The following is a 72089-nucleotide window of genomic DNA, read 5'->3' on the forward strand; positions in this document are numbered from 1 at the left end:
ATTTGACTCGTTCCCTTGCAGGTACAAATGTCTCCAAGGAATCAGGTCTTGCCCAACCTTTTACCCTTTGGTTTTATTACCATTCCCTGACGCCATCCTCAGGGGATCTGCAGCACATTGCGACGACCACGACGTCAATTAAATGCTATTTGCCTCGGAGTTCCAGGCACCACGACATCTACTGTAATTTGTAAGACAGGACAAACCGATGTACCCTCGGGTCTGAACAGCTGGCGAGGTATGGAATCTAAAGTGGGGATTATGGAGGCAACACGACTTATCTTAAAAACAGTCCTTACGTTAAATGTCAAAGATAGCTCGAACGAAGTGAATGAATCAGGGATTTAATAATATCCTAAACGACAGCTATTGTTTGAAATAATGGTTCCTGCACCGGGTAACCGACTTCCACAAAGTAGACTTAGCCAAAACCTGCTATTAATAACTGTTGTTTTGACATATGATATGTATGTACGTTCGATCCATTTGTTCAAATACGATTAGGAATCACGTTGAAAACATTGCTGGGTAGGTTGTGACTTGATTTAATGGAGGCAGTTGGGACTGCCGTATCTCTGCTGCCATTGGAAGCATTCCTGAAGACATCAGATGGCGCCTCATCTTCTGCAGCCCCCTGTCGACTATAAAAGCCCCTTAGGCTTTAGAAAAACTGAAGTTATTGGTGGAGCCTATTAAACCGGTGGAAGTACCGACGTTAGTGCATCCTCTTAAGGATGCTTCATGAATGTAATTGAATACTTTAGTGTATTGTTTTCTGTTTCGCTAATATATATTGCCTGTATGTACTTATTCGTTAATAATAACATATGAGATGTAGGTAGCAGGGTATAGGAGATCCCATACAAAACGACCGAAAACGGTGGCTTTCTGTATTTGGTTTTGTTGTTGTTGAAACATTGTGTAAGTTGTGATTTAATATACAATACTGTAATGTAGATTTAAATAACGTATCAGATATAGGGAAATGGACAGATTCAGGCTGTAGACGTCCACTGTGATTGATGGGGAATGGGTTCGAACCTACTATCAGCGGATTCTGAATCGGTTTAACGCAGCAGAGGAATGAAGCGACTGGATGGAGCAGCCATACGCACGCAAACGAGGCGTTCTGCTTTAATATGCAGTTACATTCTGTAAAAGGGGAGATGAAAAAATACTTTTTGCTCATATTCACCCATCAAACAGTACAGACAAATATTCCTTTGGAACAAGTGCGTGCTTTCATCAAAATCCCAGCACCTACATCCCATAAAAAGCCCGATCTCTAAAGGTTTATGGAATGCACTGAAAGCATAACTAAGAGATAAAAAACAAGTTTACGCTCAACAGGAAATTATGATGTTGAAACATTTTTCTATCAAACAGGTCGTAATGATATGACACAGGCAAGGTTGTCTCTGTCGTACACGAGAGTTCCCTACAGGGAAGTTATTACATTACAGCAAGGTTGTGGGTATATGCATCACATATTTGTTAAGAAAATAAAAATGAAATGATAACGTATGAAAAGAAAACTGTTCAAAGGGCAAAGCTGTGTTTGAATGTCACGTGTGTTATGTTTTACAGAAGCAGACTTTGGGTAACCTTTCAAACATCGCGACATTTTGAGTGAAGTTGTTTTTGTTACTTTGAATATCACCTAAGAGATGATTAAGTGGAACCATTCAAAATGTCGAGAAAAGAAGGAATGTTACAACGAACTGCATCGTTTTGAAAATGGAAATAGTAGGAATACATAATTGCCTTTTACCCAACGGAAGTAGGACAGTGAGGAATTAACTGATCTTCCTATAGATCGGATCAATATCGTATATATAGATTATTATGGTAATGAATAATTATCGTGTTTTGCGAAATCTACATGGGCCATATCTTTCAGATCAATATTATACATTTACTTCAAGAGAGGGTTTGGAGGATTTATACACAATATATCAACTCCGAAGTATTCCATGGTTGTATTGATCGCCATGCTGACAGTAAAGCGTTTGAATGCTTTTCCAAGGCATTGAATGTTGTAATCATGATCAAACAAGTTTGAGCAAGAGTCGTAAAGTGTTGTTTGATTGCGTGTATTCCCAACCGTGGGACCTGCTTGAGCTGCCAATTGACCACGTCCGTGCTGTCAAATGACGTCTTTGTGGAGACAGCAGACAAAGAAAGCAATTATACCGGTTCGGGAACAGAATTGACTCCGCCTTTAAGCTACCATTCCTTACGACTGGCTTTTTTGTAAGGTGTTATCATATACTGTAAATCATATGATCCATCGGACAACGTCTCGCGTGTTATTTCGAGGGCAGCCAAGACGATGGACTGTAGCAAACAAGCAGGTGATTTGTCAAGGGAAGAAATGCAACGATTTGCATATAACGCCTGGTGACGCACAATTTAAAAACCGTCCAAGTATTCTCATGAGGTTACTTCGTCCACACTTCACATAAATCATATATTCACACAAATACACAGGAGGATGGCTGTTACACTGTAACTCTAAACATGAAAGCATCGTGAAACTGTCCGGTCATGGACCCCGTCACAAACACATACAAAGGCAAGTTAATTTTACAACTATCAAAAGCACGGGAACATAATGATACAAATTTAAAAACGGAATTACTGTGAATGCTGTATCGTATTGTAATCAAGTTAGAATTATTTGTTCTCGCTAAAATAATGTCACTCCCTCCCTCTGTCCTCCCCTTTGATATATACGCCCTGCTGCTCCCGATAACCTGTACATCCTTTTCTCACTCTCCGTCATTAAGTTTTATTCTGATTTCTTTCTACAGTCCATTTTTGTCATTCACCATGTTTTCTACTGAATTATCTCATACAGATGAATTATCTCCCACTCTGTCTGACTCTCATTCTAAGTCCGACCTGTGAAGATCCAGGGTAGAATAGGTCTTCAGCAGCCCATGCTTGCCCCAAGAGGCGAATACGCTTGTATTCAAACTAACGGGATTGGTGGTCAGGCCCGCTGAATTGGTTGACACAAATCATCAGTTCCCATTTGCGCAGATCGACGTTCATGCTGTTGATCACTGGATGGTCTGGTCTAGACTCGATTATTTACAGTCCGCCGCCATATCGCTGGAATATGTCTTGAGTACAGCGTAAAACTATACTCACTCGCTCATTCTAAGTCCCTTCGTCTCCTTGACTTTCAGGATGCTGGGATTGTCAAGCGGATCAAGCGTTAACTCCCTATGTTGACGGTCCGGGTTTGATTCGCAACATATGTGAGAATATTTTGACCATCTCAATTTGTGCGTTAAAATGGAAGATGTGACTTCCTCATCCTAACAATCCCTGGTTGGTTATTTGTGCTGGGGATATATCAGTTCAAGCCTCTAAATAATGTATTGCTGCTGGTTCTCTGTGATGTGCGTGTTGTTTTGCAAATGTGTCACGAATCACTCTAAGCACACTGAAGAAATTCTTGAGTAGATTATTTAGGGGGATTGAAATTGTCAGTTCAGTATTCTCTACAAGCCCATATCACCAAAATGTCCTTGCACCCAAACATATTTCCTTCAGTACATATCGTTTTAAGGTGAAGAAGGGCTTAAAGTGTGCACAAATGTACGTAGGTATGTAGAGTCAAATTAGTACTGAGAGACACACATTCATGTGAAGAAGCACGTGGATATATACGTAGAAAAATGTTCATGAACATATTCATATATAAATCCTTATAAATACACATGCACACACACATATAGACAGATATATGACACTTAGAAATAAACACATCATATCGAATGAAACGTGTAACACGGGAAGGAGATTGTAAACATAACACACACTAACACACACACACACACTGTTACGTACATACAGACATGTATTGTGTTAGGTACAAGAACTCACGTATAGAAACAAGAAAACAAACTCTGTCAAGGAGGAAAACGCATGCAAATAAAACAATGTGGCCATTATTGTCACACATTGGGTATGAGTCAAGACTGGTGAACAGGGGTCAATGAATGAGGTAGAGAAACGTCTCAGACGATATTTAAGTTGCATTACATCGTGTTTGGTTAATGTAGAGAGGACCTCTGATGCTGTGCGCAGATATTCAACACTTTTTTTCATTGAAAAAACGCAAAATAATGTTGATGAAAAGCCAAGAAATATAATCGGGTAAACCGCTGTTCGAGCTCACGATGAGTTTTTCCTGGCGCCCCAAGGGTCACAACTCTGCGGTACGGAGCCGTATATCCTTGGAACATTCATGCTCCCGGACCGACAGAAACCAACACAAGAATAAGAGTTAGCCAGTTATGTTGTTTGACATCCGTAAAGACCTCATTCTGACAACAAAACTATGCATTTACTCATTTATATCAATATCAATCGCCAGCAAAATGTTCGAGTCATCTGATTATCCTGCATATTTCACATATAGAGTTCTCTCGTCCATTGCATATATATCTCCAACACATCTCCCCGGCTTGTTGTATCACATCACCGACCATGTATAAGCCTTCCATGACCTTCAATATCAGTGATACTGAACCTCCTCCGAGCCAAACAGTTTCCAATCTTGGAAAGGTTCCTGTCATCTGCAGCAGAACGTCCCTGTCATCTGCAGCAGATGGGTGTTTGTACTACGAATCGCAACATGCGACAACACATTGTCAATAACATGACACGAACGTAGGTTATTCCTAGTACCGCTCAGAATGAGGACTGCAGGAAGAAAACACGCCGATAGCAATGTGACAGGATACGTATTGAAATGGTGAATTGGTTTTATCACGTTTCCCACACTGCTGTTCATTATCAGTTGACGGGGAATGGCTTTATAGTTAATTGACAGAAACAACCGAATGTGGTCCAGTCGTAACTATGTGTAGAGTTACACGAGTTTAGGAACACCTGAAATCTACGGTTCGAATCCCAGCTTTTGTTTCCACGTTGGTCAGTAGCGTGGGTGTGGCCAAGGGTGTCGTCAAAGCTGCAAACGCTGCGTTTTCGTCGCACGCGAACAGGTCGCAATGAACTGGAATACCGCTCAAAGAGGCATTACAAACACACCGAATGTATGAAGACATTGGTCAGTTATTCGATGAAATTCTCTTGATTCCGGTAATCCCCGAAGGTGCCAGCTGATTCTGAGATGTTTGTATTTGAACACAGGAATGGTGGCGTATATTTCAGCCTACGTACGACGCGTTTTTGTTGAGGTTTATTTACGACTTGTATACAGTGGAACTTACTTTTCAATTTACGAACAATGCATGTATACTCATTCGAACATTGTGAATGACGGTGGTGTGTTATCACATGTGGGTCCGGATAAGCTCACAGTTTCTAACACCCGGCATCACTGTCAAGTTGATGTAGTCGGAATCACGCATCTGGGTCACATATTGTCTTTCTGTTGTTTAGATAATCGGCCTTTGCGTCCTACTAAGTGGGACCGTGGGCGATGGGGTAGCATTGTGGTTAAAGCGTTCGCTCCTCACACCGAAGGTCCAGTTTCTATGTTTCACATAGGTGCAGTGTGTGAAGCCTATTTTGGGCGTATAACACCGTGATATTGCTGGAATATTGTTAACAGCGGCGTAAATCTATGTTCACTCGCTCACTCACTCACTTGAGTCTTTTGCCAGTGTCTGCCCTTTTACTATCTTTCGTTCATCATTAGATCGTCTGCTGCTACAATTTATTCATCATTTGTTTAAAGCATCAGTCTGGGGTCCCCAGCCTCGAGCTACCACCGCTGTTTGATTCATAACACGACATCAATGCGCAGCGTGATCAACCACGATGAATGTCAGTCACAGCATAGTATCACTAAGGTTTGGCCTAATAAAACATATCAGCCAGTCTTCATGCGATTTTTGTCAACACGACTCAGAAGACAGATCTGTTTAGAAGCATCCGTCACGTGCCCGGTCAATATGAACGACGGTCCCAATGGAGTATCACGTGAAATTACGTTCGTTTTGTGAATAAGACGTGTGGGCGCCTTCATCAACCGGAAGTTCCTGTAAGATGGGATTGGTCGGCTCAGTTGAGCACGATTAGCATGTGCATGTGAAACATCATACGCAACAACACCTCGCACACATATTAACTGTCCCCTCGGGAGAAGCAGCTTGAGAAGATGTTCGCAAAAATCACGCTTAACAAATATACTTCTGGATTGGAAAGCTAACACGACAGGGACTACTGACGTTTGCAAATCTCGGGATTTCTAGAATATAATACACAGTTCCCCTTTAAAGAAACAGTGTTATTCTGGGACGATAGCCTCATGAATGGGACATGCCAGTGCAATGAAGAGAACACGTTCCAAAATATTTGTACAGAACTACTGGCAACCGATCGAAAAATCACATTTAACCTACCTCATTGTCACTTACACTAATAAAATTATGAATTATTCAGCTTTTCGGGATCAATCTTACAGCAGCAAGAATGAGCCGTATGCTGCCTGTGTGTTACGTCAGCTCTGGTGAGGTAAACGTCATCCGATATATATAATTATATATATACGATGTGCTTGTTAACAGACATTTTTTTTCAAATGTACTGTGTGATTGGTAACTTTAATGTACTTTTATGTTCGAAAGTGCCAACGTGCATGGAACATCGTGGAAAAAATGGGACTCGCAATATGCACGTGCACTTCTGAGAAATCCTGAGAATGGGCATTGGCTCTATGGTATATACGGCCGTTTTGCGCTTAGACGGTCATATGACAAGTAAATGAAAAGGTCTTGCTATGCCGCAACTCACTGTTGTGAATCCCAACATTGCCATTGGACGCATGGGGCTGTTCCACCAGTCGTTTATAGGACCGATATCATCAAACCAATACTAGACAGGCCTCGGATTACCACTGCAGCGTAGGACTGGTACATCAGGGTACTTCATTTGCGGAATCGAACTGTCGCAGCAACTGCAGTGCCTGGTTTGGGGAGTCGGCGCAAACCATTCATCGTTTACGAGAAGCCGTATATCGAATCAGACGACCCTATTTTGGCCCTGTGCTGATGACTTTGACGTCGACGGGTCCAGTGGTGCAATAAGGTTCGATTCTGGCATGTATACTTCAGTAACGAATCACTCTTTCTGCTTCTTTCTGCTTGAGTGCCGTGACATAATATCGACATCAAAATGAAGATTTTGCCCACTATTGTGACGCCCAGATTGACCGATATGGTGGTGGGAGTGCCATATCCTACAGCAGAAGTAAAACTTTCAGGGCAATTTAGTTGCTACAGAAACGAAATCTCAAGGATTCACATGGTACCGATCATTGATTGTGAGAGGGAGCTGTTCCAGCAGCAAAATAATGCCAGACGGGGGTTTGAGGGGTTCGAGTACACTCTTCTCCCTCTTGCAAATGACAACGCCACATTGAAGATTTTTTGTTGTCTTGTCCAGTGATAGATACCAGGATGTTGTGTACATACATACTAAGAGGTATGTACACGGATGTAATTGTAACAGTAACATATCCATACTTTAACTCATTGTTCTATTCACGGTTTGAAGCCATTCACAGCTGTTCAGAAACTCAAGGGAAGCATACAACGGTGCACGCCATTCGTGTTTGCTAAAGGAGTAAGCAGTCGTTTAGGCAAACCCACGCAGATTCAAATTAGCAGTGGTGTGGGCAAAACTTTATGCTGCAAGCAATTAACTGCGGTGAAGTCAATTAAAAAAAATGTTGAAAATTGTAATATAGTAAAAGAAATTCACACTTTTGTGATTCAAATGTAATTCATGTGACAACGGCAGTGACGGTCAATACCTGTCACTCAATAATACCAGGAAGAAGATTTTTTTCTCGCTACATATACTGACCTCCCACTGCGCTACACCCAGGCAGTTTAACAATGTTGCATATGTGGCGCGATCGCCGTTCTACCGATCATCATTCTTTCTGGTCCTGATGTACAATACATGGTAAAATATTCCCAAAGTCCTAAACGTGTAATAAACGTCGTTTTTACAATCCACTGCTTGTGATGCTATAAATATGAATTCTGTCGAATCATGTATTCATGACAAAAGAACTTGCGGCAACAAAAAGAACAGTAAAATATTGATGATGTATTTCAAGAAAGGCGTAATGATACGGACGCTGTGTCGTTGTGATAATAGCGTAGGAATATATAGCGTAGGTTCGGTTTGTCCGTTCAGAAATTGGAGTTCATAAAGTGAGTTTTTTAAAGTGACAGACATGGATGTTGTCGTGACAGATGTCAGTCGTATTTGTTGTTAGTCCTGTTAAGAGTTGACTGAATATGCATGGGACCTAGGTCTTTCGTGAGGGGGAAGGTTACTTGCGCTTAGACATACGTTGATCAAAACACGTCACTTGAAATATCATTTGATCTCGTGTCACGGTGGCTGAGTCGGTTTGAAGGCTGACTTTGTGTGTTGACTCTGAGTGCCTGACTCTAAGGGTGTGGGCTCGAATCCCGAATGGGACTCAACACAACAAAAGTACTAGAAGCTGTACTTTACTGTGAAAGAGTTATCTCAGATACAACATGTGTCGCATATTCACTCACTCACTCTCTCGTCGAACCGTCTGTCTTTGTGCGAACGTCCGTCTTTATATGAATCTCTGTCTTTGTATGAATATCCGTCTCATTCTTCGTCTCTCTCTCTGTTCAAATGTCTGCCTCTATCTGCGAATGTCTGCTTTCGTTCTCGCCTCAGTCTTTTTGTCCCTGTGCCTCGGGCAACTATAGACCGGGTTAGACCTGGTCTTCGTAAAAGGCGACTATCAATTTCAGGTGGTCAGGCTCGCTGACCTGGTTGACACATGTTATTGTATCCCAAGTGCGCAGATTGATGCTCATGCTATTGATCATTGGATGGTCTGGTCCAGACTTGATCATATAAGATAGCAGCCATAAAGCTAGAATATTGCTGAGTATGGCGTTAAATAACGAACCAACCAACCAACCCAACCACACTTAGTTTGCCCACTTTCACTGAACTTTAAACCCGTGAAGATACGGATCAGACTTTGTCATCAGCAACCTATGCTTGTGCACGTTCTGGTAGGAGGCCACCAACGGGATCGGGTGGTTAGACTCGCCGACTTGGTTGATACATGCCCTCATATCCCAGTTGAATAGATCGATGCTCATGATGTTGATCACCTGATGGAGCATCTTGTCCAGACTCGAATATTTATAGACGGCCGCCAAATAACTATAATATGAATGCGGCGTTAAACACGAAACCAACCAACCCTCGTTCGATCACGCTCACTCAACTTTAAACCCAACTCACTAACACATTAACACATCAACTCTATCATAACTACAGATCTCAAACTAACGCCCCCTCCCACTAAGGACAATCTCTTTTGTTTATGATCCCATCAATCACACCATTATCCCACTAGCGTGGGATTCTCACAGCAACATCTCGCCATACTCACGAACAACACCCACAAAAGGCACCCGCGATACACGTGTCACTTAGCACAACACCTACATACCTTTCTTTATCAACAAACACGATCTTTTAGTTCCGACAGATATCAATGGACTCCATGGTGACTCCAACAACAGCTCTCCATTGATTCCAACGTGGAACAATCACTAATTACATTACTGAACATTCTTCATGGTCTGGTGTACGTATGAATTGAATCAATGCATAATTTGACAGGATGTGCTGGTCTCCGTCATGCAATGCAAGGCGACGGCATTATCGAGTGGAGTTCAGTTTGAAGGACGTGCTAGGATATCAATATTTACATCTAAATAGGTTGCGCGTGTTTTTGACTAGAAATCAAGGATAGGCAATGTTAGGAAAACGACTGATGTCATGTCATTCTTTTGGAACGTCGAGACTGGTAAAATGTTGTGTGTATTGATTATATAATATTGTTGCAATAATGATTAGCGGTTCTGTATTGACAGAGACGTCACATGGTGCCAGCAGAAGTGTCACGTATCTAGAATGAGTTAGGGTCTTTCATGGTGGTTCACAGTTAGCCTCCTGGGTACTCCATGTGGTTGAAGTGCACCATCCTCCCGCACCATTGCTGATGAAACTCACTCACCCTCTGTTTTCATGTGTACATTTTCGGGGTTCTTTTCACGCACTAAACAACATTTCAACTAAAACTATTTGTGAATAATCCTTACAATCCAGTAAAGCTGTTGACTGGCGTCAAGAGCATTGGTCTCCTTTATTACCACACGATGGTTTCATACACGTAACCAGTCTTGACCACCTTGTCGATGTAGGCATATGTTGTAAAACTGTGCTCTTACATTGATAGTTCCTTGGTAAGATTGCATGCTCAGGCAAGACTTGCTCGCAGTTACCGAGGACCACCAAATAGTAACTTTTACAGCACATGGCGTATATGTGGACTGTTCCTTGTAGGGCTGGTACATACAAACTACATTTGTCCCGATTATCACCATTTCCAGATAAGTACACATCACGTTAAAACTGTCATACCATGCATTTTGATTTGGAGCAAGAAGCAACCTCAGACAATATACGATGAATTGCACCATTCCAATTGCTAACCCGTAATATGACGGACCTAAATGTATTTCCCGTGCAATGTTTCTCGGTGCCTTTTAGTACACAGGATCCATAATCTCAGTCAGAAAGTCATGTATACTTCCGGTTCAATTTTCATTTCCGGTTGGAGAACTACTAGCCTAAAGCTTACACCTGGAGGCCTCGTGTCTGAAGCTACCTGCTTCATAGTGTTGTCATGACTTCCGGTTTAATATATTAACTACCGGTTTCGTAAGAATTGTGCCATTAAATATGCCAAAAGTCCAACGAAATCATATTCAGATTCGGTCTATTTGCCTTAACCTTCACCCAGTCTTCCAAACGTATCAGTGATAAATTTTTAGTTCCTCGCTGTTAGGATAGTATTCATAAAATTTCATTTAGTTTCACATGACTTCATATTCTTGTACTGAGAGATACATCTACTTGACATCCATTTTGACATTTTGTGTGGCCATTTTGACTAGGGTTAGTGTGGCCATTTTGTCGTGCGGCCATTTTGACCTGTTCCCCTTGGGGACTATATGTGTCTCACTGTTTAAGAACTAAATAGGGTACCGGTGCTCCTTTGCAGGTGATTCTGCCCTACGTTTGTATACGATTGTCATCATTTAAAAGTCTTGAGTATTTCAATCGTATAACCACTCGATGAATAGAATCTCAACATGTCAACATGTTCAAGTAATGGATTGAAACCATAATCTATGGATGGCCGACAGATCGGCCTTGACCTTACACCCACGACCTTGCGACCATGTCTCGCTACGACCTGTTAGACGTGATCCTTGACCAGAATGACCAATGGTTTTAACCGATTTATTGGGGCTGTAGCAATGCACATATTACAGAGCGTAATATTTATGTAACAGGCATACCTAAAAACATGTTCAAAGTTCGTATGATTTGAAAGACATTTACGTGGTGGCGGCTATCATATTCTGGCATATCATGTGACTGATATAAATTTATAAAACCTCTAAAACGGGATGAAAAGTAAATCTGGCAAAGCAACATTCAACCTTTCGTGTTCGCGAGCTGATATTTCATGTCCATCATAAACCTTTGCATGCCAGGTCTGGTTTTTGCTATGAATATTCAACAAGTAAACATTTATCCAATTGAATCATTGACGGTGTTTTTACACCAGTTATGCTTTCTGGAAATACACCAGAGGCGATATCTTTGGAACCTTTTTCCATTTGTATATTTTAATATGTTTCCCAACAATTTTCACATTACAAATGTAAATATAAATTGAACATGAGATGCAAATCCAGTCATGACATTTACTATCCGGCTTGTAAGGAAGGTTCCGTATTAAATATCCGTTTTAGATGCACCAGTAATATTGACGTTTAACGGATCTCTCGTCGCTTCTCTGAAATACCTTCGAAAAGTATATATAACAACATGTATTTTGGTATCAATGTAAATATCTAAATATTTTATGCCAGAAGCGATCAGCAAGACGCGAAGCATAGTTTAACGATGAGTCATACTCCATAAAACATCCAATAGGTTCTGTACATTAAACCTTCACTTACATCAAAATAACTCTTTTATGATTCCCTAACATGCACAGCAAGATGTGCCTTTGTCCACAAATAGAACATGACATTTCCATACTGCTCAATGACACAGTCGATATGACAAAGAATTGACGTAGCTCCGTCTTTTCTTCGTCGCTCATTATTCAAAGGGTTATGCGCTCCACGTAATTCCTTTAAGTGCCGACTCTACGTCAGAGAATGAAGGGCAGCTGAAACCTAAATATAGTTGCTATTATATAAACATCTGATATACCATGAATAATACACAGACGATGACGGTGTACTAGTGTGTCGGGCGTGGTAACAGCAAGCACATCATTTCAGTATATCCGTTCCAATGCGTTATGCGTTTTTTCTTTTATTCCAGATTGTGTGTTGTGTTCGATGTAATTCTCTGTTTTGTCTTGTATCATGCGTTCCCGAAACTTCTAAGGTGAACAGTTGTCCAGCTTCCGCATGTGTCAATGCCAGGTGTCATCACTATTGATTCATCTCTGTTATCTCTTTATGCCAGTCACTGGATTGTCTAGTCGGTTATTTATGGATAATCGTTATACATCTGTAACAATGCTAAATGAGGCGTTCAGCAAACAAGCAAAGAGACAAGCACTTGCTCAGAATATAGTCGGAACTGCACAATCCGATTTTTACAGAGATATCTTGTGGATGTGGAAACGGCTCTGTAGCTACGATTTAACGCTGCTCTCGGCAGTACTCCAGCTCTATAACGGTGCTCAGACCAGAGTCGATTGTACAGTTCCGAGTATATATATATTTTAGTTACTGTTAGCTCTATAACGGTGTAAAAATCTACCCCGACAGGTCCCTCTATGCAATAAACCAGAAGTCGTTATCCACAAAGTTGTAAACTTCATAACTGACAACGTCTAGAATGCCGATCAAACAGGTAAATGATGCTGGTCTGTCATGAATAAAGATGATGTATGACGTGTGAATTATTTTATCTAATTTGATAAATTGTTTCAGCACGAAACACAACCAGGAATCGATATTGAACTCATCACCGGGTTTCAACACAGACAAACTGAATAGAATCTAAATTAAAAGATGAATAAAAAAATGAAGAAAACAAAATTGCATCTGTACGGTCGATATAGTTTGCTGATGTGATCGTGTAAGTGTGTTTCATAAATATGTACTTCTTGCCAACCGTCGTGAAGATATTCTAATCTGGGAAAAACTCGTAGTAAAATATTTATGCTTGTAATATTAGTTCCCACGATGAACGTTATGTCCAATAAACTAGGCGCAGCGGTTGAGAGCTGGCAAGCCCTCGCCCCGCAGACAGACACGGAACTACAGTCTTCCCTACCTTTTCACCGGAAGAGCCTGGAAGCTGAATGAGGTCGAGCTGTACGTACGATGAAATCAATGCAGCCAAACAAAAGCCTTCTGTGATGTTGAAGACGCTGATTGGTCGGTGAATTACGTATGCACGCGTTGCTCCTGTCAGTTACGACTCCACGTGTGAGAGTTCGCTCCAGACTGTGGGCTTTCCTATGCAGTCGGAATTCCCGATAGCGTCTTCACCGCTGGCTCCAGTTACATGGTAGTAACTGCCTGGGCTACTGCTCAGTTTGTGAAACCGTTCCCGTCTCTAGGACTAAATATACAGCGAGTCCATAGCTGTGTGAATGTTGTGTGCCGATTCATGAAAGGACATTTACTATCCATGCCGATTGGAGGAAGTCTAAACAGGTGTAATACACGGAGGTAGTATATTCCGACAGTAAACATGGGGAATAACACCAGTCGGAAGGACCAACGCCGATCTCGGCCAGGAGGGCATGCTGGTGAGTAGACAATCGTCATCATTGCACTTCAAACATGGAGATTAAAACAGACAAGTCTCAAATATTTAAAAATAGTTATTAATATGTTGACAATATGTTGCACATGTTGACAGGGGATAGTAGGACAGTATTACGTGGTAAAGTCGTTTATAGCACATGGCTGAATGTATTCGCTAATCAGTTGTTAATGATTTATCAACATTTGTACACGAAGGCGTAAATTTGTATAATGGATTTAAATGTTAAGTAGGGTAACGTTTCAGGTTATTAGTTTTTTGTTTATAAGTAGGCAGAACGTTTTCAATTTAAACACCGTTGATGAACATGTCTGAACTTTGGGCAATGAGACCTACTTTAACTAATAGGGCATGGTAAAATTTCCAGTGAAGAGTGATGTGACAGGTGGTTGTGCAAACATATTGACCTAAACGGACGAGCGGCTCGTGTCTGGCTGTAGGTCATCAACCCTTCATCATCAGCTTGAACTATGTCAGTTACAGTAACCTCCCAATCAGGTGTCTGCTTTAGGCACGGAACACATGAAATATACAAGCATTTCCTGTTGCATATATCACTTCCTGGTTCTTAAACGCTATAGGTAGCAACACGTGTTGATCGGCTCGCGGATATGGATGAATGGCAGTGTGGGCTCACAGGCATGTGCATTTCTATAGATACTACTCCAGCTGAGAATACTGGAGGTTGGACCTAAGCATCAGGTGCTTGTTTCCAATATGATTGAATGGAAAAGGATTATTCCAAGGGAAGGACTGATGCCAACCGTTTTAGAACGATATTTGTTATAGAGAATACTTTTTATCGTATAGTGTTACTGACATTCTTTTGGGGTGGTCGTATGTCATCGACAAGTATTTGTTTCAAAGGGTAGTTTCTATCTCATTGTATTATTGATAACATCGGAATGGATGTTGGCGATCATATTTCAAGATAATATAGCATTGCTTTGAGAATTATCACAGATCAACGTCAAAAGGATTCTTAAACTCGATTCGTCGAACCAACAGTTTTATCTGTACAATTTCCACTGGATCAATGCAACATGAAAACTTTCACAAACGGATTGCGAAGACCGGTAATAAACCACCAAGTATCGTAAGAGCCATTCAATAATCAATATTAAACACACTCCAAGTCATGGAGAGATTCAATTAAAATCAGAATGAAACATTCGCCAAATTTATAGAGAGATACAGTATGGTTCAAAATTATTGAGAATAGCTAAAGCATTTCATATTATTAAACGAGAACAAATCAGATAAAATTGAATGTATTGTGAAAGTGAACTGACCTTTTCATGTTGTGTAGGTAACAATTTAATATTTTATCAAGTCTCCTTGAGCTTCACGGCACAGTCTAAGACGGGTAAGCATACTTCCTATCAGAGAGGTTAGTGTTTCGTGAGTTATGCTGTCCCAGTATCCGACCACTTCTCTCTTCATGTCTTCAATTTTTGTCAACCCCTTTTGATTCACACATTCCTTCATCATCCCCAAAATGTTCTCAATGGGATTTAAGTCAGGACTATATGCAGGAAATGGTAATGCAGTCACATTTTTCTCCTGAAACCACTGCTTGGCATGTTTTGCGGTGTGTTTAGGATCATTATCTTGCTGCAAAATCCAGTCATTTCCATAAAACACATGTGCACTTGGAAGGAGAAAATTATCTAATATGTTAGTGTAGCGTTGACTTGTCAGATTTCCCTCAAACACACACAGCGGAGTCGTTCCTAATAAGGATATCCCTCCCTATACATGAAACTTTGGGCTGTATTTAGGTCGTCGATACAACGGTGCTGACGCAGACTTTGTCCATATTTTCACATTATTGGGATATACCCATATTGAGCTTTCATCAGTAAAAATCACATTTTCCCAGTCAAAGTTTTCATGTGCCAAACACCACTCAACACGCCTGTCTTTATGTTCTTGTTTCATGAGAGGAGAAGGAATTCCAGTCTTTTTTCTCCCATCCAAGATCAATCAAATTTCTTCTAACTGTAGATTTTGATACAACTGTTGATCCCCTTTCTATCATTTCATACCTGATGTTGGAGATGCTTGCTCTTTGCTTTTTAGACGCTAAAATTCCCATCCGGACGCGATCTGAGAAGTCCAATTTTCTGGGTCTCCCTGCTCCTTTCTGGAGCCCAAAATCCTTTCCCTCTTTAAAATTCTTCCTAATGCTATACACAGTAGAAAGAGGAGTTCCTGTTCTCTCTGCCAATGTATTTACATCATCAATTCCTTGATTACACAACTCAAAAATCAACCTTCTTTTATCTTCAGCAGACATTGTTGACAGTGCTGAGGAAAATGACGTCTGCTACAAATTCAGGGGAGGTAACTCTAATTGTACTATACTCAGTAGGCCAAGATGAGTTCCTCCCTTATACCATTACTTAGTTTTAAGTATCGGTGAATCAGTTGAGGTGTTAGGATAGCTCAAAGTAAGAAGAAAAATTCTCAATAATTATGAACCAGACTATAATTAGATTTATTAAATGCTCGCTGTTACACGGAGAGAATCGGTCATAGATAACATTAAACACCAAGTTATATTAATATTCGATCGTAATGAAATCGTAGCTAAACAAACGCCAGTTCATGGAGATATTCGATGATACTAATCATTCAGCATAAGCCAATATTCATGGAGCGACCTAACGGTAGTTATAATTAGACTAAAACAACTCATAGTTCAAGGAGAGAGTCGCCCATATTCAATACTATATCAAACCACAACATTAGAGAATAGCTCCATCATTCTACTGGTGTCAAGGATAAAAATGGTATGATAACATGAATAGATTACTTGACGAGAGCAGGTGATCCCGAAAAGGGTAATCAGTTCATAAGGAGATTTTATCATTAAAAATATTCGCTTTCGCATCTGCAATATAAAGCAGGATTTGCCTTGACCCCCAGTGTACATTTCTACCAAAGACATTGCTATGATACCGAGACATTGCCAGAGGATACGAGTCTTCAACACGGTAGTTATAGGTAGCTCTCTCTCCCGTCATTACTTCTGCAGCTGTAAATGTAGGATAAAGAACTCCCATGTACAATAAGTACTTTTGTAGCTAGTCCCGTGAGTTGTAAACTAGGTATTGCTTCACGGCTTGGCCTATTTATACTGGGTTCCAAACAGGCTCACGCTGCCCTTTGCTTACACTCTCTAGCTTCTTAAAAACAGGTTTAGAATCGGGAAACGGAAATAGCGCTGATACTCTCACTCTCCATGTAACACATCAGGCCGCAGCGTAGATAACAAATCTTCGAATCATACTAATTATGTTTGTTAAGATAAATGTATCTGCAAGAACAGATTATCTGCAAGAACAGAAAATGCTAATTAACCTTGAGATGAATTATCCTCTGTAGTGGAAACATCGACCCGTTATTGTTTATTTCCCTTAAGTTCAAGGCTTTTTGATTTATTTGCTCAGTGACTGGAATTGATTACGTTTTAGATAATCTTACACACTCCTTCCTCTCAGGAACCACGGGTTATCTACAGCTTCTCTACGGCTTCTATTCTCCCTGCTGTAACTGACAATATTCCTGACCGCGATTCTAGTCTACCGTAGCATATTTCATCCTGCATTCATTGTGGAATGTGTGAGAACGCCTGATGCTTTCCCCGTCACCTTGGTTATAAACAAACTACCGACTGTTAAGTCTGAGCCACGATCGCGATCCCAGAAGCCAGTCGTTTGTAAACAAGCTAATTGGCGATGTTTACAGAATACATGGTAACAAGTTGATTCCGATAGCGACTGTTGTTATTATCTATTATTATTATTATTGTGGTGTGATTGTATGACTGGCTATATGGCTATAACCATTGGTGTTAATTACCACTAGCACCCTCCATCAATTTGGGCCTTCCCCTCACATCAATGGAATACTAGGGTGCGTTAAACCTCATTTACCCACACTGCTATTACTGCTATTATTAGTAATTATCGTCATCATTATTGCCACATTATTATCGTTTCTATTGATGGTGGTTAGTGGGTAGCCTCGTGGTTAAAGCGTTCGCCCGTCACGCCGAAGACTCGGGTTCGATTCCCACACCGGCACAATATGTGAAGCCCATTTCTGGTGTCCCCGCTGCGATATTGCTGGAATATTGCTAAAAGTGGCGTGAAAAACAAACTCGCTAAATTATTATTGGTGCGGTTAAGCATCAGCATCAAGACACCCAAGAGCATTCACTCACACAGTGCCCCACTCTGACCACGTCCTAGACAAGTCCTACTTGTCTACTCCAAATAAAGAGCCCCCATTTATGACGTGCTTGAATATACATTTTCATATTCCACATCTAAACTTCGGTCCGCTAACCCACCAGAGACCAACTACATAACCGTTGCAGCAATAAACAAATTGAACTCTCTGCCCTAATGACAGAAAGCTTACAAACAATGAAGTTTGTAATGCTAATATCATCTCTTTAATTGATATATGTCTGGCAAACATTTGATGTATACGGGTCTCTTATTCTCCTGATGATGTTAATGTAATTTGCCGTGGATATACAGAGGGTGGTACATCCCTGCGTTTAGTCAGCTTTGGGTAAACAGCATCGGATAGCAAAGATCCCCCAAAGTCAACTGTTGACGTTTCCTCCCTTCTGTCCACATCTTCATCTGCCTGGATAGACAAGGAAAGGATGTGGTGCTTGCTCTGGAGATTTCAATTCCCTATTTCAGGAGGTGCGTGCTTTAATTTCGCCCGCAGTCCGTTTTAAAATCAATCGACACTAAATCAGGGCGTGATCGGAAAGAAATAGGCTGGTGGTCTTTTTTTGGATGTAGACGATAACAGGCTGTGGTCGATGGATGGACTGCCAAAGGGCCATTTTACTAGATATGTAGTATACGAGCTTCCCAACTAAACTATGACAAAATGCTATATACCTTTTGATTGAGTTCTCTGAGACTGCTAAACCAGTAAGTGTTTTAGCGCGTTGGTATCAAAACAACTCTGCGCCTCATGTTAGCTTTATATTTTTGAGATCGATCAACATCGGTCATATCAGTGAAAATGTGACCAAGAGTAATAAACTGTTCAATGTTCAAATGCAAGATTAGCAGATCCTGATACGCCTAAGGTACACAACTCTTCACATTTTTCACCTATGTCCCTTATTGGTGTGCACGGGCAAACTTTGATTTTACGCAGAATCAGCAATTATTTTCCTCCCGTGACGTGAGCAGATTTCAATATGATGCAGTACAATATCAGCTTGCTGTAGGGTCGCGTCTGGTGTAGGCCTTTCTCGCCTCACAGCCATTGTACGCTCCCTTCGGCAATGGAATAGAATTTCATTAAATTCATAAGAAACATAATCTAGCTGTCGCGCAATGACGCTCATCCCTAGGTTTCTCTTTTCTGCAAAGAGCACTAACATCATTATGTACAAAACGTACGTCATTCCTTTGCTCCAATTTCATCTAATCTAGGGATAATTGCAAAAGCTGAGTTAGATAAATTAGACATGTGTTTTCTATACAAGCGTAATGACCGGAATAGTTGAGAAATTGTTTTAAAACAGGTCACAAAGGATAGCGTACACAAGACGTTTTTTTCATACCAGACACTAACTGTGAAAATACGGTAGAGACAATCGGATATGACGGAATGACATTAAGTGGACTCTACGATCCGCTGAAAGTACACTATACCCGATTTTCTATACTTTGATTCGTGTTTAACTTTGCTGGCAGCAATGTCCCATCTGTAAACGCGGTCTGTAACTAGCTGAGTGTGAACAAGACACTCTAACGGTTGATAATATGAGCAAAGATCAAAACAGTTTTGTAAGATGACGCGCTATCAGTCATTTCTGTGAGCCTAACCTCCCGATTCATTGTATCACCTCTTCCGACTGCCAAAGGGGAACGTATTTCAGCCCGGGAGCACCCATTGGATTTCTGTTTCATAAACGTGAAACTAAAATTGTCCCGAGTTCCGTTTTTATATCACAATATTTATGAGCGTTTTCCTCTTGGTGATGAAGTTATGGATAACTAGATTTCAGATGCAACCGATTTATCATTTTCAAAATAATATATGTTATTGCAACATGAACAGTCATGTTTATATGATGTATGTTATTTACTTTCATTAATTTGAAATGAGCGTTGAAACATGCGCAATCAATACTTTCAGAATGTCAGTGAGTACGTCTCCCCAGTTTAAGTCACACAACCTTTGCCCGCACTTGCTTAAACTCTCGAGAAGAAACAAACACATGCCAACCCCACGCTTGTTGATACCCATCTCGGGGCATAAACACCAATCGCTGCCTCCCATCTGTTTTGATAGAGTGAACCACCTACCGTTCCCCCTCCCCCTCCCTTCGTATAGGCCTTGCCAGATGTGCCCCTCAAGCATCTACTCCCATCTCTCCAGACACCCTCACCGTTCGGTCTGCCTTCAGTGACGTATGGTCAATGATTACTCCGTACGTTATTCACACTCACCGCCTGAGACCGGATAGCCTAGGGATTTCAGGTGACTCTTCTGCAAAGACTCGTTTTTCAGAGACTTTATCATGAAAGGCATTTGTTCTCCTACTCAGATTAATCGTATATTATCAATATGAAATTCATTACTGAGGCATCATGTGGATTTGAGTGAAAGTGTGTGGACTTGAGTCACTGTGGATTTGAGTGAAAGTGTGTGGACTTGAGTCACTGTGGATTTGAGTGAAAGTGTGGACTTGAGTCACTGTGGATTTGAGTGAAAGTGTGTGGACTTGAGTCACTGTGGATTTGAGTGAAAGTGTGTGGACTTGAGTCACTGTGGATTTGAGTGAAAGTGTGTGGACTTGAGTCACTGGATTTTGCATCATACCAGAAATATCACCAAAGGACATAAGAAAATTGGCTTAACACAATGTACCCATCTTGGGAATCGAACCCACGTCTTTGGCGTGACGAGCGATCGCTTTAACCACTAGACTACCCCACCGCACCGTTGTTGATTTGAAATGAATATTACCCTAAAGTACGGTTAGAACCAACTCACAGACACTACTAATTTACATCGTCATAAATATAGTTCGTTTACGCACTTCGACTAAAATATACAGCAAATGTCCGCTACAAAAACAGTTCGAAATATCCGTCAGTCCGTAATAAAAGTAGCTTGCCGTACTTGATATCTTCTGCGCAAGAACAACCAGTCCCTATCCGTCCCCACCGCTCCATATGACATAGGACACGACAGACAGACCAGTCTCCCCAATAACATGAAAGCTAGTGTATAGAGTAACATCTGGTCTCTGAAATTAAATATTTTAATGAAAGAAAAACGTTGTTAAATCATCTTGATACATGGGATCCCAGACCCTTTGTTCATTTTCAGACCTGAGGCTGCAGTAATCTAGGCTTGCTAACTTCGCTAGACTTGCATGGCCTGGATACTGTGTATATTTTTTCGGGATCTGCACGACAGACCAATGATGGTCCAATATGACTTTTCAGTCATGCAGCGACCTATATATCAATAGGGATGTTTGAATTGGGAGCTTTAGCTCACTCATTACAAACTGAATAACTTAATTAAACAAGTCTATATAAATACATTTTCTAAATCCGATTTTTTTTCAATATCATAACTAGTGCACACTGGACAAGATTACTTATTTAAGAATGCAAGAAACAGATCAATAAATGCACAAAAATGCAATCTGCAAATGTCACTGTGATCTCATATAAGTCCCTGAACATGTGGATAAGTTAACGTTTTGGTTAATCCGTGTATTTCTCGAATTTCACTGAATAAACAATTAACATACAGTAGCGTCAAACTCATAGATGCTACCTGTAATAGTATCCATGGCCCCGATTACTAATCAGGGAACTCCAGCCTTGTCAATATAACACGGCGGCGCTTGTTTCTTACAGTGACTTTCAAATTGTATGCTACATAGTCAAAGAGACACGTGAGAAGATTTAATGTTTCTACTTTAACCTCCATACAAATTGACTGTCAACATTAACGAGTTTCAGTGCTGGTATATGCAGCCCTTGAAATGTCAGAAGTCCACAGTATATGTATGTGTGTGTACCGTTTGCATAAATATGTCGTACAGCCTCGAACCAAACGCTTCATAAATGCACGAAAAACGTTCGACTGGAAGATCATAAAAATACCCAATTCTGTATGAGTGAGATAACGGTCGATATACACCGCTACAGGAAACCTATATAATGGTTAGAGTTCTCCATCGATCGAACTACCAATTTCCTTTCTTCGAAATTATTATTCCCGAAGAATTACATTCGTCGAATTCGTATGCGGCTGCAGCAGTCCGGACGTTATAGATGGTAATAGCTGTTTGGCTGATAAAAACGGTTGGCACCGGTAGTAATCCATACTTAAATATACCGTTACATGTAATTGTTCTTTACATTGTTTGAGGGATTTTAACTACGTGCATATTTTTTTTATAATTTTGTACTTGCTTGGCGATATTATTAAATTTTTGTATATGGACTGCACACGGGAGACTATGACTGTGACGATATCTCATGATCAAATGCGAGCGAGTAATTTTACACCGTTTTCAGAATAATATTAAATGAGGAGGATATTTGGAATAAATGAATAAAAAATAGAATTATAACATTGGTCACTGGGATGAAACAAAGCTTTGTCATTTAGACTGGCGCATCCTGAATGCCCGTCGTTCTGTCACAACTGTACACGTGAGTTATCTCAAAATGCCAAGGGCTTATGATCAAAACCACATCGTTCTTTCACAAGCTGTGACACCGTCATATAACAAACGTACCGTTCAGTGAACCGTAACGTAGCAACTACACTCAATTACGCATTCACTTAGATTATTATTTATATTATTCCTCGTTTTAAAATTTTCAATATGTATCCCACTTTGTATTACCTCGTATAAATTGAAATGCCAAAACGACCGGTCGCGATCGTATTCCAATTTGAACCAACATCACTATATATATAAGATACGTTGTATTTGGGATTACACAAATATTCAAAATGGCGTCAGCTCCAGCACGCTCACTCAGATGATTACGATCATCCCATTCAGGATACGAATCCCAATTTCGCTCATGTTTTGTTACAATATTTCTTTCTTCGGCACTTCCTAACACCGACAACTAAATATTGGATCAATATTATCGGTTTCCTTTCACAAACCACAAATCCCTGGATCTTTGGGTTAAAAATCTATAAAAATCCGTATTCTGCCCCCTTTCCTCTTCCACCAGCCGCACCCCCTGATGAAAATGGACACTCCGCATACAGTTTGTGTTTGTCTGTCTTTGGCATTCTCCAGTGTTATCACCGGAACTCTCAACTTGTAATCCCCTCCGACGGTGACGGAAAACTTGGAATCTGTACAAGACAGTGTTCTTTTTCAAAAAAGTGTTACTTCCAAGGATGCTTCGAGAACGATCGTACTGATTATGTATTTCCCTTGAGCCTAAGCTTCCATGTTCTGTGCAGTTATATTTTTCAAGTACGTATGGCGTGATCTAGACATGGCAAGAGTGTTTATTTGACACTTTGAAAGTGATATATTTTGTTTATTCTTAAGGTAAATACCGGTGCTGATATCGATATAGTTATGTTTTAGTCGCATGATTTAGAAACACCTGCACACGGGACTAACTCGGTTGTTCTCATTATAATTGTCATCACTATCATCATCACTATATAACTCCATGATAAGGGAGACCCGTGAAGATTCGGGTAAGAATTAGTCTTCACGAAACCAGTCTCCAAAAGGAGACTAACGGATCTGGTGGTCAGACTTTGCAGATGCATTTCATCGTGTCCAAGTTGCGTACGTCGAAGCTCATGATGTCAATCACTGGATTGTTCAGATTATTAATAGGCGCCATAAATCGTACCTATTGCTGAGTGTGGTGTTTAACGGCAAACATAATTAGTTGGTAGTTGTGGTTATGTTGTAACCATGTATGATGACAGGTTGATGATTGTTGGTTTGCTACCACCACGTTCGTAACAGGTATATCACATTAACACCTCGGGATATGACAGGTATATCACACTAACACGGCGTGATCTAAGAGGTATATCACACTTACACGGCGTGATGTAACAGGTATATCACACTAACACGGCATGATCTAAGAGGTATATCACACTAACACGGCGTGATCTAACAGGTATATCACACTAACACGGCGTGATCTAACAGGTATATCACACTAACACGATCCGGTTTAACGGGTCCTATAATAAGCAGCGTTGACCCACTAAATCATCACACTATAATACCTCATGATATAATGAGCAACACCGTTAACCCACTAAATCATGATAGTATCGTGGCGTGACATAGCAGGTGTTGTAATAAGCAGCGTTAACCCACTAAATCATGATAGTATCGTGGCGTGACATAGCAGGTGTTGTAATAAGCAGCGTTAACCCACTAAATCATAATAGTATCGTGGCGTGACATAGCAGGTGTTGTAATAAGCAGCGTTAACCCACTAAATCATGATAGTATCGTGGCGTGACATAGCAGGTGTTGTAATAAGCAGCGTTAACCCACTAAATCATAATAGTATCGTGGCGTGACATAGCAGGTGTTGTAATAAGCAGCGTTAACCCACTAAATCATGATAGTATCGTGGCGTGACATAGCAGGTGTTGTAATAAGCAGCGTTAACCCACTAAATCATGATAGTATCGTGGCGTGACATAGCAGGTGTTGTAATAAGCAGTGTTAACCCTCTAAATCATCACGTAATACCTCGTGATATAATAGGTACTGTGAGCAACAGCGTTAGCCTACTAACTCGGGTAGGGAATCGGGTGGTTAAGCCTCCTAATTTGGTTGACACATGACATCGTATCACATTTGTACAGATCGATGCTCATGTTGTTGATCACGGGATTATCTGGCCCAGACTTTATTAATCAGATCGCAGCGATAAAGCTGCAATATTACTGAGTGCAGTGTTCAAGGTCAAACAAACCACCCAACCCAAGGAAGGGACAACAATATGGTTGAGGGATTGTGACACAGACTGATGCAAATCCGTTGAGAAGGACCAAGTGTCACCGCCATAGCATTGCACTGATTTGTGGCTTGCATTGACGGATTTTCATTAACCTGATTACAATTTTATTTATAGGTTTGGCATGTCGATCTAAACAATGCCAAACTCCGACAGCCCTTTGTGCAAGGGGGGATATCAAATGTGTCTGCCAAAGAGCGAATGGCTGATCAAGTGATCATAATATCTTTATATTGTGGTAGATCCGCAAAACGCTTTACTGATTATATATTCAGGGTGTCGTGATATTGAAAAACCGTTCTAACACGAGTTGGGTTTTACATGGCCTCTTGAATAGTCCAGCAAAACCACGGCAGGGCACAAGCAAGGGAATCAAATCCAAGTCTTTAGCGTTATGGGCGAACGCCGTAACAGATAGGCTACCCAACCGCCTCGGTTCTGACGTGAGGAGTTAATACTACATGTAATACTTGGAGAATCCAATCTGTTGTTCCTGCTGTTCTAATGTTGTCACCGATATTGTATTTTATTTCAATGCAATCCGCCTGTCCTAAAACGATTCACTAAATTTAGACATTTTGCTGATGTATTCTGCATGTACAGTCATGCTCATAAGAATAACCTGGGCTCTTATTCTCGAAACGTTCGTAGCTTTGAGGATTCGTAACGTTGATCGCAGCCAATGTGTTGAGAATGGGCTTAAGAAGTTCGTGAGGCTACGAATGTTTCGAGAATAGCTAGTCTGGTTCATAATCTCAGTAAATTTTGAAATTTCATTTGGGAAGGTCTGTGATTAGCTGAATATCGATGCAATATATTGAGGTGGAAATATTGCGAAGAATCACGAAGTGGAATTAATCATAAAATATTCATAAGCCTATAAGCGTTAGGTGTCTGTTTACACAGGGCCTAGATTTACAACTCCGCCACATCCATCTGTTTGTTTTCATCCCGACACGTGATACAAGGGGAAATCATAACTATCCGCAAATGATAGCGAGAAGTCACGAGATCGTCAAAGGAATAACCAAGCGTCTCATGTATCGATCGGGTTCTTCCGGTGTTGACAAACCTAATCCTCCGCCAGTCCAAGACGTGCTTCACGAACAATGCACATGTAGCGTGAGTTGGCATGCAAGTGATAACGGACAATTACTGACAGTAATTAGTCATCCAGTGGTTCTAGTCTGCGGAGGAATCCCCCGAGCGGGAGTGTCAAGCCGATTCACCCCCATTGTATGCTGAATAATCGCACTGGAGGCCATCTGTCGAGTGGCTAACCCTTTCTCAGCTACCGATTCCGTCATTTCATTTGTCCAGTTTAGATATCTAGAAAGAGTTCCCAACCTACAAATATCAACAATTTGCCCCGTTTCCGCATCTGAAGCTAAACATTGAATTATTTGAATATGAAATACGTCTTCCTCTAAAATGGATATTTGAAATGCTTAGTGTTAATGTTTGACAAAGGGGTCTGCATTAGAATTGATTAATATTTCAGAAATCAATAAACGCGCGTGAAATTCTTTTGTTTGAGACAAACCATTTTGTGAAAGGGAGGCAAGACAGAGTGTCTCTTCCTGTTGGCCTTCCATCTCTGGACATGCGTAAGTACCGTCATTTTATACTCATATCTGTTCCATCTATCGTTATTTGGAATTTGTAGCAGCACGTCCTTATTCAAAATCAGCAGCGAGACTATAAGAGAAGACCTAGAGAAACAGTTCTTTGTGAGAAATTGAACAAGGAGTTATCGGAATCCTTCTATGCAGTCAGTTTAGATAAATTCGAGAAAGCCTACGTATGTATAATAATAATAATATAGGACATTTAATTGTTAATTGTTATTTGATCATCGTGAAGCAAACAAGCTACTTTGTATAGAGTTTCACTCTATACGAGGTGTTATGCTGTGTGCTGTGGGATGAAGCCTGGTTCTGCACTTGCCCAATAGAAACACAGTTCTCATTTATGAAGGACCTCGCAAAGCTGTATCATTTTGCATGCGATCAAATTTACTCGGCAAATCTTACACGTAAACAGCTCTTATTGGTACCTATAAGATGAAAGCTATCATTAAGCTGATAAACCGACACTCGACAAGACCACGGATTAACGTCTTTAATGGAGCTGACTTGTAACATGTCTCTGATCGTTACCAGATTACACAGTTTATTATACCAGTCTCAGCACGCCACCCTGCCTGGCACCGAGCCATGTTTCGGCCACACGCCATTACGTTCGAATCACTATTGCGTAGCCGTCGGTATATGAGAAATAGCTCTGGACTGACTCACAGTGAAAGAACATAGATTATATATTAACCAGTGGAAGACTGCGTGTGATTCCATGTGGTTCCTGTAAGCTAAACCTCAACACGCGCACCTGCTTTGCGGCCATCACCTTGGTTAAATTGGCCATGGTCTTAATCAGACAATTTTGTTGGAGTTGAATTGTTTGGAAACGGTTTGTTGGTGTGGTGTTTCACCAATGGAAGAAAACACACTGTTTAGTCTTTAGTTGTTTTGCTGAACGTTTTACAATTACCTCGATCATTCTAGGAGCCAGGATTTTGATGAATTTCGAGTATTGAATAAAGTCAGTATGCTATTATTTATATTTTATATCATGTAGGCACGTCTCAAAATAATATATAATATCCACATAACGTTATACCTATATATCGTATATATTATCTATATATAATCTTGAAGTGTATCAAAATATGAGGTATAAAATTATACATATAAATCCATTTTCAGTTTTGTTTTCAGAACGTTTAAATTCTGTCGTCTTGATCTTTTAGGAGAACGTGTAGATGTAATAATATCTGAAGAGAAAGTTGAGAAGATCATGAACCCACATTGCAATAGGAATTGTGACAGCTTAATAGTTTTGAAAATCTTTTTCTTCTGTTTTTCTTAATGTTGGTTTCATATGGAACAGAAGGCATAGCACTGTGATGAAGAACAGCTCCCTTTTTCTTGTCAAAGTGATATTTGCTGATATATTTTCTTCCAAATTCAACTCACCTCTTAAACACATATTGCCAACTTTATGCAATATCTGTGCTTATTAGCTGCAGTTTGTTTTGACCATTTCGATTCAGTAGTCGTTAAGATTTTGGCCAACTACGGCGTTCCGATAATGAAGGTAATACATGACCAAGCACTATATAGGAAATCATTGATGACAGATCGTTTACGTGTTCGGTGGTCATTGGCCTTGATGATCAATGTCCAAAATCGAACAGTATGTCTCAGATATTCACGACTATAGAAAGGTTACTTTGTTAAAAGGGATAAATAGTGATTGAGGAACAAGCTGTAATTTCCTGGATTGTTTTAACCATTTAGCCATTTGTATGATTACCTATACTATTTTGCTTTTTACCCCCAATGGGATAATCGAGACCTGCTATTAACTAGCATTTACGTGTTACATTTAAGGGATTTGTGAACTTTTAGAATAAATGCCTTTCAGTTTCCATTTGATTTGTGCCGATCAGGTAACTCAATGGTGAAAGTGGTCTTTGAATAATTCGGGTTTCGGGTTTTATACTACACTGGTCAGACATGGTACGCCACTTGACGTTGCTGCCATACTTTGCTACTAGTTTATATATACTACTTGTAAGCAGCGAATGAATCGTGTATATTTTTAGGCGCCTAATTACGTTTCTCTAACTTGTTTAAACCGCAAGGATATGCTAACAACATTATGGAAATAGTTGAATTTAAGTGATGTCCAGAGTGGCGTCCCCTATTTAGCCAGGATCCGTTAATAACGTGTTTAAAATAACGATTATGTTTGTTGGTATGTCGGTATCATAGCCGCACTAGTTGGTGTCATCGCGCTGATCGGACTCCATGCCCACTGTGACATATCTTTTCACCTTCTCTGAGCGAGGCGGGTTTTGATATAAAGAAATAATGCTCTTGACTCACAAATTGTTCTTGCCCATGCGTTACATCGACGCCGGCATTGTGCATTGGCTCCAGATTACCATACGACCATACATTCTGCAGCTGTTCTGATAGTAATTATCCCATTATTGTTCACCCCCTCCTTTGAATTACCGCATGTTTTCATCGTAATTCGGAATTAATTGAGAAATTGAAATTTGAAGAGTTTTTGACTCTAGGCACATCCTGCCTTCTCGTACATTTCTTTAGACTGGTGTAAACATTTCCATTTCGCTGCCTCCTTTGGCATGAAGTGGAAATGAACAGGAACTCCATTTTAGAGCCTGTTTTCGGTCCGTCTCAATCAATGTCCTTTCAAAAACGTCCACGTCGCAACATTAACACACCATTGCAGATCGATGCATATGGAAAGATGTGTTCCCATCCATGGCGTATCAATGTCAGATATCCCCAGAATCCTTTGTTCCTATTTCCCCCGGAAATTCCAATTCTGCGTCTATGGCGCTTGTATCTTCAGATGGCGTCCATTGGCCCAGTACCGCACTTTTATCGCCGTTCTTCAATGGTAACACCTCTGTAACAAAGACACCCCAGTCGACCCTTCATGAAAGGCCTTGATGTGTTATTTTATTGAACTGCCAGACTGCCATTCCTTGGGAACAAGGCTAAGGGGTTGTAATTGATTTAGCACGAGATTCCGAGGTTTTCTGAACCGCTGTACCACTACTAGGATCCAAGTATTCCAAGCGGAAAGTTTCGTAATTCAATTTGGAAACCAATGTGCTTGCTTCCCTTCGGAATTGGTATGATCGTGTGACAAAATAGATTTGGAGATTGAAGACATACAAAGAAGGAGAAAAATAGATAGGAATTATTTTAGATGAAATTCCCATCAGAGATTTAATTTTGTCTCTCGTTTCCAAGCACATTAGCGGAATTGTGTTTTAGGCCTGGGCTGTCATTTCAGATTACCTCCAATCGTTTCAGCGCGAGGGTTAAATCATATTACACAATGGCTGAGTGTACAGATGTGTATTACGTGACAGACATGCCCATTTCCTAATATGATATTTTTTACTTCCTGGTTCTTTATTAAAACAAACATACCGTTAACCCAAAACATCAAAGACGTGTATTGTCGTGATGTGCTAACAAAACTGTTGTCCACTGTTTGTTATATGCGCGGATTTATGCTGCATTGACAGGTTTATTACCTTTCTTTGTGTGTCTGTCAAAACAATGTCCTTGACACCAGACCTTTTGAAAAAACCCTCGGTAAACAATTTAAACACACCATAGCTTCGTAACATAAAGGTATCCGTCACCATACAACCGTAAAACCCTTAGTGAACAACGTTAAAAAGCATAGCTGGTAACATCTAGACTAGACATGATTGTATATATAATTGCATAACTGTAAAATGAAACAGTGCAGTCCAAGAGCAAGGAACTTGTGGTAACAGCGATGTCCTCCGACTGGTTATCCTCCCCCATTTAAAGCAAAATGAGGACCGGCTGAATATCATCTTAAGAGCATTGTGCACAGACTGATTAACCGCTGCACAGAACGCTATGCACACACCGATTATCCACTACCAAGAGCAATGTGCACATACTGATTATCCGCTACTAAGTGCAATGTACAGCGGCCGTTTAACAGCTACTGAAAGACATATGCACCCACTGATTATCCGCTGCAAAGAACACTATGCACAGACTGATCATCTGCTACTAAGGTCAGTGTGCACAGAAGGATTATCCGCTACTAAGAGCAATGTGCACCGACTGATTATCCGCTACTAACAGCAATGTGCTGATTATCCTCTTAAATATAAGTCAAAACCATTTCCATGATCACCTGAAATCTCTACCAGAGTCCATTATACGATGATGTATGTTCATGTATTAATCGCTCTGGAATGGTGAACGGGTGCTTGCGAAAAAGGTGTGCATTGTGAACATACTGCTTTTCTTCTCTTAAGAATGTATACCAACAAAGAATTCGAAATATTCAGATTGGGAAGCGACATAGACAGGGAGCAGATTTGTAAAATAATTTTTTAATCAACATGCCGAAGCAAACTACTCGTCTACTTAAAGCCAACCCGAATGAAAACGTTGCGAAATATGAATTTATCGATCAGGCTGATCACCCTGAAGTCGCTGTTTAGGAATTCTATCATCTATGGATCCAATCAGGGCGACACATCCCCAAGCTGAATAGATCTTTGTCAGTCTCACAAGTTCATGCATAGGTTTGATCAAAGCTATGGCCAGCAGCCACCGGTTACTGTCGGGTTTGACAATCCCTCTGAGAATGAATCAATGTCAGCCCGAAGAGTTAATTCTGTTTCCCGCATGTCTAAGATTCCTATGTAGGCCACACTATACTTCATTCCTATAAAAAAAATAAAGGGTTGCACAGAGGTGGTATATTTTTAAACTTTCGGATCTATTCTGAGACCTTTTATATTCAATGCCATGTCCCTGATTTGTAGGTGTAGCATCGTATTAGCCACGAGCACCATCTTGTTCTTACCAAACAAGTATTATTAGCCTCAGAGAAAAGCATAAGAGGAGCGATAATGGCACTAACACCAAGGTTGATGTCTGTGACGTCACGCCGTCGCACGTGATCACGCGTCACAGTGACGTCGGTGACTGAGGTCGTAATGTCGACCCCGTCAGTAGGGTGATTGGTTAGACTGCCCTTGGCCATTAATGGAACTCGTACAAGACATTACCGCCATTACCGAAGCGGTCTTTATTAGATTGGTGTCCGTCTGGCGAGTCATTTGGCGCCGGCGGGTGTTGAACATACTACCAGTCAACAACAGCTCCCTCAAAGTGTATCGTACTCATTCTGTGATCCATAATGAATAATTAAGACCACACTTCACCGTCATTGTATTTCTATCACATGTAAGGATTTTGGAACATATAGTTTCAATTATGCTGATCATCAAACCTTTTTCATTGCTTCACAATGAATAAAATATATATATATATTTTTAAACGGCCCACACCGAACTAAAGCTAACGAAATATGCGTTTTAAATGTTTGTTTTTAAAAATACATCTTTTAAAACTTGAGAGCGTTACCTTACAGCAAGAGGTGCTAGCACATTTCCCGGAGACCCGTTACCACCTCTGACGTTCAGTTATCCATTCATAAAAATACTACACTTTTGCCTTTTACGCCATGTGTAGAGTGTTTCCACAGATATTCTTCTTGAGGCATTGTTCTCTGACGTAGCCATTGGATTATTCAGTGACGTATACTAAGAAGCACTGTTTGACATTATAGTTTATAAACCAAGTATCAGACAAGCTTCTGGCATTTTTACATTTGAAAAGTCAATGGTATATTCAAATATAAGCTGATGAAATGTTGAAGTAGAATATTCCTTCCTCGACCGTTGCCATTGAAATGTCTGTCGGAAGCGTATGTCGCAGAGAAAGGGTTTTTGTTGCCTCAGTCTATTTGCATCCATATGACGTAAAATGTAGAAGGACAAGAAAAAATGACAGAGACATAGTTTATTTAATAGGTCATAGTTAAAGAAGGGTATAAGCAGCAGTTTACACGGTACGTTAAGTACCGACCCTTGCAGCTAACCCCCGCCCAAACCCACACCTGATCTGTTGTCCAAGAGTACTGTAATTATGGACTTCATTTCTTTTCAATTTAAAAGATTAAGCCAGTTTCAAAATTGGTCACTTCTTGATAAATTCACAAACTTTAACATATCAGGATTTTTAATAACATCCATTGGAAAATGACGCATAGAGTTGTGTTGTACGCCGCTTTGGGCACTGTTCCAACAGTATTGCGAACACCCTAAATGTGCCTCATACATGATAAACATTGAAATGAGACGAAGTGGTGTTGAATATGTATGAGAACGTAAACGTTTTTTCACATCACACCTAGAGTAAGGACGCATGTACTGATCCCCAGAATACAGATGTCACCCATGCCTTTGAACCATGGGGGTTGGGTATGGTCCCTGAGGCGACGTCGTGGCGTGGGTTGTCAGGATCGGTGACGTGGTCATTGTCCTCCGACGTCGCGGATTGGTGCTTGCAACACTAATGAGAAGCCTGGTCCAGACATCTTTATACCTTGGCCAACGTCATGTACAGGAAACGTTGAGTGAGGCATCGAAAACAAACCAAAATTAAATAGGATAAAATAATAACAAAAATAACAACATTTGCTGCCATGCACTGCCAGAAGTCTTAGCTAAAGCAGTGCCTCCTAATTCTACGACCATCGTTATACATTATCACGAACTTCACAGAACATGTAAATATAAGTGGCCAAACCATTTCCACTTTCAGCAAAACATCTACTGAGCGAAGTGTCCGTTTTATGATTTTGACAATATAAGTTCACATATGTTATGTATATTACAGAATAGTTGGATAAAGTGTTATACAGATATATGGATAAAGTATGACGAAATCTGCTGGAAGAGAATTGAACTTTACATTTCAGAAAACATTCCAGGGGTGACTTTCACCGAATGAAGTTTCACAGAAAGGAAATAAACAATTCTAACCATCTTAGTATCTCACAACATTTGAAACTTTCAAAGAAAGTATCGATATTGAGTATCACACTATGCCTATTTAATGGGTACATACTGTAATATTATGAATATATTATTACTGCTATCGATGATGTATGAAACAACTTCCAGATAATAAAACCTACAACCCAGAAAACTATGCCCAAAAGAATTTAATGTGACATCAACAAACAGCAAAGAAATTATACGAACTATACAATATTAATATTTTAAGAAAAAATAGAATAGGTTAGAAACCAAGGAGGACTTCACTAAGTTGGATACCTTTTGCCCAATCCTTTTCTTCAATGAATGAAATACATGTGTATGTTTAAATCAAAATACAAGTCAAGTCAAATTACTGCCAAGTATTTTCAGTAGTGACAGTACTTAAATCAAAAGTGCACATTTTAAATGTCAGATGTTCTTGAACGGCAATGGCTACTAAAACAAAGTCAGTGACAAAAGCATCCAATGGAATTAGCAATGCTGGACTGGCTTCCTAAATAATCGTCGGCCGGTTTTTCAGGGTGTAAGTATAATGTTCACATAAACGCGGGTCTTGATAGAGGTATGCGCTTGCCCCCTTCTGTGCCCCTTTCATAGTCTTAACAGCCTTTCAGAATTCCCCATGCTATGGTGTATGTTGTTCTAGAACGTTCATAAATAGACTGGACTTCAGAAGCATCTAGAATGTGAACACAGCTCCTCAGGGTAGATCATAGCATGAATGCCTGACAAATAGTCCTCTCAAAACACATTTGAACTTCTGCTAAACCTTGACAACAACATAGTAGTGTGTTTGCTACATTATGAAGAGTGAATTCGCTGTCACTCACTCTGTCGCCAAACCTAATATTTGACCATTCTTGGTGTTCCCCGTCGAGAAGAGTCTGCTGATAGCTGAGCAGGACTTCACCTAAACCCACCCACTCACTCACCGAAACCCACTCACTCACGGCCCATACAACCCACCCACTCACTTCCCGTTCTTTTGAAGAACATTCAGTTGATATATTTCATTTGTTGAAAATCGCTTGCCTATTCTCCCCCTCATTCGTTTTCTCAGTTTCTTCTCTCATCCATCCCCTCCTTCTTCGTTGCCTCTTCTTCATCGCTCAAATCCATCATTATAACTTTCCCATGTTCTCACATATCTCAATACATGCAAAGCTGGTTTTGTTCTGTGGTTTTCAGATCACGAACAACGATCGTCCCAGCGCCATAATTCCTCGTTATAACCTGACACGTATGTAGTTAGAAGGATGTTTCTCTGTCACAACATACATAATGTAAACCCCGGTGAAATTTCGTTCTGGTTGATGTTTTATTCAAAAGGGCCTTACGTCAAACACGCACATTTAGACTGCTTCTGCTTCTGTGTCTTCTTCTCGAGAACTCGCATATTATCTCATGAATTTTAATAATCTGAGGGTAACCTTTTCAACATGCAATTTTGTAATTACCACTAGAGGATGATGGGGCCTCTCGAACGACATCAGCAGGAATGAGCGTTTATGTCGCCAAGGACATCGTGAATACATTGTAGGGTACAACTTGGTTCAGCGCTTCAAGACACACAATTACTTCCTCTGAAAGGATTACCAAAAAAACAGCTTTCGGGGTTCACAACACACTTGTCTTTATTTCCGCAAACATATCCAGTATGAAACTTACATTCTTCTAGAATCTGCATCAGAATTGGGTTTTACAGCATTTTAAAACAAGTTCAAATCCAATCTTCTTCCCCAAACCTATTGAATGGCGGGCCTCCGACATGTCGGGTTGATCACTTTAATAATTGTTGAAACATTGTCAGTGTACATGTGATTGTGCTCAATAGAAATTAGATTATCTACGTGTCCATGTTAGCGTCTTTCTTTTAGATCAAGCCAGTGTGGAACGTGTTGTTTTATACACAAAACAGGCACGGGATGTTCCAGTGGCTAATACTTCCCGGGCGAAAATATCCGTGTTCATAGAGAAAACTCAGCTCAGGTCTGTATTTTGAAAAAGAATGACTTGGGTAGTCTAGAGGTTAAAGCCTTAGCTCGTCACGCGGAAAACCCCGTTTCGATTCCTCACATGAGTGCAATGTGTGAATCCCATTTCAGGTCTCATCCGCCGTTATATTTGTTGGAATATTGCTAAAAGCGGCGTAAAAGCCAACTCACTCACTCAGATTATGTTTCTGGGTTTGTCTGCTCTCATGTTTATGGGCTTCTCCAGAGTCGTAAAGAGGAGACTGACATATCAACAAGTTGACACGCTTTAGTTATAGCCGAAACGCCGCACAGCATTAATAAAAATGACCGTCAAAGCCAGAAAATAACCAGTCTCGATTATCTGATGAAACATATTCCTTTAGACAAAAAAGACGAAATATTTGTGAAAAGTGTATGAATGGTTCGCTGAAAATAAGTTCTGACACCAGGTGGTCGCGTAGAGGGCAAACGGCTCAGGATATGCCAGGAAACCAACTCACTCACCCACTCACTCACTCACTCAAAACTTTATGTAGTATTCTCTTAAACATACCAAATGACTCGCACACGTTTTTGAAAAATGAGTTAAAATATCTCCGCGTCCTTAAATCCAGATCCTCGCATAATGGATGACGCATTACCATTTCTACAGCTGCAGAGTTAAAAAGATGAAACAATTATCACGTTGTAAACATGAGAGCTGTAGCCGATCTACAGCTGTGTCCTTGGTGATATTTTCTACGTTTTTGTCGTTTGAAGACCTCGTTAGAGAGGATTTAGATGTTGTCATTATAGAAAAGCCCACGCTAATATGCCTAGGTTAATCGATGCACACAATGGACCAAAGAAACTCCTGGGCCAAAGAAAGTATGCACTAGTAAATTGGATTTGACCACGAGATTACAATAACAAAACAGCACTAGTGAGAAAAACCCCGCCGAAACATTGCAAACTTGGGTTCAAAACTACGATGTCCGGATCAAATACATCACCATCAAACGACCATTTCTTTTCGTTTCATTTGTGGCAATCATTAAAAATGGTATGTATTCCATTGACATTGACACATGCCTATCTGATGACAGATCACAATTACCGAAAAAATCAAGAATATGGATAAAGTTACAATCTCACCGAGACAAACTCGTACTTTTAACAGACGTATTAAATCATATATACCTCTAACAAGTATGGGATATTCCATCATATGTCAACGCACGTGAGAAAAAGTAATATATATCCATACAGGTAAAACATTTCCAAAGAGATAGAATAAATTGTCACATTTTCCCTTAATTTCTCTTCATCATCTGTTTCCTCCTTGGCTTCATTATGTGCATTTCATCCATCTAGTAAAACCAACGCCCCTTACCTATTTTGAACGCTATATAAATGCGAGTTTGTGAAAGTGTTCGTGTAGCATGATCTATTTAAATCTAATGACCGTTATATGGGTCAGAATTGCCAAGACGGATCTCTAAGATGACAAGGCATGTGGCAATCTGACCACTGGCAATGCCGTGACGTTTTTCTTGTCTACACCCTTTGCGTAAGATGATGGTGGGATTTCAGAGGGAATGCCACAGGTCATGCTGGGACAAACGGTCCGGGATCCCTCTTTCATCATCACGACTCAAACACAGGGATGATTAGGGGAAACAGATAAATGCAAGGTTAAGATGCTTATTTTCTCGTTACGGACTTACAAATACCATTGAAAAAACCCCATGGTCTCATTTCCTCTGTGTAGATAAGTTATCAAGATTTCGATACTTTAATGGTTCTATATAATCACGTTCACCTGAATTATTGTATTAATGGAAGTAGTGGAACAGGTACATGTGTATCCTGCATACATTGTTGGACAAGCGGGACCAGACCGTCACACTCACAGAGGTGTCTGGCCATATATACTCGCCATGTGAATAGAAACATAGTTTGACCAGATATACTCGCCATGTGAATAGAAACATAGTTAATCGTAATATAGGGCATGAAACCCATAGACCTATATCTGGGAACTGTTCTTTCTTCCAATTTTCCAAAGGTAATTATTTTTATTATTGAATATTTATATACCGCACATATCCGTGCAACTAGTGCTTGCTCAAGGCGCTGATATGTGTTTCCCCCGATCATTGGATGTCCGTCTCAGCGTCACATCGTATTATCAATCTCAACTCCCTGGGGAGTATACAACTCTTGCTGCCACTAGGCGCACCGAGTTTATTGCTCTCTCATCCTAACGAGGTACCCAATTCACAGTTGGGTGGACTGGGACACATAGCCACAGAACTTTGTCCAAGTTTACTGCACGTTGATGTACCCGCAACTAGGTGTATGCACGTATTCGTGTGGCCACCATCTGGTCATCTACCAACAGGTTCGTGGGTTCTTTTAAGCGCACAGGGTTGTGGTACTGCACACTAGGGGTTGTGACAACACGGAAAGAGTCTGCACACAATCCAATGATCAACATCATGAACATCGATCCTAGCGATAGGGAAGTGAACAAACTTTTCATTTGCTCTCTCTAAAGGAGTGAATGGGTTATATATGAAGGTACAAGTCACGGCACTCTCTGGAAAGATGGTAGGTAGCCCAGGAATGATGCCGAGTGACTCTGGGGCGGTACTAGTTATTCGTGCAAACTATTGGAAGGATGCTAGTTGGCCATCGAAGAATAGGTTTTGCCCTGGAAAGTTTTTATTGGTCTGAAAAACATTGTGTTTGGCCTGGAATTAGTTGTCCCTGCAAAGATGCTTTTCGAAATTTGAAAAATGCCAGCTGTCCCCAAAAACATATATGTGGTTTGTCAAAGAAAGATATGAGACGACCCTAGAATAGTGGTTTTTATTTTTATTTTTTAAATTTATTTATTTACTTATTCTTTTATTTTACTTATTTACTTACTTACTTACTTACTTACTTACTTACTTACTTACTTACTTACTTACTTACTTACTTACTTACTTATCCTAGTGTCCAAACCCAAAAAGATGATTTTTATTGCCTTCTGTAATGGCGCAAGTCATTAGCCATCTGTTCCGTGGAGCTGATCTCCGACAACGTCTTCGGATATTGGTGCACTAAGCATGGTGACGGTCCCAAGACCTTATGGTCTGCTGTTTCAGGGATGAACACAGAGAGACTGATGGGACATGCATTTAGATCATCACCTTTATTCTCACATCTCTGCTTTGCCTCCTAGTATCCCCAGGCTGAGAGAGGCCCCGTGCCACAGCGGAACAACTTGGCTTGATGTAACGAGGCTTATTTGGAGCTTACCGCCGGGCGTGGTGTATTTAGTTGGGTATTTATCATTATAGGATTATGGTGAAGACAAGTGGTGCAACGTCAGTGCGACTGGGTCATGAAACAGGGAAACGCTTCCCTGTTCTTTGGCCGAGATTATGCATGATTTATGCAGAATGAGTTCTAAGCGCAACTTTGAACATGTCAGTTATGTGATGAGGAGAAGCGAGGTGAGGCAATGTGTGTCGCATTAGTTAAAACATACGAGTGTACTAAACGTGTATGGGAATATCTGTGGAGGTAGGCAACGACCCAAATTAGTAAAAGGGCGTCACACCACAAATCTTTAACCACGAATCGTCTCAATAATATAAATTAAGCTACAAACACCTCTAAGTCGTCAAAATACTTAGTAATGATGAACTTTAAGTTTCATGAAACGCGTGGAGGCTCCCGCTGTCTGCGAATGCTGTGGTCACTGGTTAATTAGCTGGTTCTAGAAAGATAATACGCCCGTCCGCAGATTAATATGGTTTGGCCTCAAACATCTCGAGGCCAAGTACGAGTATGGCAGGTCTCTAGGTTAATATTAATAGATGTAGCTGTGGGACATAATTCATATCCAGTTATCCTGGAAAGGGTGGACATTTCCTGTGGCAGATTAGGAGCCAATCAGATGCTGAACATGGCCAAACACGTGACTACCCAGCAAAGGAAATAGTGAACCGAATGAACTCATGAACACTGGCGACCTCTGGCGATCAGTGCTAAGTTTGGATTCGTGAATAGTAAACCCTTGAACAGCCAAGGGAGGTAATTCTGCATTCACAGTTGGAATCATCGGTTTACTTTATTCATCTAGATTTATGGAGGTATACACAGAAGCATATGTCTTCAGGAACCTTTCTTGTCTTAAGACGCGGTGGTTGATTTGTCACCGTATCCCATATGCGTAGATCGATGCTCGTGCTTTTGATCACTGAACTGTCTGGTCCAAGCTCGATTATTTACATACTGCCGCCATGTAGCTGGAATACTGATCACTCACGAATGGTTTCGTTTTAATATCCAAAATCAATCAAGACAAGCTTCTCCCTGCATAACGATTTATCATGTTATTTGGTCTTGATCTGCATTACCATATAAATAGGCCTCAATTAAACTAATTGAATAAACTGAAATCCGAGCCTCCAGACATAAACCATGATATTTTTCTAAGTCATGTAAAACCGAACCTGAGAAATAATGGCACAAATAAACACATGCTTTCTGGTATTGACTGAAATGTATGCATTACAATGTGCCAAGCGCAATGGTTTGAATTGTCTCGGTTCTTTGTGAATATGCAAACAGCGAGAATATTGGTCATAAATTGATTTATTTTTGGAAAATCATTACCTCCTGTAGTCTGTGAATTGCTTCTCGCCCGGTTACAGTGTCACGTTCCTTCGAATGCATTTAGAAAACGCCAAACTGACTAAATTGAAAAATAGGCCCAACACGCCTTCTCCTTGTTCCATATGCATGGCAGACTTCAGGAATCAGACTTCGTCCTCAATCATCGCTGGACAATCTCAAGCGTATTCCCAAACCATAACATTTGTTTATGACTTCGTGTGCTATCTCAACCCACAGGGACGAGTATTTTTAGAAGTATTAAGATCTATAATTCTTGCCGAAATCAAGAGAAAATTGGTTTGTGATTGACGCCGAAGAGCCTAAAACACATGAGTAGCGAAGCTTAACTGCTCATGTTGAGCAAAGATCGATCCGTTTCTCAACTCCCCAAGGAACATGAAATACCAAATTACCTCAATGCATGTTTATGGGCGAATTCGTTGCACAAGTCTCCACATGTAGCTAATGTGGTTTGTTGAAAACACACAATGTGGTTTCAAGCAGCGTTCACTGAGTTAGGTCTGAAGTGGCGGTGTAGAGTACCTGGATTATCCCACACGCCATCTTTCCCGTGGAGGTTACGCGATAACTCGACGGTGGTCCCCTAGAGGTCTCTCTGAAAGCATTCGTCAATCATTAATGACAGCCACTTAACTAATGCTTTACACACGCACACTTGTGTAAGATAAACGTGTAGCTCTTGTTCCAGCTCAGCTCGATGAGGCTCGACCATTTCCGAGTATGGTGTACGGTAAAACATTTTCCTTGTTAGTTGCAAGAAAGTGTTTTGGTTATTTGGGGCAGGAATCTCTTCATATGTATTCTACATAATTATTAAAACATGAAAACTAAATCTAAATCTTAAATACCTACGTTTGTTTAAGGTATTCTGTTGCTTATAAAAAATTAAATATTCATAAATCATTTTCCTAAATCTGCATTTAATTTTTCACCCGCGTTTTACATCACTATAATAAGTGTACTAGGTAAGGTTTTAATTAGTTGATTTCCGTATCGATGAACCAGATAATACATGTACGTAAAACTGATGAAACTATTTTATTTAAATATTACACATATTTTATTGACGAAGCATTATTCGAACCTTTAAACGTTATATAATATCACTTATGACGTTGATGCAGCAATTTCAATTACTGTTTTAGGTAATGTTTAAGTACACTTAGTGAAACAAACCTTTTATACTGTAATTATCGGGTTGTGATTGTCTGTACAGGACGGGTCTTTTTAGCTCTTTTTAATGCGTTGTTGGCCAATTGTCAAATTAAATACTCCTTTCATCTCATGCAGAGGTCATAAACATGTCAAAGGTACATTAACAGTCAATTACCACAGACTTACACACAGGTAACCCAGAAACAAACAAGACTGATCGATGACGTACGTACTTAACATAATCTTGTAACCCGATACTGTAACGTTATTTCCGTTAAGTGAACACAGCATTGGTAGTCCCTGGGGTAAATATTTTGTAAAACAAGACCAGGGTTCGATTTCCAAAGGTTAACTCATGTTCACTCATATTTAACGCATGCAGTGCTTTGACATTTTGTGTTGATTCTGGAAGTGGAATTTGAACTGGAATTTAACCTGCAAATAATAATATTATGTTTATGCGAATGATCTGTAAATATGAAACATGCGGGTTAAGGTATTTCTTCCCATATCGATCTAGCTTTAAGGATTTCTAATTGACCATTTAATTAGTCAAATCAACAAGTCACAAACTCGGACGAAGAAGGCGATTTAAGGGAAATCGTTTATTCATTGTTTATGTAAAATATTTAGTAAAGAGCTACTTTTACGTATAGCATTGTTTGTGCTTTAAGGAAATGCATAACAACATATATGACACGTTGATACTCAGCTCTACCAATTGATACCAATATCGAAAGTTTTGCTTGAATGTCGTACTACCGAACAAGCTCCAAGAGCATTAAACCCATCCATGACGTAAACATTGACAAGACCACGACAACCAAGACGCCTTGGAGTGGATTTCTTTTAGACTTATTGGTATGGTTTCTTCTCTCGCTCAGCTGATCTCACATTTTTTAAACTGACAAAGAGAACTAAATCTCCATTGATTTCCAATACTTCGTTTGTTGTCCGCGGCCTCGATACCAGGAAATTATGACACACCTTAGGCTTAAGGCGCCAGCCCAGAACCACCAACGTTCGATTTGCCGACTCTTGTTATGATCGTTAGTCCGTACAAGGCGGAACTAATCGACTATAATTCAGCGGATCAATACTGATTAGCCTTTGTTCTTTTATCAAGGTTTACTGAAGGTATCACAATACAGAGTTATCGACTATTAATCAATATCAAAGAGGCTACTTCTTTTGTTGGGCATAACGGTAAACATCACATTGTCTGTTTGGAAGAGGATAATAGTACTGTAATTAATCTTAATCAGCACTGAATACAGTTTTACGTACAGTGTCATTGTGTGTGTCTTTATCACATTAACGGGCATGTGTTGATTCCAGAACCTTGGCCTGAATGTTGCTTAACTTAAATACAATATCCCTGTGGTCTGTTGAAACATATCTGATAATGTCAGTTATATTATTTTCAGCTGAAGTGTAATGAAAATATACTGAACTTGTAAAATGCTGACATTTGCAATATTTCGTAGATCTAATGAAATGAAGGGGATATACTGAGAGACTGGTCAAGTATGGAGTTTACATATGATGAGATTATACATCGATAACTCGAATTGGATCAACTTCAGAATCTCTACTGGATATATATTTCTCATCACCTCGAGGTATGACAGCTTCATTCTCTGTGAGACGCTTTTAGTTCAGATTTCAGTCGTGGATCTTCAGTTGGATCGATGAATATGATATATGTCTTATTTGTGACGTGGGAGTACGAGACGAACAAGGCACACTGAGGGTAACGAGAGTCTTCCTAAACAAGTACTGAAGGTCGGTAGTAACTAAACAGCCTTTTAGTCAAGATGCACTGACAATACACAATCACAAAAACAAACTTCACTTTCCCCCGCTTGTACAGCAATCTCAGGATCGCCATTATTGTTTTGTCCTGGGTACTGATCATTATAAAAAAGGTCATCTGGTGGAACGGCATTAAGTCTCATTCAGTCCTCAATATGGAGCTATCTTGTTGATCATCATCCTTCAGACAGCGGATGTTTAGAGTCACAAATACAGTGATCACCCTGCGCGGAATACAAATCGATTTTTATCACCACACAAGTCTAGTTAAACTGTTGAAATAGACAGCCTTTCCTGTCCCAGTGGTGTGACCTGCAGCCATTTTGATCCACTCAGGTGCTTGGCCGGGGTTTCTTTTCGCACATTAAACAATTATTACAAAGACTAAACACAGGAGATGGGAATCCTGTGGCGCTGGGACCACCTTATGGAAACGTTGGTGTTGTCGACTGTAAAGTAAGCAGCGTATACCACGTGCCGAATAGAATGTTCCATCACCTTCAGTTGTACAGGACAAGCAGAGACGTTTTGAACCAGTGAATATCCGGGTTTTAACTGGCCATGAACAACCCATGACTATAGTTGGAGGTGACTAACGGGATCGGATGGTCAGACTCGCTGACTCGGTTGATGCATGTCATCGGTTCTCACTTGCACATATCGATGCTCATGATTTCGATCACAAGGTCGTCTGGTCCAGGCTCGATTGTTTACAGACCGTCGTCATATAGTTGAGATACTGAGTGCGGCATTAAAGAACAGAGGCTGTTTGGGAGAGTTTCGACCTTAGAAGAAAATCGTATCCCAGTTGCTAATATCGATGCTTACGATGTCCACCAGCTGCAGCTCTTCTTATGGCTAGAATAGTGTGGGTTTAAACAGCACACACACGAAAGAACAAAACCAATTTTCAGTTGCATCCAGGGTTTGGAGGAAATCTCAAAGCGATGAAGGTCTAAGAGTCTTTATTAAAAAACGCGTACAGTGCCCATTTCCCAAGGGTTATATAATCAAGGTGAACCGACGTTAGGCTGATCTGTACACATGTAAGGGCATTGCTCTTTACGGCGTCTAACACCACATGGTCAAATGTCCCTTAGCAGTGAAAAAAGGGAGACGGGGAGACAATCCGATCTTCAGTCCTGATCAGTATGTATCTCGACACGAATTATTTCTCCTATGTGCCTTTGAAAGGAATTCTCAAAGCATAATGGTGTCATATCCAGCCAAGTGTTAACACAGCTCTGCAACCATCATTCCCAAAGTACTCGATTTAATCAAGCTGAAATAGGAAATAAGTGTTCGTATATTTCCTTGGGACTGTTTAGGTGTTTTCTTGTGGGAGTATGCAGGATCAATGCATGTATGCATGAGAAGCCCACGCGATCATAGTGTGTTTACAATGCACTCCTGTTCAGTTCAAACTCCCAATGCAATACAATAAAAAGACGGACTCGTTCAAAATCAATGCATAGTGTCCTAAATGTTTTGTTACATTATTCAACGTGATGTTTATATATCTACCCACATTCTTAAGAAACAAAACATCACACGTGTTTGTTTGGTGAACGAAGTGCGGGTAAGGTCCGCCTCTCAAATCTGCTTGTAGTTGTCCGCGTGAACAGTATAACAATAGTTTCTTGCTTTTCATTCTATGTCAAACATCTGTAATGGATTGGTGCTCAGATAGCAAAAAACTCCCACAACACACTGCATTACAATAGTTTGAAACCCAACAAGGTGGGAGTCTCTATAGACATGAACAATTCATCCATTAAACAAACTGAAATTGAACACACTTTAATGAGGTTATTTATTAAGATCTCCACATTCCAGGCGGTGCTTCGATCGTCGCGTATTTCTGAAGCGAAGTATATAATAATAATGTATTCATGGAAGTGGAGGTAATGGTTTTAAAACCATTTAACTTACGAAAAAATGCTTTTAACGTCCAGCACGGATTTCTTAGAGAGGCCTTTTGAGGTTGGAGTATACTGATGAACAGCTAAAGTAGGGGGCGACGTTTAGGTGTAGCATTGAACACCGCTATCAAGCAAGTGACGTACAGAGTATGGATTATGAGGCAAATATACAAAAAGGAAATGCTTTTATGCTGAAAGGGAAACCACATTCATATGACATGTCTTTCCACAGCAGTGCGGCAGGAAACCAACCGCAGTCACATTGAAATGCAAGTTGGGTTTTTAGAAAATACCATCAATTTACCTGCTAACGCGGACATTAAAGATAACGTGTCTTGAAATTACCAAGAAGATTTATGGTTTGCAACACGCACCATGCTCATGTTTTATTGACAACTCTGTCTACCAAATTACAGCATAAATAGGGTGATATACCTTTGTAAACATGTTTATTAGAATTGTCGTATCTGATTTGGCATACACAGTGATTTTATTTTTTCTTGTTGAAATCCCGTTGGGTTTCATTAGTAGATTGCACACGTTGGTGTAACTCTGTGCATTTTGACATGGCTGACGTCATTCCACTGTGGAATCGCTGGTCCAATCTCTAGCTCCGGAATGTGTGGAGTTCTTTTGTAGTAGTATCACATTATCTGCACAAGGTGTATACCTACGCGCGGAAAGTAAACCTGTTTCATAATTGTATTTTTATGTTGATATTGAATGGAAAATGTGAATTTATGATTCTGTAGACCTTTCATTCCATTATTATTTTCATGGAGTCATTGCGAAATTGCCAGTTCTTTGAATGGATATTTGCACGTGAGGGTCGATGGAGTTGGGGTGCGGCTTACATGGAGTCCGAAATCACTGATGGTGCAAACAGCCTTTTGTGTTGCGGAAGTCATATAGCCAGTCCAATGACGTCAACACTCGTATCATCTATTGTTCACTTGACTTCACTTCCGACCCAGTGTGTTTACTCTTGTTTACAACTTGTTTTACGTCAAAGGGACGGGACGTTCTAATTTCACTTCAAGTAGATCTTCTCCAGATCTGTCTATAACTTGTGTGGGAAGGAGGTGTAGCAGCAGAGAGGCAGCCTTGAATTCTATGCATCATCATCTTTATACACGTACGTGAGATGATATAGGGTTTGTCGACGCCCACGTGCATACGTTTGTACGTGTCTGCGTGCGCATGTGTTTGCATTCACGTTCGTCTGCTTGTTCCAGCCAGTACAATCAAGCGTAGTTTTAGAGGAATTAAAACTAGTTTGAATACATTAATGTCGAACTCCAGGCAAAGTAGCAACAAATACCACATTTTAAAATGTTTTTGTCTGAGGTTGCTGCCGGAGATCAAATCCCAAATCTGCGCCCATGTAGCAGACCTTCTGGCCATTAGAACGTGGTGGTGGTCTCGATATATGTTAGCGTGTTTACTTGTTAAAGAGTTTAATTTTCTAAACAGCCATGTGTTACCAGATGTTTTAATACCCGAGATGTTCTTGGTACCTGTCTCTGACATACTCCTGTTTGCTCATTCAAATCCGCCGTAGTGGTATGGATGCATTAAAGTGGGTGTTCTTCCATAACGCGACGACACGCTATGGTATAGCTGAAGTGCTGTTCAAAGATATGCTTTGCAGACGCTTACCATTCAAAGTCGATCTGATGTCTGTTTCAACTATCATTTGCATTTCATAAGCAAGCTTTGAAATGCAAACCCACTTCGAACACGTCGTTTGGAACTGACGGTATCGCAAGTTGTTTGAAATGAAGGGTCGGGACAAGTGATACAGCACTGTACACTAGACGTATTATATGTCTTCTATCAACGTTAGATAGAAAGCCAGATTGAAGTAGCTATATTTAACTCGTGTGGGATGGTACTGCTAAATGGTTCTGTCGAACAAACGTGTTAAGACCGATTGCAGTTACACAAGGTCAGAAGACGGTATTTAATCAAGTATGTCTGCTACAGGTTTCCACAAATAGTGTCAGATGCCTCCGTCGTAGGTCAAGTGGCGAGGAACTGCAACGAGACTGTTGAACCGAATTAACCAGGACTGTTAGGGGTTTTCACAACAAAATGAGCGACTTACCGTCTTGATTAAACGCTGTGAAATACGAAATTAATACCATACATGTGGACGAGTCTCTATGAGCTGTTGCCACCGAGTGCAAGAGTTACGTCCCCGTTGTCCTGTGCAGTTATAACGCCAAAGTTTCTTCGACACGTATCTGAGTGAAACTAACACGTGACAGTCACCATACGTGTCAAGCCTCAGCATTGGCATGTTTTATATTTTATCTGTTGTGAGGAATATGTTCGCACAATGAATTAAATTACTTAAGTAGATACCACTAATAGGAGTCACGCATTGTATGCGTGTGAAAATTGGAACCAGGCTCTTTGCATGACAGGCGAATGTTTTCACCACGAGAACACAGCACAGCCCAGTTACCAGTATGAAAGAAAACCGTAAAATTGAGCACTGGAAAGACCTCCCTGTGTTACAACGCCAAATCTTGACCGATAAGACACCATACAATTCCACTCCTGCGATCTAGACGATGACACGGTTGACCCAGGAAAAGTGAACATTTTGTTTTTGTCCATGTATATTTGCTATGTTGTGGGGACCATTCCTTACAGTCATCCGACATACGTCCAAAGGGGTAATTACATCTTACAACTTCTGATTTTCCCAAATGAAATCGAAAGTTTTGTCGTTTCATCTAAATGAACCTGACATTCCAAGCTGCACAGTGCTATTTGCTTGCTAATGATTCTGGAAGGCCGAACACAGAAGGGCTTACAAGCCATTTTCTTCCCCGTCTTATTACATGTGATTTTCCCATCAACTACTAGTATCACTGTTTTCACTGCGGAGGCTTCAGACTGGCTACCTATTACCGGCTAATGCTTCTCGTGTACGCCGAACAAATGGACGATTCGGTCATTATTGAAAAGGTTAGGGGAACAGTATCAGGTGGCTTCTGATGGAACCTGCTTAGAAGCAGAGAGAATTATATTTACTCCATGTTTTGTGGATACTGAAACTAAAAGCCTCATTTTTTCGTTTATCTGGTATAGATTTGAAGTTGTTATTGCATGACAGTACCAGTTATGCCTAAAGAATATCATAGTGTTGATAACCACGGCGGAGCAAAATTTATGGATTCAGAGATACATCACTTGTTATCTTTGCTTGGTTTGTTTAACGCTTCACTCAGCAATATTTTTTCCAACTAAAATTACATGGCAACAATCATCGAGTCAAACAATACAGTGACTGACATCACGTACATGCGGACACTATGAAGCTGCGAACAAGCCAGCAGCTTGACCACCGATCCTGTTAGTCATCTCTTATATTAAGTGCTGCTAAAGATCTTCACGGCCCGTATTACGAGAAACCAAAGCAGTTTCGGTCTTGACTCAAGACACCAACCATTCCATGATCAATATTAAGTCAATATATACACAACCAGGGGCTATTCAATTTAATTCCTTCACGCAAAGGATGAAAGCATTGTGACGTCTCTGAATATCCTTAAAGGAACACGTTTAAATTATACGTGTCCTTTGAAATAGCGTTTCGTGAAATGAAATACAGGTCCTTCGACAGCTTACTTCTATTAACCACTGTCAATGAACTTTTGGCACATATCCAGACAGCACTGCAACGACAACGGTAACGTCCATCGACGATGCTGTACTGAGTGTGATCGATGTATTTAATAACGTACCAAATAAGTCATCAATATCAGTTAACCTAGAACCAAACCAAAACGCGCCTAGTGTTCGATAATGTAACCGTTTTATTTATAGAAATCGGTTCAAATCTCACACAGACCAATAATTACGCCCAGGATATAGTCAAAACCTCTTCAAGGAGTCGTTCTTTGTTTCGCCTGCACAGATGACTACACCTCTTCCCGGGGCCAATCAGAGAAAGTATTCACATTCCAGCTTAAAAAGGTCTATATTACATTATGAATCCGGATGAATCTGAAATTCATCTCCAGAGAGTTGTTGTCATAAAGGTTGACTGAAATGGATCAGGGGTCCAGATATGAGACCTGGCTGATTTTGAGTCATCTTCACCTGACAGGAGGGGTTGCTGCTCATGCTTTCAGTCACTGGTTTGATTACTGACAGGATACGGTGATGTAACTGAGTGTTGCTGACCGTTGTTGACTCACTGGAGTGTGGGAGAGTGAGTGAGTGAGTGAAATTAAGTTTACTCAGCACTATTCCAGCTATATGGCGGCTGTCTGTAAATAATCAAGTCTGGACAATCCAGTGATCAACATCACGAGCATCTATCTCAGCAGCTGGGATACGATGACATGTGCCAACCAAGTTAGCGAGCCTGACCAGCCCATCAGGATGGTTAACGACAAGCAAGGGTTACTGAAGACGTGTTGACTCACTGGAAACGCAGCAGTCTTAATGGGATCGGATGGTCAAGCTCGCTGTCTTGGTTGACACGTGACCTCATATCTCAGTTACGCAGATGGTGTTGATCACAGGATTGTATGGTCCAGACTCTATTATATAGATGGAATATTGCCGAGTGCCGATATGTAACAAACAAACCAATCATTACTGAAGCTGGTCACATATACTGATCGCAGATTCCCGAAGGACAAAGGTGCTCGTACACAATGTTTTTTTCAAAGTGGCGAACACGTGACATTAATTTGTTTGGGCCAGAACCTTGAAATGTAATCATGTAATCTCTAGCTCAAATGAATTAGCATCCTTTTGGCGGCACACACTCTACATGATGCCGGCCCCTCGTAATGCGGTGGAACGCAGTCAACGAATTTAACTCTACACACGACATATGCATTGAAGTAAGATTAAATAACATCCTTTCATCACCAATTCTGACTGTAGGTAGGAAATAATCTTATATGTACGACCATCGCCGTCCTAACTTTCCGTACAAACGTCACCTTCATCTTTACGTCATCCTTTTATCTGACAAGCCACATCAAAGTAACTAATTTCTTTCATCAGCGTGAAGCACACGAATCTTCCTCCAAGAGAATTATGGATGTCGTGATATCCCCCTAACGACTAGTTTAAACAGGTTTCCTAGTGAGGGTACCACGACCTCACGTAATTCTGTCTCCGGTTTACCATTACGTCATTGGCGTAAAGTTTATAACTCAATTATTTCTACGAGGGCCTTGACGATGGTTCCAACTGGCTGTAACATCCTGATAATCATGCAGACTGCATTCCGGTATTTCCACTATGTGAGGCTCTGCGGAACGCGACCACCAACCGCGCAGTTTCTTTAATTCTACATACAAGTTTGTTAACCTTTAAATGTCGTTAGACACACCACCTACGGTGAACGTGGACGTCTACCTAACTAAACAATCGGCTTATACATGCAAGGCATAGGCTTCAAAACAGTCTTATAAAACCATTATGTGGAATCATCCCTATTAGGCCATTTCACATTTTTTCGATAACCAATTTTTTTACTTCTTTTATCAATTTGTACATAACTGCATGATTAATAATAGATTAGTTATATTAATTGATCATTTATTTTATACTCGTTTCATTTCCTTTTACGATTAATCAATCCCACACTTGACCATCCTTTAATCATGCCGTTTTGAAGCACGTCGTGCAGTTAGACTGGGTTTCTCGGTTTGCACCATCTGCACCCATATTGCACCAGATGGCGCGTGCGCAGGCTCGTTTCTTGTAAGATTGAAATAGAGCAATACGAAAGTGATTCCTTTCAGGAACTGAGAGCTACATGTATAATGCATTTGATGACGAGGCTTTGGTAAGATTAAAAATCCAGTTTATGTATTAAATAAATCTAAAGATAGGTCATTTTGAGTTGCATTGTTGTAGTCGTGTTAGTGATAAAACTTCAACAATAGAGAATAGTCAGCCTCGATTATCAGACGAAATGTACGCAAAAGACAAAATGACATTGAAACTTATGAAAAATGGTAACTCAAAAATGCTTTGTTATGTTAGCGTACTACGAATTACGAAAAGATGTAACATCACCGTGGACATGACCATAAATTATTGTTTTATGATACATCTATAAACCAATATATTTGACTTCATTATGAAATGTATTACATATACCGAAGGAAACAAATAAGGGATCACATGAAAGCACAAGTGTTACCTTACTTTTTCCAGGTTTCCTCGTAAACTATGCAATACAAAGCTTCTGTAAAAACCTTGGAAAAAACATAAAGCAATAGATGTCCTTTAATGTGATCTCTTACTTCCCCCTGAGTATATATACATGTTTCTTTTCTTTTTCCCCAAAGTGCAACAAAATCTCATGTACACAGTAACATTTAGATATGTAAACAAACACTTCACAAATGATACCAGTCTTTTGAGTGGACGACCCTTTACCGTGAACCATGGAAACTATGTAACGAGCGCTGTGACATTTGGCTTCCTTGATCAATACGACGAGAGGCAGATGGACCACAAGAGCAGGCAATCAGTGCCAGTGGATGAGGAACTGGAGGAGGGAATAAATGTGTTGAGGCATAATTGGTAACCTGACACTAATTGTTATAAGTTTGTCATACTGGATTGTTCCGTACTTAAGTCAGCCCGCTCCCTAGTGCCCACGTTGTGGGGATCGTCGTTGTCTACAAACGGGCTTGTACTTTGCCGTGTGTGTTGGAGTTCTCCCCTTCTTGTAGGGATGATTTGTGTTTCATGCAGTACCATTAATGTTTATGGAATATTTAGGAATCGTGTTAATATGAAACGTCTAGGGCTCTGTGGGTCCACAAAACATATATTGGAGGTTAACGACAAAATACCCGTGAAATATTGTGAAATTGAAATTTGGTTAATCAGTACTGGTATGAGGTGTTCGCGAAAACCAAACAGTTTTCATATCTTTTCACGCGTGTGTTATGTTTGTTTTATTAGGGTACTTATGAAAAACCAATTGTTACAGTTTTGTTTATTCATAATCCTTTTCTTTCTTTTTCAGTGCATGCCCTCAACAAAATAGAAGAGCTCCGAGGTCCATCTGTAGATTCCTATGACAAACTGATTGCCTGGTTAGCTGAGATGGCAGAAAATGATAATGTAGAACTGGACACGTCTGTGTTTGTCAAGCATTTGAGTCGCGTGTGTGATGGGTCCAAACCAAACAAGAAATGCCAACCATTCCGTCAGAACTCAGCGTCATGCGAATCCCATACAAGTCATGCAAGTTCGGGATCTCAACGTTTCAACAGGTCCACACGGTCTGTGGATGACAGTCTGGACCCAAGGTACATTCTCAGGCAGGCTTTGAACAGTCGACAGGGAACGTTTGCAAGTAGTGAAGATTATGAGGAATCGGAGGATGTGAGGAATGCGTCGATGGAAAGTTTATACAGTGGTTCAGACAGGGACAGTGAACTGGAGAGTATAGCCACCTGTGATTCTAGTATACGGAGTGGAAAGCATCCTAAATATTACGATTTCAAGAAACTCGTGGGACCAAGTGGGCGATGTGCCTACAGCTCCAGTTTAGGAGATCTGGACAGACTGGATAAACAGCCAACGAGTTTGAACCTTGTGCTCAATTCCCGACGGAAAAGTGTCAGCCTCCTTGACCTATCTCCCCATGATCGGGACGGCTTTGACTATGAAGAACGCCAGGCACCTTCCCCACCGCCCGTTACACACAAGGACGACAGCTTCCTGGACGACAAACTACTCGATGGAAACATCGCAGATATCTTGTTTTCAGTTGAGGCTCTATGGGGCAAGTGAGGACTACCGGCTCCATTTGTTGGTTTCAGCTTTTGTTGAGCGGTTTTTGCTTCACTGGTCTCGTGGCCACGTGCCACGGCGTCTGTCCTGCAATGGAGTGATTGGTGGTTTGCACTTGATACTGTGGGAATTTGTTCCTGCACACACCACGCTTTGCACGTGCAATTTCTACACACGATGCACTTCCGGTGCAAGGTGAAGGACACACTTCAACGTTTCTCAGAATGTAAGATCTTTGTCAAACATTTTCGTCGACATAGTGCAATGTCGAGATACGTTATTGGTGCTGCACAATTCAATCTGAGCTACGCGAACATCTCGACACAATGCACTGCTTAGCGTTGAACTGGAAAAGAGGTGAGCAATATAGGGTTTGGTGGCAAGAAAAGAGAGTATGGTTTTGTTGAAAAAGGTGTCGGTTCTTTTGTGAATACAACTCTACAGTTTCCATCTGGGAAAAGTTGTATGGGTATTTAGCCAGGGATGCTTGACTGCCCTGGGCCATTTAAGACACACAAAACATCGATATATCACCTGTCATTACTCAATTTTTGATATATTAGAATATATCTTTCATGATTGTGTTGTCCATTTTATTTTCTTGTTTGATAAACCAAAGTTAGTTTAGGTTTTTTATAACATACACAGGAATATCAATAATCACGATGTTCTTTGTGTTGTTGTAGCAGTTGATCCTTTAGAACTATATGGATTTCATTTCATTCACATAATTTGGTAAACAAAAACGATTTCTTAGGATCTCGGATTTGCTTTTGTCGTTTATATTTACCTTGAAAGTTAATTATACTTTACATAACAGAATAAAGTACGAAAAGTGTCCAATATATTGATTATGATCAAACATCTTTATACAAATAAGTGTATGTTTTATCTATACAGTTTCTTCTAGCTAGTACAGTGGAGATGTTCAGTGTCTGTGAGTAGGTATCTTTACGTGTTTCTATAAAAGACAAGGGTTTTACATGAACTCCATGGCGTCCTTTCAACAACTGCACACAGGTGTACAAAGACTGTCATAGATGTATCGTTGATATATAGTGTACTCGTGTAGACAGTTGAGTACATGGACATATATCTACATGTAGGTTTTTCCGGTTGGCAACTGATAGTTTTGGTAGTATTATTATGTAGAATGGGCAATATAGATATTATGTATTTGTTGCGGTGCAATATACAGTCACTGTATTTGAAATGTTTTGAAGGACAGTCAACACGTGCTGAGTAATTGTTCCCTGGAAGTATACCTATTAAGCACATATGAGACATTTAAATTAATCTTTCTAAATCTCTTAAAAATTAAATATCAAGAATATTTATGCACTGGCCTGCAACATGTCGAGTTGCGAAGTAAGAAAATAGTGTATATGCTAAGGCATCAAAGCAGCTGAAGTTTCATTCGTCGTCAATGAAAACTATATAACGTGATCTGAACTGTTAACTAATCCTACAGTTTGAAGTATTTGTATTTACATCAGACTACAATTGTTTGGAAGAATTGTCATAGCATCGTCTTTCGCTTTGGATCATCCTGTTTAAGATCAAGTAAGTTTTTAGGCTAACTGTAATACTTCAGGGTACGAACCTTTCTGTTGGGAGTAAAGGCTTCTTTCACAGCAATTATGAAATAGGAAATTATATCTTTGATAGGAAATACGTCCTTTCTTTTCCTTTCTTCACTAGAGTCTATGTTGTAGCATTGTACTTGTTTATTAAATCATAAGATATATTCACAATAATGAATTGAGTTGTGTTTTGCTTAAATGCAGGTTTGGTATTTTGTGTTGCCATCACTCCTGGTGCTCTCAGTTTCTACTGAGTCTAACATTAGGGTTTGGGGTAACAGAAATGACTGGATGTAGACTGTAACAGCTGAAAATAGTAACCGTCAACCTCAATGACAACATTAAAGCTGTAAATGTTATTTCCACACAGTGAAGGTTGCGCAGCTGATCATAACATTTATGTAATAATTCATTTACTATATTCCAGAGCTATACACTCGTGCTGTGTTAAAATGTCAACGGCTGGTAATGTCCAGTCACAATTATGTCTGAATAGATGCGAATGAGCGTAAAATGAAAAAGAGCGTCGAATATTATATGAAAGGGAAAACAGAAAATCAGGTTTGACACCAGGCAGAAAGGCAATTGTCTGACAGAAGCACAGTAAATCTTGCTATAAGTGAGGGATATTTCAGTCTGTGCTTCAACCTGCACAGAGAGGTTCTGACGGCAGGGAAGGAATGCTCGACTGTTCGGAGAACAGCTGTAGCCGCCTATACTGATCCCTGAGTGTACGAGCTGTACGCTGCCACGAATGCTTCTTCCATAACGTTTGGACTCCGACTCTTCTACGTTTCGATTTCTTTTTGACATCCTGATCGAAGTATTCTGACGTTGTTTACTGCTGCAAGTGCTCCACCCTCCTTGTCAATGATTAATTTAGCTCCTGTAGGCAGTAACAAGTATGGTTCAAATGACGGGGTTTTCATGTTGTGCTGCGGGCACCAAGAATCATTTACACACGAGTAAGTCGATGCCCGTCTGTACATCAGTGGTCTCTTAAACTCCCACAAGGACAACTAGGAGACATTTACATGTTTTTTTCTCCTAGCAGTGTCGTTATTCGACGTATGTTCTGTTTCAGAGTGTATCTAGTATATGTCCAATGCGGGTGACCTATGAAGAAAATATTTCTTCTCTTTAAAGATCATCAACACCAAAATCAATAAATGTCCTAATTTCTGTTTATTGTCACGTTTGTCAAAGGATGTTATTAAACTCGAAAAACAGACAAACCGAAAATGCTCTAGTTCATACAGTAGCCATTACTTCTACACTCCGGGCGATGGAGTAGCCTAGCAGTTAAGGCGTTCGCTCGTCACTTCGAAGAGCCGGGTTCTATTGCCCACATGGGCACAGTGTGTGAAGCCCATTTCTGGTGTGACATTGCTGGACTATTGCAAAACTCACTAAACTCACTCACTCACTACTCCAACACACGCGTTACAACATGTCGTCTATGGCACATGTATATGATCTGTTAAAATATTTTCTCATAACTATAGCACTTACATTTTGGTCGAAAGTAGTTAAAAAAGATATAGATTTAAGCATTAAATGTGATAAAAACATTAACTGTTGCCCTGAATAACAGACGACATAATGCTCTTGACAAATAGTGTTATTATGTTATTAAACCTTCATCATGTGATATACGTTATTTATCTGATGATGACGAAAGTGGCCGTGAAACGTTGTATGTGATAAAAAATGTTATCAACAATTACCCTCCTTGTGATGTTGACATCCGGCTTCTAAATGCCTATAAAAACTCTCGACGTAGTCAATGTTTAAGAGGGTACACCCACCCAAAGGTCCATGATAAAGAGATGCAGTGTGTATCTTTATCACCGCTCCTAAGCAGTATGAACAACACGCGCGCACGCACGCGCACACACATGCCAGCTGTTTGCTCTCTCTCCAGTATGCGCATCCCGCGAGTCAAGATAAACGTTTCTCCGTGTACACAATAGCTCCTGCCTCGACTAACTACTATAAGTGATGTACGTTTTTCGCTACCGCTCCGATAAGAAGACATGGGACCTGGAAGAATCTGTGCTCGTCCACAACAAAGCGGTAAACGTTCTTTGCACGTGCGTTGCGTTATCAGAGCAGCCTACACATTCTGACACAAGGGCCGTGTTCTGTTATGACATCTTGTTTCTGCGAATGTGTTCCTGTAACGTCAGCTCTCAAGTAGGACTGGCGTGCAATGCCGTGCTGATATATGTTAGTCTACGGCTTTATCTAGCTAATATGTAGACTTTGATAACAACGGACAGTTTTATAAACTCTTGGTTATCTAACGATGGCAAAAGACTTGTGATCCCTCCTTAGGAATTCGCAGCATCTCAAGTTTGCTATGCTCTCTAAATTCGCTCGCATCTTTGGCCCAACAGGCTTGTTAATCGGCCTGTACTCGTGGAGGGGTAGGATAGTGGTTTAAGCGTTTCCTACTCGCACTGAAGCTTCGAATTTCAAAATAAGCAGCTTATACCACGTTTCGAATAGAAAGTTCCCATCACCATGCTGTACAGGCAAAGCAGAGAGGTTCAGAACTTGTGAAGATCCGGCTTGGAATTGATCGTCAGAAACCAATGCTTGTCGTAAGAGGCAACTAACGGGCTCGCTGACTTGAATGAAACATGGCTTCACATCCCAATTGCGTAGACCCATGCTCATGCTGTTGATCACTGGATTATCTGATCCCACGCACCCATCCACGCACTCATTCGCTCACTCAATATGGTTTAACGTTTAAAACAGCCGACTCGACTCTGAAAGCATCTTCCTCATAATCCTGCAACAAAACTACATACCAATGGAAAGATATGTCTTGATAATGTCGTTACAGACGTGCATGTCGGCTCTCAGACAGATTTCTGGGCTTTGGTGCAAAGCCGATTTCTTGACGATCGTTAATATCAATACCGCTGAGTCTGACCAGGTCTACGGAGCACGCAGCCAAAACCAAAGAGCTTGGTCAGTGGAGAGTGGTAAGGTCCATCAATATTTAGTTAAGTTTCGAGAGGCCTTCGACATAATTGATTACATAGTGACATAGTGCTTCATTAACTATTAATAGCGACATGTAAACATAATATTCTACAATAGTAAACATGAGCTGAAGGAATGTAAATAACGTGCTAAATAATCTTTTACAGTAGCTGACACAAAGACGACACTTAAATAGGCTGAAGATAACATGGGTTATTTCGAAACTGGGAATCATTAATTGTCCACTTCACCTGTATTGATAGTGAATGAATATATTGCTGTATCATTTTGGGGTAAATATCTGTCTAACGAGAGGACGGATTTACCCCACAACCCACAATTCCAAGACAATGTTTTGGGAAACGATGTTCTATGGATTGTCAGTTTCTTTAATGTAATGACAGCGACGTATCGGTGTAGATGTTACACACACGACGGTCATCCATTTCGCATTTTATGGAACCACAACCGAAATACTCGAGTCATTTCATGAAAATTCACTAAATTACCATATCTACAAAAATGGATCACAATTTTAACATCACTTGTTGTCACTGACAGTTAAGACTGTTGTGACGTCGACTGTTGCACTTCAGCTTGTCTTTGAAGCATTTACACCTGTTTGTTTGACACTTGCTGTGTCCAGAGCAGTCACACCTCACAAACCCCTGTTCACCACATATAGATGAAATAAAATTTCATGAAATGACTGAAGTATATTGATTGTTGTTAGACAAAATGACGCAAAGTGACAGACCCTCGTAATCATTTCACTAATGTTCCATGAAATGACTGATTTCACAATCTAACACAGATACTAACACTATTATCAAACAAGTTCGTTTCTACCCGAAACGTCGCATTCAAAGTTCACTATCCATAGAACTTTGTCTGAAAGAAATGATCTGAGAGTTTGGAGTGGATCTGGTATTTAAAAATGAAGTACAAAAACACCCGTTTGTCATCAGTTTATATACTAGGCACATAAAGAAACTGTGCATTGTCAAAATATTATCCCAGTTGATAGGTACGATAACAATGTTAAAGGTACATATAAACTTTAATGGAGGGATCATGAGAGCATAACAAGTCTGGAGAATTTCAACTGAAAAGTCACAATGACGTCACGAGTCCACAAGTGGGACAGGGGTCAAACGACCATGTCACAGGCTCCATAACGGGTACGTCGACCATCGGCATGGAGAACAGCAGTGCATCGACGACGCATAGAGCCCATCAATGGGCAAGGAAGGCTTGTGGAATGCCACGCCAGATTCTCTCACGTTCTGTTGCAAGGTCAAGGATGTTATCTGACGGATGAGGACGACGGCGTAGACGTCGATCCATCTCGTCCCAAACATGCCCTATCGAGGAGAGATCCGGTGAAGTTGCAGGCCAAGGCAGTAAGTCGGCGTTGTGGTGATGCAAGAAATCCACAGCAACCCTTGCCGTATGAGGGCGGGCATTGTCCTGATGGAATGTTAACCCAGGGCCATGACGTTGCAGAAAAGGAATTGCCACAGGTCGAAGAATCTGATCCCTGTAGCCCACACCAGTTAAGTTGCCCTGAACAATGACCAAAGGAGTTCTTTGGTGTGCTGTTTTTTCACCCCAAATCATCACGGAACCACCAAAGCGATTCCTCTCCAAGACACAGGCCTGTACATAACGTTTTCCAACGCTTCTATAGGCACGTTGACGTCCATCACTATGGGGAATGTTAAAGCTGGACTCATCTGTAGAAACAACATGTCACAGCCAAATTATACCCATATAGGGAATGGAACCCGGGTTTTCAACATGATGAGAGAACGCTTTAACCACGGGACTACCCCTCTGCATCAATTGTGAAGAGAACAATCAAGATACAACTAATAGAGACTGAGAAAAATGTATTGTTTTTACAATATTTATTTTTTAATGCCATTCAGCACTATTTCAGGCATCCCTTGTAGACATCAATTAAAATAGGAAAAGTGGGGTGGGAAACATCAGTTTGTGTTCTTAAAACAGCATTTAGAAACAAAATATTTTCCTTTGTGCACTTTTTGTTTGGGTCAAAAGAAACCTTCACATAAACAATGCGAATAGGACATGCAAGAACATCCACCTTTAAATGAAATATGGAACCATTATGAAAATGTCCTTTAATATAGTCTCCAAAGAAGACATATGTATTGGACTCCTACCAAATGCTACTTCTCACAAGCATGATCTGTTGACAGAATTTCAATCGTCAGTAGACAATACGCCAATCTTGAACGAAAATATACGATTCGATATATTGTGTTTACACAGATTTGGCAACTCCGGTGGGTGTACTTTTGAAGCTCTTCTCCTCGAGAACACTGTATGGAGCATGTGTTGGCATTTGTGACCTTTGATTGGCTGCCAGCCACCAGACACACGCCACCTGGCGGGTATAGACAGAAATACCGCACACAATACAATATGGCCGTCTGTTTGTTCGCAAGAATCCCGTATCGTGTATTCCTTTCGACAAACAATAGTCTCATGGTGCTGTTGTCGGTGAAACTGGAGAAATGTGCTGATGGTCTCAGTCGGAAACGAGGGAAATGATCTGACCGGTCATGATGGAAACAGTAAAGCGAGCAGGTGACGGTATGTGCTGGGTCGTGGTGGATATTATGAATCAAACTAAGGTTTTCAACGCCTGCGTGTTTGTACTGATGCTTCACAATACACAAACGCCTATCTAACCACACATTTATTTACCCTGCCACCTTTTTATCCAACTAATATATTTCCCACCCAATCAGTCCATGAAATATACAGTTACATGCATTTGTGGCATCTTTTTATCTGTCGAACTGCCTGCATCTTTCATTCATTCACGTTCTCTTGTACACCCATTCATATATTCTTGTCGTGGCTTTTACTGGGTCTTCCTTTGCTCCCGTGTACATGTGCAGTATGAGAAGTCTTTTTTCGGTGAAACTCTACTGATACACGCGGTTAAGACTTATAATTAAAACCAAACTCGCTTACTGAAATGCAGACAGTCTCGTTTCTTCACTTGCTCGGTAATGCGTGTGCTTTGAAACCTATTACTAAACCTGCAATGATACGCCTCGAGTGAGACAAGGTAAAACTCAATTTGACGTACAGGACGTTTGAAAAATATATTCACAGTTAAATGCAACACTTCTGAACAAATGCGAGGTACGAATCCATTTAAGCAGGGAGACTATAGAGACGGAGATGAAACTCTTCGAAAAGGCCTTACGTCGTTACGTAACCAGTGTAGACAATATGGCGACAGCTTAGTATTAAAGATTGATCCCGGTTTATTTTCATCAGCTGATTACAGTCGCTGAAAACCTATATGTAGAAGATAGGTTAACTATTTCGTCACTTCAGTTTGAGTCAAATAATTGGTATTAGTGTCAATATTGGGACAGTAGAGATTGTAGTTCAGTTTCAGGCCGGTATGTTGTAGCTCACTGGCCTCCATTCTCGATTCACTGCGAAGATATACTAAATTAAGTCAATAAAAACTTCTTTCACACATTCTTTTGATTTTTAGAAGGGAAACATACCCTTAGCTGAAAGATATTTGCAAATCATAGTGGTAGTTTAATGACTTTAAAAATGGTTACGGGGTATTTGAGGTGCGTGAACCGCCATTGATGACGTTGTGTGACTGTACCTAGTTATTGCTTCAAAAACATCTTTCACATACACCTTTCATTCTTATGATGGGAATATACTATCAGGTGAAATGTGTTTGCATGTAATAGTGATAATTTCATCATCTAAAAACATGTTAGGGTGTATTTGAAGTGTGTGATAAATGTGATAGTTTTATGGTTTTAGAAAACTTTTTAGGGCGTATGTTATGTGTGTGAAAAATAAGACGATCTGATCTGATCCACCATTGATGCTGGTGATGGTTGAAGATTATAGTTCTGTAACCTTTTTCTTTCTTGTTGATCTTAATGTCTCTTGTTGATCTTATTATTTGACAAAACTGGAAAGGTGTTTATAACGCCTTGTCATTATTTTATTTTCTGTTTTCCCACATGCAATAAGATGCAATAAGGGATGGTCCTGGTGTACCATGTATTGTTTCATTCATTCATATATGTACTTCTTTCTTCTTTCCTTAATTCTTTCATTTATTCACTTATAAGTCTTGCTCTTAATTCTTACTATAATTCATTCATTCATTCATTCATAGTAATATTCAGGCTGATACAATAAACTGACTGAAGTTCTGTTAAACACAGCTGAAGTTGCGCTGGGTACGAGTCAAGTCACTGTGTGCGTTGGAGCATGACGATGCACACGTTAATTAGTACAAATGGTAAAGAAAGCAAGGGAGTGACCTGTCCATTGTAAATTATCCCTGATTTAAGTCACTGACGATCATGTCAGATTATACGTTTGGACTCGTTGATGATAATGAGATGTTAGCCTGTAAAATTTTCAGTGAGGACCAGACAATCAAGGGTTGGACCTGAACAATCACGAAGACGATCTAGTTGCAATCAAGGGAATTGCTAATACCTTAAAAATGTAATTTCCGATAATAAATCAATGCCCTATTACCAGGAACATGTCTTAGAGGGCCGCGCCCAGACCACACCCAGAGATGAAGACACTGGCACATCCTGTATATGTCCGTCTCCCGTAATCATCTCTATGGCATTAGATATATGAAAGCACGATGAAAGCTCCGTGAGCATGTGGTATGGAACACATTATGATATAACAGCTCATGTCAAGTACCGGAACTGCTTCACGTATTTACGTTTCACAATTCCGGCGACTGTAGACTTGTCTGCAAGCTCTTATGAAAAAAGAATGGCATATGCCATGATGAATTATGTGTTAAACGAGAAATAAAAATAGATAGTGCGTTTCACAGTGTTTTGAAATGAGCCAATATTTTGTGGCAGTATAACAATCGATACCAAAACTTTATTTTTAATTCAAACTTCTACGCCGAATGATAACTACAAGATAGTTTTTTTATCTAGAACTGAAAAACAGTCATGACTGTTTGTGTGTCTCCTGCGATGAGACATCTAATAACATCTAACTCGAACATTTTACACACTTGGCGCCTCTGGCAAAAGAAAGTTTATATACCATTATGAGACAATATACCGGGGGAAGTAACTGTACAGAATCACACTTGAACCTTTCACTGTTGTTAAACATGATAAGGAGTACTTACAAAATCGAAAGAGGCATGTTAAGAGGCATAATAACTAAATATTGGTTGTCTGCTGCGCTTGCGCGAACAGCAAGGCTTGTTTCATGCTTTGTAGCCCCAAGCCACGTGAGCATGTTAAGGATGATGTGAAAGTGTGGCCAAGTGAATAAGAAATATAACCTGTGTCAACAAAAAAAAAAAAAACACAAAAAACATTTAGGAACACACTGGCGTGTTTGCGGCAAAACACTAAGGGTCAAGGTGTCGGAACCTTTGTGTCTATGTCCGAAGGGAGAGAGTCGAAGAAAACCTTTGTCCCATTCCCTAAAGGGTCGTGATACTGTTCGCCTTCCCTCTCTGGCTCAGTAACATTTGGTTCCATTCACGATTGTGTGCTAACCGTTGAGCATAATACTCAGTTTTCCACACGATGAGGTATGTTCACTGAACCACGCTTTCGTTGTTTAACTGACTGGAAATGCGGTAATGTATGTCATAATTACACGAATTCCAGTTCCACCGAGTCGGATGACGAGAAACATATTCTGAGGGCTTCTGTTACGCGCCGATCTTCCAAAACAGTCGGTATGAACTGCAACGAAACTTGCCATAAAGTGTGCCATCTACTGGTGACGCCGTACAACAACCAGCGACCACGGCCCCTATCCACTAAGCATTCGTAACTTTACGAACTGGCGTAATTCTACACTTTACCATAGCTTTTCGAATGTCATAAAGCCCTTTGTGGATCGGGACCAATCATATTACATATTAGTTTGTCTGGTCTAAACATAATTTACAGATGATATTGTACTGTACCAGACCAGCAAGGGCAAGGTCAATGTACAGATTGTTTTAAGCGATTTCACATCCACAATGAAGTCATGTAAACAATGCCATGTTTTTCTGTTCATTACGGTTCATGAGTTGTTGTGTTATTGTTCAATTCAAAATGATGATTTTTCTGCACTACTGGGTGATTATCATGTTAGTTTGATGGGGGAAAGAAGTGACTCAGAACGAAAAACATTTGTTATAAACCAAAACCTTTGACAGTGGTCATGTTAACATAGGGTGGGGCCAGACTACCAGTTTCAAGTCCTGGAACGGTTGCCCTATGATACTAATTGCATGAGAAAGGGAATGGCATTTTGTAGGATGTTTGCCCTCATAAATCAATGTAATCAAAAGTAATGTTAAGCAAAACATTAAAACAGTTACCCAAACACTCCAAACTTAAGGTCAAAATCACAACGTTCTGTAAAATTATTTTTAATATATTGTTGATTCTCCATACATCTAAGTCGCACAAGTCGTTCATTACATAACATGATTCACAAATACATACAAAGTCAATTTATAGGTAATTGTGCATTCAGGTTGAATAGAATAGATACAGGAGAATGTAATAGCATTACATTATATATAACACTACTTTAACAGAACAGATTGTGACATAGTGACCAAAATTGTGTGAAACTGTCATATCTGCAATTTGAATAGGCATTAAAACGTTCAACATTGTATGTTGCATCTTCTATAATGTACTTCAGTTTTGGAATTTTATCTCTGTTTCATTTTGACAACTGCTGTTATTAACAAATTCAAAACATGGTTCCTCTGTTCGTTATATAATAAGAATATTGTTTTTCTTTGAAAAGATGATATTTGACCCTATTTTTTCGAATAACCATCCTCCTATTTTCTTCCAAATCGTTTTTATGACTTAACAGTCACAATGTAACTACAGAATCATTTTTATTCTCGGATTTTCAAAATGTGCATATATCGTGCCGAATACACATCGAATATCCCGTCGGGGGACGCCAGAATGGGCTTCACACATTGTGCCCATATGGGGGATCGAACCCGGGTGATCCCGTGATGTTCGAACGCCTTACCTGGTTGCTATGTGATCCGCCCGGAAGTCGAAGAGGCCACATGGGGAGACACTGACTACACTCATCAAAGCTCTGAAAATGGTGTTGATGGTTCATCATCACCAGTCATCATGATCGCCAGTCTTTCAGATTGAAGTTCGTGGTACGTCAGTCAACACACGTCTTCGTTCCATTTTCTAACAGGTCTAAGTTAGGACAAGCATGGCTTGCTGAACACCACCTCTGACCCGGGTCATCACGAGACAATAGATATACTGACAACAAAAGAAACGCAAGTTTCATAAATATGAATCTCATAAAAGTAAGCGTTCATACTTATGTCTTCTATTTAAAACCTTGACAAAAAGCTAGAGTTGCGTTTCTTTTGCTGTTCATTATACATTATTACGTATTCGATCGCGATATTCTATAGACAACATTCAAAACAAATCAAAATCCCTTCTGGAAACGCCAGATAGTTTCTAATGTCCATCCATTTCTTCTCTAAAGAGCCCAGATGATCGCTGATGGATTCCTTCCTCACGGAATAAGATTGGCAGGGCAATCCTCTGCTTTTACCCCCTAAATGTGATTAGTGAGATGAAACGGAAATGTTAAAAGGTAAACAATCTCTTCTGACAGAGAGGTCACGTATTCATTCCTGAAACGATTTATCGCTGAGTTGTTATGTGAAATCGTAATTCCATATTTTCATGAGATCACGTTATTGTTTACCAACAGTAATGATACAATCAGCTCTCGTTATAATTCTGTTGACTTTCAATCTCGTTACGGTACGCCGGGATAATATGAAACATTACATATCTACTGATCTTGAACCATTTGCTGAAGACTAAACATGGTCCATATATTTAAAACAACGCATTCAAACCTTCACATCTACTAAATTAACTTTGAAATCACCTTTAATATTTCTTTATGTTTCAATTACTAGTCAAAGCTCTGATGTACATCATCCTTCAACGAAGAGACAGTAAGTCTGGTTTCGTGTTACAACTAATCCCTGGCTTCCGCACTGGTGTAGGATGAGCGAGCATTACAGTGTTACATAGCAGAACATTCATACTGGCAATGCTGTATTCCCAATGCAGATTGGCTCGCTGTTGCTGTAAGGCGTAATCGCTGCATTTACAACTATTTGCCAGGGAGCTGTAAATAATCGACTCAGGTGGCTGTACAGTCGTTGTAAGGAATCCCATTAAGGCCTCGTTATTACTTTCCTTTCTTGACAATACATAAACCCAGAAGATTCGGGTCAGTATACTTTTACAGCAACCCATTTCCCGACTCTCCGAGTTTAGGTTTACACCGCCCTTAGCAATATTTCAGGATTATCGCGGCTGGGGACACCAGAAATGGGTTTCATATATTGTCCCAAATGTGGGGAATGGAACCCGGGTCCTTGGGGTGAGGCGAACGCATTAACCACTAGGCTACCCCAACCGTCCCTCTCCGCATAAGGGGTGAGCGACCAAAGAGATCAGGTAGTCAGACTTGATCACTTGTTGGATGAATCTCATCGGAATAGTCCAAGTTACTAATATCATGCTGCTCTGAGCTAGACAAAAAATCTTCAATAATTTGAAATTTGGAGATAATTTGTTGAATATTCATGATACTTTCTCCTTATTCATGACAATGTCAAGACAAAATGTTGAATAACTAACCTTTCAACATGTTATCTTGAATGTTGAAGAAAATCTGTTGTAATGGGTTCCCGTTCTTCGCATACGATGCGATAAAGCACATTAAGCAAAGTAAAAAAAGCTCAATCACAACTCTCAGTTACGGCTCTTGTTGAACGAGCTACGTGGCCTTGACCTAGATCAACAGAACATTGACCTGATCGGCATTCACATAAGAAGACTTTGACTTGAAAGGCATTCTCATAGTAGACTACTGGCCCGTAGGACATGCCCACAGTAGGACACTGAGCTGAACGACATGTCCACAGTAGGACATTGACTTGTACGACATGCCCACAGCAGGACATTGACTTGAACGACATGCCCACAGTAGGACACTGAATTGTACGGCATGCCAAGAGTAGGCTGATTTGTACGGCATGCACACAGTAGGACATTAGCTTGTACGGCAAGCCCACAGAAGGACACTAACAAGACAAGGCATTGATGCAAGTCAAAATAGGGAACTGCACCGGGCATAATTAATTTCGATATGCAAATTCAGAAATACCCTGTCTTAGGTCTATAAGGTATTTCAGAAGTTTCACTGACGCACAGAATTTTGTAACCATGGCCCGACATATTTTTTTTTAAAATGGAGTGTATATGACGCTCTGAAATCGTCGATGACAAAATTTCAGATACGTCATCCACCTTGTCTTGCCCAATCTTCGTAGAAAGCATACTTGAAAAAAAGAGAAACACGCGTTCATAATTTTCCACTAATTTGAGAGAACAAGTGACCATACCAGCATATTGGCCACATAAAACAATAATTTGAAGAAATGTATCTAACCGCAAATCAATTTAAATATATGAGTATACGACAGAATGTAAAGGAGCACTGCTCCAAATGAGTGTTACAGCTACGATAGTTTACTCCCACCACACGCTTAGACTCTACATTATAAATCATTGTGAACGATAGTATCTATATCATCTGCATCTATGTACAACTCACGCGTCTCAATCTATAAATAAATGTCTGTCGATGTCCTTGGTAGGTGTATAGTCGTTGTCTGTGATGTATGACTAGCTTGTAGCACTGCCCAAAGGTCAGAAGCTGTCAGTCAATAGATGGCAGCTAGTTGTGTCTGCATCCAAACAGTAACTGTCCATGAAATGTCACAGGGACGAGCACCTGCTGTATGTAGGAGACGAAGTCTTCAAGGACATCAACTCGACTGAAAACAGAAGCAATAATTACCTCCCAGAGGATGCTGAACTGTTCATGCAATGTGCGAGTCTTGAACCCACGTCTCCGGAGTCGTGGCAGGCGTCAGCCTCTGCTCGTGGTGTCGATATTGTAGAGCAGGCGGATGTATCACACAAGATTCAGGAGTCTCAAGACCTTCTTGAACATTACCCGTAAACATCGTGTAAACTACAATGGTATCTGGAAACTGTGTCATTAATCTTTCAAACCTCAGAAGAAAAGACTGAGAGGAGGCATTCTTGTATCATCTTCCCCTGCCGTTATCGACTTTCTGTGGTGTCACTGCCACATCACTGCCAGATTAGGTAGATCATCGGTCTGTTGAATCATACCTTTAAACTTTCTACGTCGTAGATGACGTCATGTATTTAAATATTTCTAAAACAGGTAAGACGTAAGAATGTTGTGTTACTTGGCAGTCAGCTGACATTCTAGTGTAGACGAGACTAATTGCCTTTTGTTGTTGACCCTTGCCAAAGACGCCGAAGAACGTCGTATATTTTGTTTATGAATGTGCTTAATCTCCCATAACATCGATCGTTTTTTAACACACTGTGAGTAGTGTAGACACCATCAACACCATAACGTAACCCGTCTTGATCTTCTGCCGAGATACATTTTAAAAGGTACCAAACTAGCAATTGTATGAATGAATCATTGTAAATTCGTGAAGGAAACCAAATAGTGATGGCAGTTAACTGAATGGATCATTGTATGTCAGTGAAAGAAACGTAATAGTGGTGACAATTGTATGAATGAATCATTGCAAATTCGTGAAAGAAGCCAAAATAGTGCTGGCAATTAACTGAATGGAAAATTGTAAATCAGTGAAAGAAACAAAACAGTGGTGGCCATTAACGGAATGGATCATTGTATGTCAGTAAACAAAACAAATTAGTGGTGACAGTTGTTTGAATGAATCGTTGTATGTCAGTGAAAAAATCAAAACAGTGGTGATAGTTAACTGAATGGATCATTGTATGTCAGAGAAAGAACCAAAGAAGTGATGACATTTGTTTGAATGAAACATTGTACGTCAGTGAAAGAAAAATTGTGGTAACAGTTGTCTGAATGGATCATTGTAAACCGGTGAAAGAAACGTAGTGGTGACTATTATCTGAATAGATCACTGTAAATCAGTGAAAGAAAAATAGTGGTGACAATTGTCTGCATAGATCAGTGTAAATCAGTGAAAGAAAAAATAGTGGTGACAATTGTCTGCATAGATCAGTGTAAATCAGTGAAAGAAACTAAATAGTGGTGACAATTGTCTGCACAGATCAGTGTAAATCAGTAAAAGAATTTAAATAGTGGTGACAATTGTCTGCATAGATCACTGTAAATCAGTGAAAGAAAAAATAGTGGTGACAAATGTCTGCATAGATCACTGTAAATCAGTGAAAGAAACTAAATAGTGGTGACAATTGTCAGAATGCATCACTGTAAAGAGGTGCGATTATACTGATAACACCCAATACTCACACATTTTACATAAAAGAGGTGTTTTTGTTGCCTCAGGTTGCATAGAGGTACCAGTGACGAACAAGAGCGCCCAGATGAGCCAGTGACACAAAAGCGCGTTTACAGATGTTGCAGCCATTAGCAAGAAGACGTTGTACTCGAAGCAAGTTGAGCCCCTGTGAGGAGCAGGATGGGTGCGTTAAGCCAAATTTATGTTAATGGTATAAATACATAATGGCGTGGTTCAGGAACAATTATCAATAAGAGCGACGGTTTCCCCGGAGATGTACTTAACTGCCGACCAATCAAGGCCTCGGGTGTTGATGGGTTTAGGTGTTGATGAGTCAGGTAGCGTGACTTACGCGCAGTGGGGAAGATGCTCCTTACAAACCACCTGCTTGTCTGGTCTGTTTGGTGAAATGAAATTATTAGAACTTGCCTTTGGTATGTACTCACTGACGTCTCTACCATATGATATAGGCACTTATTAATGTACTTAAAACAAAACTACAGTTTTGGTTTATTTCAGCTTGTCATCAGCATCTTACATCACTCAAGACATGCATTAGTCCAGCGATTCAAAGACGAACCACAAAATAATTAGATTTACGTTTATTTGAATTTATGACGCTCTAGGTCTTTTCAGCATCTCGATTTTGTTTTCTTGAAAAATAGAGAACGGAAGAAATTTCTTGAAGGTAGATGAATCTGTCAACTATTTCAGCACACGGGTGGGTCTGCGAAGAGAATGTCTATTTCTCTGTTATTTGTCGTATTCTAATACTATATCCGCCACTGTAGGATTCCCCAGGCGTGGAAACAGGTGCCCTTGCATCCGAGACAGGAACTTGTGTTAATGCCTCATATCCCCAGGGCTGGCGGATAATGCATGGACGTGTTTAGTCAGGACATCCGAGAACCATGTGATTGATCACTTCTAACAGTTACGAGTCATCCACACTTCATGATTATATATAAAGTTATTAAAGCAATAAAGCCGCGGGACTGGACGCTCATTGGATGCCGGGTGTTGCTCAATGGATGTGGTGGGATCGGTTGTTGAACCTCAATTAATGAACATCCTCCTCACATCGTTTGAGATTGGCCATGGATACCATCAAAGTCAGGTTACTCCTATACAGCTGAGGAGAGTTTTGTGGACATTGGACACGTGCATAACTGCAGTCAGAATACTGTTTTTTTTCAAGTGATGGTTATTTGAGTGACATCACTTTGACGTTGGACACGTGCATAATCACAGTCAGAATACTGCTGTACAAGATGCATACTGGTTTGGTAACTGGACATTACTTTGACATTGGACACAATGCATAACTGCTGTAAGAATACTGCTTTGCAAGTGAAGGTAGTTTGGTGGACATCACTTTGACATCGGACACTTCCATAACAGAGGTCAGATTAATGCATAACAAGAGAAGGGTTGGTTGGAAACGTCTTTGAGGTTGGTTATGTGTCCTCGTCACATTATTGCTTGGAGGACAGGAGTTGGACATGGGTGTTTTTGACTGTACACCTTGATCAGAATCCTGTTTTACTGGATGAGGTGTTTTGTTAACTATGGATTCTAGTTAGATTATTGCTGTTCTTCTTATCAAAGCTGGGGTTATGCGATAACTCACTGGTCACGCCGAAGACCCTAGATCGATTCCCTCCATGAGTACAGTGAGTGAAGCCCAATTCTGGTGCCCTGGTATTCTGGCATTACTGGAATATTGCTAAAAGCAGCATAAAACTAAACTCTCTCCCTTTTATCAAGGCTCACGTATTTTGCTCAGGTCACTGAACAAACGAACACAATCGCAATTGCCATGGTTAGCACGGGTACACAGAAGGGTGTGCGCCAAATGGAGAAGTATGAATAACATATTGAACTGGGCTAAGTGTAGGCGTTCGCTATTACCTGCTCCTGAGACGGTATCTTCATGAACAGATACAAAGGTCACAGTAGAAGGAGGCTGGGTGGGACGTCTACATCTCAACTTTTGCAAATGTTTGGCAAAATGAAAAGTGTAATTTTGTCGGCTGTGGGACAAGTGCCGTCAAACACCACAAGTCACAACGACACCTGAGTGTCGTGGGCCTGAAAAGCGACACCCAGACAAGATCGTCTCATTAGATAGATTGCTCTTCTTAAAACGCTGGAATCAACTCCTGAACTCAACAGATAATTCTATACAATAACGGAAGGCGAATTATCATTTCTACCCTTGGAAAAGCGTTTGTGCCGTCCGTCTGAAACCAAGGTATCCTGAGAAGGGTGTGACCAAAACAGCCTACCACTGGTGGCAATGATAGGTGTCGAATACTCCACACCACACCACACCACACCACACACCACACCGGGGACAAGCTGTGCACCGATGGAGTTACTTTATGTTTACAAACGAATCAATGTTTTGCCTGGGATGGCAGAAAACGCTGTTGGTGACGTAACGGTGTGTGGAATGCCAGTGCAATGGTTCTATGAACTGTACAAGAATGGCGTGTAGCCGTATCACATTGACAGGGGGTTTATTTTAATATTGTAAATGAACATTTGACTTCCCAGCGAAGCTTTTCGAAATTATCGAAATTTTGAACTGCAAGATGTTAATTCAAGACGATATGGTGCCCCATTCGAAACAGAATTTTGACGTGACGAGCTCTTTAACCAGAAGGAGACCCGTGAAGATTCGGGGTAGAACAGGTCTTCAGCAACCCATGCTTGACGTGCAAGGCGACTCTGGTTGTCGTAAGAGGCGATTAGCGGGATTGGGTGGTCAGACTCACTGACATGGTTGACACATGTCACCAGTTCCCAGTTGTGCAGATCGAAGCTTATGCTGTTGATCACTGGATTGTCTGGTCCAGACTCGATTATCTACAGACCGCCTCCATGTAGATAGAATATTGCTGAGTGCGGCGTAAAACTAAACTCACTCACTCAATTAACCAGAAGGGCGCTCAGTTACTAAATACCTGATGAAAGAAGCACAATAGTGTCTGAATCGTAAAGCCTAGCTATTGAGAGAAAGAGCATAAAGCCAAATGCCAACTTTGTCAAAGGTAGGAGATGAAAAACCCCAATCCACCTGGTCTAATTGGCGACCTCCCCGGGCACAGTCAGTTTCAGGGATTGAAATAGCAGATCTAGCAGAGAGGAGATGAGGGCAGGGGAGTGGTCTATAAAGTCGATAGCCATCGGTTTACGAGCGGTACTATCGGTA

General features: G+C 40.4%; 1 protein-coding gene across 4 annotated transcripts; it reads left to right on the forward strand.

Annotated features, from left to right (window-relative positions):
• The first annotated feature begins 13495 nt into the window (after positions 1–13495).
• Positions 13496–54594, forward strand: LOC137295017 (uncharacterized). 4 transcript variants are annotated; one of them, XM_067826269.1, is made up of 3 exons: positions 13557–13918; positions 34687–34738; positions 52065–54594. In XM_067826269.1, the coding sequence occupies exons 1-3, from the start codon at positions 13913–13915 to the stop codon at positions 52835–52837; spliced, it is 831 nt and encodes a 276-aa protein (XP_067682370.1). In that variant the 5' UTR covers positions 13557–13912; the 3' UTR covers positions 52838–54594. The 4 variants fall into 4 exon arrangements, with proteins under 4 accessions (XP_067682369.1, XP_067682370.1, XP_067682371.1 ...); XM_067826268.1 differs by lacking the exon at positions 34687–34738 and having other exon boundaries at positions 13496–13918; XM_067826270.1 differs by lacking the exons at positions 13557–13918; positions 34687–34738 and adding an exon at positions 26556–26596.
• Positions 54595–72089: the final 17495 nt, after the last annotated feature.

This window comes from Haliotis asinina, chromosome 8 (genome assembly GCF_037392515.1).
Source record: "Haliotis asinina isolate JCU_RB_2024 chromosome 8, JCU_Hal_asi_v2, whole genome shotgun sequence".
Lineage (NCBI taxonomy): Eukaryota > Metazoa > Mollusca > Gastropoda > Lepetellida > Haliotidae > Haliotis > Haliotis asinina.

Excerpts from the sequence above, each read along its gene's own strand:
- LOC137295017 (XM_067826268.1), top strand. The coding sequence starts at position 13,861 with ATGGGGAATAACACCAGTCGGAAGGACCAACGCCGATCTCGGCCAGGA. Across the intron at positions 13,919-52,064 it reads TCGGCCAGGAGGGCATGCTG|TGCATGCCCTCAACAAAATA; the intron begins GTGAGTAGACAA and ends TTTCTTTTTCAG.